The 72,089-nt window shown below is 42.6% G+C and overlaps 1 protein-coding gene across 1 annotated transcript; it reads left to right on the top strand.

The window, feature by feature from the left end:
• The first annotated feature begins 37,176 nt into the window (after nucleotides 1–37,176).
• On the top strand, nucleotides 37,177–68,069 carry HPD (4-hydroxyphenylpyruvate dioxygenase). Its single transcript, XM_069755493.1, has 14 exons — nucleotides 37,177–37,288; nucleotides 37,453–37,479; nucleotides 38,151–38,213; nucleotides 48,630–48,734; nucleotides 48,819–48,861; nucleotides 51,723–51,805; nucleotides 53,457–53,546; nucleotides 61,000–61,103; nucleotides 61,869–61,946; nucleotides 63,936–64,098; nucleotides 65,027–65,098; nucleotides 65,178–65,300; nucleotides 65,375–65,491; nucleotides 66,814–68,069. The coding sequence occupies exons 1-14, from the start codon at nucleotides 37,286–37,288 to the stop codon at nucleotides 66,922–66,924; spliced, it is 1,182 nt and encodes a 393-aa protein (XP_069611594.1). The 5' UTR covers nucleotides 37,177–37,285; the 3' UTR covers nucleotides 66,925–68,069.
• Nucleotides 68,070–72,089: the final 4,020 nt, after the last annotated feature.

Here is a 72,089-nt window from a genome sequence, read left to right as displayed (position 1 = left end):
TTGATCTACATAGTTCATTTTATTGAGTAATTATTGCTCAGTTGTTCACTTAATTGGTTGCACATTCATATTTTCACTTTTTTCACATCATTCATTCTTATACATCTTTTATATATATACAGCATTTGTCCACTTTTTTTGTAATTCATACTTCTTTATATATATTTTCTGCAGACATATAATCTTTATATATTTTTGCGGTAGCCCATATAAACCTTTGCAGTGTATTTCCATCTCCAGCCATTTTTTGGCATTTTTCCCTCCTTATACGTCCATATTTTATTGCTAATTTTTGCTAATATATATTTGTATAATTGTTCCTCCAGTTACAGGCACATATTGTTGTTACCATTTATTGCCCATTACATTATTTTAATAAAGGCATTTTACTATATTATACTTTGGTCTTTATATTTTTTATTATCTTATATTTATTTATATATATATATATATATATATATATATATATATATATACATTTTTATATTTGTATTTTGTCCATCTATACATTTCTATATATTAGTACTGTTTTCCATGCATAGGGTTTTATGTTATACTAGATGGCAGCCCGATTCTAAAGAATCGGGAGTCTAGAATCCATATATACTTTATTTATTCAAATGTAAGAATAATACAATTAATAAATAATAGTAAGAAAGAACAAAAATAATAGGCAGTATATGGAGAAAACACCAAACAAAAGTTCAAAATTGGTGTGAAAATGTCACTGAACCACTTCACAACTAAATATATATAGTTTTGGTAAATGGTATTATCATTTTTTTGACGAAATTCGGCAGGAGCTTGAAGAGCAACGTCACTGGGCCCGCCTCCACGCAGTAGAAACTTGCTGTGAGGTAAAAATTCAAAAATCACACCAAAATGGCGGGCGGAGTGTGTCACAGTACGGCACGTTTCTGATTGGTCGCTCGCAGCAGGCGGCAACCAATCAGACACTGGACACTGTTGACGTCACTTATCTCCGGACATTAGCTCCGGACATTAGCTCCGGACAGGAAGTTGGCACAAATTGCAGGAAGTAGTATTCTAGGCAATTATATATTAGATTAATCTACCGAATGGTCTGCCATTCACCCGTTAAGTAGTGGTCCCCTCCATTTTCTCCACGGATTTTACCTGGACACATATATAAGTTATTGGGCTTATTCAACGTATTTTGCTTATTGATTGTCCGCTACTTCTTTCTACTAATTTTCTGTGTTTTGCACAGGCTTTCTTCTGCTCCTTAAGTATGGATTTCAAGGCTAGAGAAATGTCTTGGAAAGGCCAAATTAATGAAGTGTTTGGTAACATCAATATTAATTCATTTACGTCTAATGGTTCACAATTTGATAATCTTTTTAAATCTATAAAAAATCTGACCTATAGAAGGACCCGTACGTGGTGGAATCAGGCCTTTTTAGAAAATTACATCCAGAAACAATTAATTCCTAGGGGTCTGAGGATCCAGGTTACACCTGCATTTTTGGTGAATGACGACAGTTTTATCAAAGATTGGGAACATATCTGTAATGACACTTCCAAAAGACTGATGGAACTCCTGATTAAATTCCATTCCAATACTATATTGGGGATCGACAACTCTTTGGATGCTGCTTATGTGGATGCCAAGACTAAATTGTCTATGGAACAACTTAATTCAATTGACACACAATTGGACAAATTGATTACCCAGTGGGTAAAAGACATACAAACTAATCAGGCCAATAAGCTTGCTAGAGATCAGAAGGATTTTAATCTGGGAAGAGTATACAAGTGGCGCAAACAACTACACAGAGACGACACACGAGATGTTAGTGAAAATCGGACCCCTTCGGTATCATCAAATCCTTCGCTGAGTGATATGTCCGATACTCTGTCCTCTACTTCGCATCTGAATTTTACTCCTAAAAGGAAACGTAACCTTCGTTTCCCACCATCTAAGAGATCCTTCAGATACTCTCCCAAGAAGTATGGGAACAATCTTAAGGTAATCAACTTGAGCACACACACTATTTCGTCTGTTGAAAATGATCTACTATGTAAGGGTTTTATGTTTTGTCCTACCGCGCACTTTGATCATTTTCTGGCAATTAAAGATTTACATCTTTTTGCCAGGAAACTCATTTTTAAGCGCCACTTTCATGATGAAACTCCTGAAATTGTTTCCTACAGAAACAGAACAAGAGACGTTAGCTATCCTTGAGGAATTGAAACGTGAACATGACACCCCCCCAGGAGATAAGATTCCCCCATCCATCAAACCGAAGTCAAAAAAATTTCCTCCTTTGTCTTCCTGCCCTACCGTTGAAGTATTTGTCAGGACGGTTAGCAAGGATCTTGAGACCATTCCACGTTATCCGGAAGTCACCAATTTGACTAGAGAGGAGAATCTGGCCCTAAAAAGATTACAGGGACTCCAGGATGTGGTTTACAAACCAGCAGATAAGGGTGGGAATGTAGTTATCTGGCCTAAATCTTTATATGAGGCTGAGGCCTTTCGCCAACTGTATGATGCCTCTTGTTACAAAAGATTGACATATAACCCTTTAACCAAATTTCAAACTGAATTAACTACCACCTTGAAGAGGGCCAAGGAGGGTGGATTGATTACAAATGAAGTATTTAATATCTTACAAATTCGTGAGCCCTCCATTCCCACTCTTTACTTGCTGCCCAAGGTCCATAAAAATCGGACAACCCCTCCTGGTAGGCCGATTATTTCCGGTTGTGGTAATTACATGGAAAATGTGAATAAGTTCATCGAATCTGAGCTACAGCCGCTGGTGGAAACATTACCCTCTTTCATAAAGGATACAAATGACTTCCTTAGGAAAATCGATGGTTTGCATGTGGGTTCAGATACACTCTTAGTCACATGTGACATAGAGTCCTTATATACTAACATCCGTCACAGCGATGGCCTACGGGCAGCTCATTTTTTCTTGCAGTCATCAATGACATCTACCCATACCAATGCCCTGGTGGAACAACTATTGGATTTTACTTTAACACATAATTTTTTTCTTTTCAAGGGGTCCCTCTACCTACAGCTCCAGGGGACAGCAATGGGTGCTTCTTTTGCACCTGCATACGCTAATCTCTTCCTGGGGCTGTGGGAGAGGGACCTTTTCCTGTCGGATCAGTCGTCGGCAATGGACCGTGTCCTGTTTTGGGCACGGTACATTGACGACATTTTCCTGATCTGGCAGGGATCTGTTGATTCTTTAAATGAATTTATGATTTTTTTGAACCAAAACCCGTATCATATACGTCTGACCCACCAATATAACAAAGATCAGATTGATTTTTTAGATGTCAGGGTCTATAGGGATAATGACGATTGCCTTCAAACAGATCTATATCGCAAGGCGACGTCCGTGAATTCTTTTCTTCATGCTTCCTCTTCACATCCACCAGCGATGATACGCTCTATCCCCATAGGTCAATTCTTGAGACTCCGTAGGATTTGTTCTACTAATGCAGATTTCGACAAACAGGCTGCGGATCTTAAAATGAGGTTTTTGGAAAGAGGCTATAGCCACCGCTGAATCAAGAGAGCTTACAACCGTGCCAAAAATACCACCCGCCATCAGGCGCTTTATTCCCCAAGATCCATTACATCGAATCAAACAGTCAGATTTATTACGCAGTATAATGGACAGACGGAGCTAATGAGGAAATATTTGGAAAAATCATGGCCTATTTTGCAAACAGACCCTATTTTATCCCAGTATATTGGGCCCGTACCCAGCATTACTTTTAGAAGGGCCACTAACCTCGGTGATAAATTGGTCAAAAGCCATTATGTTGGCGGGGCGCATGCGCGGACCTCGGAGCGGTCAGACATGACTATCTGAGCTCCGCATCCCAGTCAGCTATTTTAACCCTACAATGAGCAACAAAGGCGGCGAAAAGTACCGGCAGGGCGAGAACTCACCATCGGGAGCAGCGGCGGTGAGCATGCCGAAGAAGGGAGGCACGGGACAGGCAGCAGGTCGCACGATCGAGGAGCTACTGAAAAGCAGCAACGTGGGTAAGATGGCCGCTGCAGCAACGGCTTCCTCTCCAGCTGCGCCCACGCTAGCAGCTAATGAAGCAGAGATCGAGGAGCTTGGCGCTGCAAGTGACACAATCACTCCCAATGCAGCGCTAATAAAAACACTACAGGAAACCTTTCGCACTGAATTAAAATCAGCCATGCAAAATGTCACCACACAACTGCAAGATATATTGCAGCGCACTTCCACTCTAGAAGACAAAATGGAGGGGGTGAGCGGGGCCCTAGAGGAGGATCAAGAGACCATCAAAGCACATGCTGAACGTATAACTGACCTTGAATTAAAATGCGAGGATTATGAGAACAGATCCCGCAGGGGTAACATTCGTATCAGAGGCCTCCCTGAGTCTATAGTGACCTTAAAAGACACAGCAATGACACTCTTTAAGACTCTGCTCCCTGAAGCTGATCCAGCGCAACTTCATATTACTAGGATCCATAGAGCCCTGGGCAAGCCACGCATAGCAGACCTCCCTAGGGACGTAGTGCTTAAAATGCACTATGAAGAAGCAAGAGACCAAATTTTAGCAGCAACAAGGGATCTATCAGCCCTACCAGGACTACCAAACGCTGTGAAGCTGTATGCAGACCTGTCCCCTGCCACACTCTCCAGAAGGAGATCTCTAAAACCGATTACTACCGCTCTCCAGGCAAAAAATACTAAATATCGATGGGGGTTCCCATTTGCCTTGCTATTCACTTATGGCAATGAATCATTTATATGCCGATCCCTGGAAGAAGGAAGAAGAGCCCTAGAGAGAGATGGAATCCCTGCTACGGAGGTCATTCCCTCACAAGCACAGAGAAGACCACGACCACAGAAAGAATGGTCACAGATTCCTAGAACCAGGAGCCAGAGTTTGCAGACCACCTGAACATAACTTGAAATTGCATGGAGCGGTTGTTCCCCTCTGTTTTTTTTTTTTTCCCTTCTCTATTGTTAGATTTTGAAGGATTGGCCTAAGAGCCTTAAATTTGAACCTTCATCTTACGTTAACAAACCGGTGGCTGGGACTTGCCGAGGCCGGCTGTAGAGTTTTGATGCTGGTTGGTTGCCTTATAAGAGTAACAATTAGCAAGGGTTTGGTTGCTGGGACTCAAAACGTGTTGCCAGACTAGGAAGATAACTGGGACTCCTGTAATTATGGGATCCCAGAATATCACCAACAAAGGGTATTGTACCCTATTGTTTAAATGTTTCTTGTTCTATGTGTTAATTTCCCCTTGTGTTGTCTGTGCCCTTGTGTGTCTCTACAGGTATGATTGTACCCCACAATTCAACTCATGCCTGAACCAAACACCAAACAGAGAAATGAGATCTACCATCAGTTTAACAACGTCGATGAGCGGTAATGAATCTCACAACCATGTGTAGAATCATATCTCATAACGTACACGGTTTTAACTCACCTAATAAGCGTAAGAAAGCATTCATAGATTACCATAAACATAGACCCGACATTATTTGCTTGCAGGAAACTCACTTTTCAAGGACCTCTAGCCCTAAATATTTTGACCCAAGCTACTCTCGCTACTACCTGGCCACATGGGAGCATAAAACCAGAGGGGTAGCCATACTCCTTAAAAATAACCTAGCATTCCAGATTGATAATACCATTATAGACCCGGAAGGCAGATATATAATTTTGTACGGTACTCTTCAGGGGCAAAATATTTGTATAATAAATAGTTACATGCCAGCAACAACTCAGACACTTGTATTCAAAATAATACTAACCAAGATCGCGACTATGCCCTATCAGCACCTTATCTGGAGTGGTGACTTCAACTTCACCCTGAACCCCACCCTTGACTGCACAGCAAAAAAACGAACGGACATTACGAAGGGGGATAGAAGAAGGATACTTAGATTAATGAAAGAGTATAGGATAGTTGATGTCTGGAGGGAGATGAATGAGACCGAGAAAGGGTACACCTTCTTCTCTAATGTACATAAAACGTATTCGAGAATAGATATGCAACTGACCTCCGCTAACACATTATCAGGAGTTCTGTTTTCACGCCACATTCCATCCTCCTGGTCCGACCATGATGCGGTCTTTACGGTGTTTAAACTAAATACAAATTCATCAAAACTATTTAGATGGCGCTTAAACGACTCACTGCTGTCAGACCCGGAGATCTCAAATAAAATTAGAAACGACCTTATGCTTTATTTTCAAACTAATGTGAATGAAGAAACAACCCCGGGAAACATATGGCAAGCACATAAAAAATTCATCACGGGCACCCTAATTAAGTTGGCTACTAATAAAAAAAAGAACAGAACTGAGCTTCAAACTAAATTAGAGACCAAATTACAAAACCTAGAACAGGCAAACCAACAACTTCCTTCACGATACTTAATTAAGCAGATACGGGATGTCAAACTCCAATTAGATGCCGTCCTTACTCATAGAACGGAAAGGGCTCTTGCTTGGACAAAAGCTTCCTTCTATAGACAGGCAAATAAACCAAGCAAACTACTGGCAAGACAACTACGTCAAAAAGAACTCTTGAACACTGTCTATTCAATTAGGAGTAGTAGTGGTCAAGTCTCAGCACATCCAGAAGCAATCTATAGAGAATTTCACACCTTCTATCAAAAATTGTATGCAGCTCCTGCCTCCCCACCACCTCCTCTAATGGAGTCGTTCCTACAGCACCTCCCGCTCCCCAAAATTAGTGAACATTCCTCACAAATTCTTCAATCCGATATAACTGAAGAAGAAATAGACCAGATAATTCAGAAACTAAAAACTGATAAAGCCCCCGGGCCTGACGGCCTTACAGCACCCTATTATAAAAAGTACAAGGAAATTCTTTCACCACACATAGCAAAATACTGCAACGCATTATTAAGTGGATCACAAATGCCCCCTGAGTTTTATATAGCGCATATAGCAGTAATACCCAAACCCAAAAAGGATCATCAGCAAACCAAAAATTATAGACCCATCTCGTTACTCAACGTGGACCTCAAAATATTCACATCTATCCTTACAGACAGAATCAACAGAGTACTCCCTTCTATTGTGCATAGAGACCAAGTAGGCTTCATTCCTAGGAGACAGGGGCCAGATAATATAAGGCGCAACTTAAATATAATACACACAGCAGCTAATTCCCTACAGCCCACCATGTTGCTGGCTTTGGATATAGAGAAGGCATTCGACTCAGTATCGTGGTCATATCTCTTTAAGATATTATCAATATTCGGCCTACCTCAAAAATTAATAAATTGTTTGACCTTACTATATGACAGGCCAACAGCATATCTCAAATTACCATCATTACACCCTACACCAGTAAATATAGAGAGAGGAACTAGACAGGGATGCCCCCTCTCACCAGCGTTATTCGCGCTAGCAATGGAGCCCTTGGCGGAGGCTATAAGGCGTAGTCCGGATATACTAGGGCCAACTAATTTGGGAGAACAGTATAAAGTCAGCTTATTCGCTGACGATCTGCTTTTATCTCTCACTAGCCTCCACACCACTCTCCCAAGTTTGTTTTCACTACTTCATGACTTTGAAGTATTATCAGGGCTTAAAATAAATATTGAAAAATCAGAGGCTCTATTCCTGAACACACCAGAAAAAACTCAGTCACACTTAGTGTCTCAGTTTGGCTTCAAAAAAAGGGAACACTACTTAACCTACCTGGGGATTAATCTCACGACTAATAAATCTACCCTGTATAAATGGAATTATACCCCTCTGATAGAAAACTTTCAAAAAGACTTGTCTAGGTGGTCTTCATTGACTCTGTCCTGGCTAGGCAGAATAAATGCCATTAAGATGGTCTCCCTCCCGAGGTTTCTATATTTGTTCCGATCTCTGCCTATGCCACTTCCCCCAAGGGTACTGCAAGACATACATTCCAAAATCTCTAGATTTATTTGGCAAGGGAAAAAAACGAGGATTAAACAACAAATTATGTTCCTGCACAAGAAGAGGGGCGGGCTCTCTCTACCCAACTTTGTGAACTATTTTAAATCTGCCCAGATTGCCCAACTGACCAGAATTTGTTCGTCAACAGACAAGCCTAGATGGGTCCACCTGGAGTCATTTTTAATAAAACCTTATTCCCTATTGGGTTTACTATGGACCGAAGCGAAATTACCAAAACAAATCTCTACCATTGCACCCTTTGCAGCACAATCTTTGCTCCTCTGGAGGAAAGAGAGATTTAAGAATAGCTTGCAGTCCAGGGACTCGCCGTTAAATTCACTATTTAACAATCCAACGTTTCCACCGGGGCTTGACCCTCGGCCTTTCTCCTGGTGGATCCTGAAAGGCCTAACCACAATTAAACACCTTTGCTCCCCGTTCAATATCGCCCTGACCAGGCAGGAATTTATTCAAAAATATGAGCCCCCAGTCAGAGAAATGTTCCGCATGAACCAAATCCTTGACTTTGTGAAAAGAAGTGTCCCGGGCAGAAACCCCTTTAGATTAACAGGATTTGAACAAAAATGCTCGAGTGACCCCCTGGGAAGGGGGGCCATATCCTTATTGTACTCATCCTTTGCTACAACACAGGGGGAGGGAAAACTAAGATTCATGGGCCAGTGGGAGGAGGATCTGGGATTTAAGATGTCGTTGGAAGAATGGTGGCGCTCCTGTGACAATTTATCTAGGGGCTCTCATCAGGTAACTTTGGTTGAATCGTCTCTCAGAGTTCTTCACAGAACCTACCAGGTGCCCACGAGACTTCATGCCATCTATCCTCATGTCTCGGACAGGTGTTTTAGGGGTTGCGATGCACCTGGAGATATGAGACATATTTTGTGGACGTGTCCAGTGGTGGTGAGTCTCTGGGAGGGGGTGAAGCTTATGATCGATAAGATGGTAGGAAGAGAGATACCATTGGATCCACGGACTTATTTATTTGGATTAAAGCCACAAGGACTGTCCAAAATACTCTTTAGAATGGTGATCCTATTGAGCATGACGGCTAAAATATACATAGCGTCAAAATGGAAGACACCGTCACTTTCAATACTCCAAGTCACGGCTAGAATGAGTACAATTATGTTGTATGAGCGCATCCAAGCAACGAGAACTGACAATTGGAACCACTTTCTCCGGGTGTGGAACCCGTGGCTGGAACTGAACTCAGGAGATCAATTGACGCATGCCCTTGCACTTTCTTCGTGAGATGAGACCTAGAGACCGTAAATTATTATTTTGTGATAAATATGGATGTGTGGGTTCTGCTGATTTTCTCTCTTTATGAGTTGTAAACTAAAACCTGAACTCTGTTGGTGTTAACCTAGAGTATACTGCGGTGCGGTAAAGAATATTGTAAAATGGATTACATATGATTCATACCCTATCCCACTTCCCCTTTTGTTTCTGTCTTGTCTTTGTCCTGTCCTGTCTTATATGTAGGTACACAAAGGTCTATTATAATAGTTATTACATGACACTAGTGATGTAAGAGTGACTTTTTGTTGTACTATCAAAACTCCTATGTTGGGAGATCTATGTATTAATCTTTAAATTCAAATAAAAATTATTGAAACAAAAAAAAAAGCCATTATGTTAATGAATCTCACTCCTTTTTTTCTGAAATCAAACCATTAACAGGCTGTCGTCCCTGCGGAAAATGCGTGGCATGTCCTAATGTGGGGAGGGCTCATAATTTCACCAGCTCCAATGGTCGTAATACCTTCAAAATTGGGTCCTCTATAACGTGCACTACTAAGGCGGTGATTTACTATGCCACCTGTCTGTGCTCTCTGATTTATATCGGTTTAACTACCCGCCAACTTAAAATCAGAGTCCGGGAACACGTTCTTGGCATCACCGCCGCTAAGGACATTGAAGATTTATCCACGCTCAAGACCCTTCCTAAACATTTCAGGATACATCATGCATCAGATGCTTCCTTGCTACGTGTCATTGGTATTGATGCCATCAAACCTACCTCTAGGGGTGGGAGGATAAGTATACCACTGGCAAGACTAGAATCAAAATGGATCTGGACCCTTCAAACAGTTTCTCCATTAGGCCTCAACGAAAATTTTAATTTTGCAGCTTTTTTGTGAACCAGTTTCTTATTCTTTTTTTATATATTTTTTTATCTATTTTAACTGAACCGGCTTTTGCCCTTATGTACATTTGTATATAGCTTTTTAATTATTATTATTACCATTAGTTTTATTGGTTGCTATTCATCACTATTTTTGAGCCACGGCTGTCAATATACGAGTATATTTATGATTTGTCAAACCTCTTTTTATGTATATGTAAGCATATATATATGTAATATACTCATATGTATTTAATATTATTATTTATTTTTTATTTATTATTTATTATTTTTTATTTTTTATTATTTTTTATTTATTTTTTATTTGTTATTTTTTCTTCCCCGATTTATTTCATGTTTTTTATTTTATTATTATTTTTATTTTTTATTTTTTACATACACATCTTAATACTCCTTGATGTGGTTATTTATTGTGATTTGTTCTCATCTTATGCTATATACATTTTGTCATGATTTTAACATTGTCCTTTTTTATCTTCCTATCTAGTTATTACATTGTTTTCACCTTGACTTTATCGCTCATCCTGGACTTCTTGGTGCATTTATGTCATCATGCCCAATGCTCTCTTCCAGTGATATTTCATCAACTTCAAAGCAACAGTTGTCTTTATTTATTCTGTATTGTTTTATATATTTTTCTCATTATAAAATTTCTCATATTGTTGTTGTTTTTTGTGTGCCAGTGGTGGTGTAATAACTGACAATATTGTGCAGAACTGCCAGCATAATTATGGACATATATAATTGTATATATATATATATATATATTGTTTATTATTCTTTCCAGCATGCAATCATCCATGTAATATTAGCTCTGACACGTATTGATGCTCGTTTGTTGCTTTTTCTGACATGATATGCATCTTATATGGTTATCTTGTATGTTTCTTCTGTCCATGTTGTGAAGCTGTTGCTGTGCGCGCGCGCTGCCGGGGTTTTTCCTGTTTGTGTGTCCCGCGCGGCGTTGCCATGGCATCTGCCGTGCTGCGTTGCGTGGGATCCATGCATTCTGGGTTTCCTGGGCGATGCGCGCGCCGCTATGCCTCCGCTTCCTCCATCGACTGATAGGATACTTACCCTGTCTAATGATCGTGGCGGTTGCTGTGCGCATGCGCCGCCTGGGTCCTGGTTGTTGCGTATCCCGTGTCTCTGTTGCCATGGCATCCTTTGCCGGGCGACATGATGCGGGTATTGCGCACTTCCGGGTCCTTCCGGCGGCGCATGCGCCGTCACTGCTTCTGCTCCCCTCATTGATAGGGTCCTTTACTGTATATATACCCTGCCGGTTCCTCCAGTACATCACCCCCTGACGAAGGACACGGTCCGAAACGCGCGTCGGGGTGCTCTGTACCTGGAGGACTGGACTGTTCTAGGGGGAGGTAATTATCTATTACTTTGTATGGAACTCTGCTTGTGGCTCTTTTGTCTGGGGCTCACGTTGCACTATCTACGTCCGCCATTGATCTGATATATATGCACATGCACTTTACATTTGTTTACCGGCCCCATACCTTTGTTTGCATACAATTGGCTGTGCCCCTTATTACTTTTTACACAAATATATATATATACTGTATGGACTGTGTATTTCACAGCGGTTTCTAGGTGTTAGTTTATTTTTATATATATTTATTCTCGTGGCTGGCATTTTCATATATATATATGTACATTTTATCTTGCACTGCTCACCCTTTTTTTGGTTTTATTATTTTTCTATAAATATATTTTTTTATTTAATTATTTGATCTACATAGTTCATTTTATTGAGTAATTATTGCTCAGTTGTTCACTTAATTGGTTGCACATTCATATTTTCACTTTTTTCACATCATTCATTCTTATACATCTTTTTTATATATACAGCATTTGTCCACTTTTTTGTAATTCATACTTCTTTATATATATTTTCTGCAGACATATAATCTTTATATATTTTTGCGGTAGCCCATATAAACCTTTGCAGTGTATTTCCATCTCCAGCCATTTTTTGGCATTTTTCCCTCCTTATACGTCCATATTTTATTGCTAATTTTTGCTAATATATATTTGTATAATTGTTCCTCCAGTTACAGGCACATATTGTTGTTACCATTTATTGCCCATTACATTATTTTAATAAAGGCATTTTACTATATTATACTTTGGTCTTTATATTTTTTATCTTATATTTATATATATATATATATATATACATTTTTATATTTGTATTTTGTCCATCTATACATTTCTATATATTAGTACTGTTTTCCATGCATAGGGTTTTATCTTTGAGAACCGATCAACAACCACCAAGATGACCGTGTTCCCAGCTGAGGAGGGTAGGTCTGTAATAAAATCCATGGAGATCTCCGTCCATGGCCTACTGGGTACCCCTAGAGGATGTAATGAGCCAGCAGGACGAGAGCGAGGCGTCTTAGCCCTAGCACACGTGGTACATGCTGATACGTACAGATACAGACCACGTCCTGTCGGATTTTGGGCCACCAAAACCGACGCGACACCAACTTCAAGGTACCCCTAACCCCTGGATGGCCAGCCAGAACAGCATCATGATGCTCACCCAACACCTTTAGGAGAAGATGGAGCGGTACAAATGATTTGTTAACGGGAAGCTCTTGTGGTACTTCCTCCTGAGCCTCGGCAATCTCAGCCTCAACCTCTGTCATGAGAGCCGAGACCACTACACCCTTTTGGAGGATGGGTACCAGATCTTCCCGAGGTTCTCCCCCCAGAAAACACCTGGATAAAGCATCTGCCTTAGTGTTCTTAGACCCCAGACGGTACGTGACAAAAAAGTTGAATCGCGTGAAAAACAATGTCCAGCGAGCCTGCTTGGGGAACAGACGCTTGGCTGACTCTAAAGAAAGCAGATTCTTATGGTCGGTGATAACTGTAACCTGGTGGACCGACCCCTCCAAGAAGTGTCACCATTCCTCAAAAGCCAACTTCATAGCCAACAACTCCCTGTTGCCGATATCGTAGTTACGTTCGGCGGGCGACAGCTTCTTGGAAAAGTAGGCGCATGGACACAACTTGCCCAAGGATGAGCCTTGTGACAGCACCGCCTCCACTCCAACCTCAGACACATCGACTTCCACGGTAAATGGTTTTGATACGTCCGGTTGCACCAAAATGGGGGCTGAAGCAAAACTGTTCTTCAGAAATTCGAATGCGCGCACAGCAGCCTCAGGCCAGGCGGAGAAATTGGTACTCTTTTTCGTCATGTCAGTAAGCGGTTTAGCAATGGTAGAAAAATCTTTGATACATTTTCTATAATAATTAAGGAAAATCCAAGGAACCGCTGGAGTGCTTTTAGGTTATCAGGCCGTTCCCAATGCAGCACCGCTTGCACCTTAGCGGCGTCCATTTTAAACCCTGAAGCAGACACAATATAACCCAAGAAAGGCAACTCCTGAACCGAAAATACACACTTCTCAAGTTTTGCATAGAGCTTATTTTCTCTGAGTAGCTGTAACGCCTGCCTCACATTCTCTAAATGAGTATCACGGTCTCATGAATAAATGAGAATGTCATCTAGGTACACAATAACTAATTTCCCCAGTACATGCGAGAACACATCATTTATGAAATGTTGAAATACAGCAGGCGTTTTTGTCAACCCAAATGGCATCACCAAATTTTCAAAATGACCCTCAGGAGTATTAAAAGCCATCTTCCACTCATCACCTTGACGGACTCTTATGAGGTTGTACGCCCCCCTGAGGTCAAGCTTGGAAAACCACTTAGCACCAGCCACCTGGTTGAACAAATCAGGTATCAGTGGCATAGGACGAAGGCCTGATGTGCCCTTTGCTCAGACTCTCAGCTATGTAGTCTTTTAAAGCTTGCCTCTCAGGACCAGAAATGTTAAACATCCTTGCTTTCGGCAATTTGGCCCCTGGTTTAAACCTAATAGAACAGTCATAGGGTCGATGTGGTGGCAAATCTGAGCAACCCTTCTCAGAGAACACATCTGTGAAATCCAGCAGTGACTCAGGAATGCTAGGAGTAACAGCGGACACACATGTGGCCAGGCAATTCTCCTGGTAAAATCCGCTCCACTGAATTATATCCTGAGTTTTCCAGTCAATCACCAGGTTGTGCATAGACAACCATGGAAAACCCGGAACCATTTGTGCAGGAAGATTACTGAGCACCCTACATGTAACTTGCTCAGAATGTAGGACCCCAATGTGGAGTTTAACCTCAGCCACAAACTCAGTAATCTCCCCCTGTGGGAGTGGAGTAGCATTGATGGTGACCACCCGGATAGGATGAGGCAGTTTATCGACCGTGAACCCGGCCGTGCGCGCAAACTCCTTATCAATGAGATTAGTGGCCGACCCACTATCCACAAAAACAGTGATTGGCAGCTCTCTGCCAGCGACCATAACTCTGGCAGGGAGCATACATTGAGAGACCCGCATGGAGGATATGCATAAGCTCAGATTGGCCTCCTCCAAACCCTCTGAGCTTAGAAGTTTTCCGCCGTTGCGCTTTTCTTAGAAAACAGAGGACAAGCCTTTACATAATGCCCTTTTTTACCACAGCAAAAACAGGCTCCCTGCTTCCTGAGTGAGGAGGCAAGATGATGTGACACCCCTGCGATTTGTATAGGCTCCATGGGCTCACCTGCAGCAACCTCACGTGCACCTACGCCCTCCCCCATAAGCGGCGTCTCTTGCACCCCCTGACGCAAACGGCGATCAATGCGGACAACAAGACTCATGGCAGACTCTAGAGAAGCAGGAGTCTCATACATCAGGAGGGCTTGTTTAACCCTTCTTGAAACCCCATGTACAAACTGACTCCGCAGCGCAGGATCATTCCATTGTGTGTCCACCGCCCAGCGGCGAAATTCAGAACAGTAATCCTCCGCCATTCGCTCCCCCTGGCGGAGAGCGCGTATTTTAGACTCTGCTAGAGCCATTCTGTCAGGTGTTGTGAATTCCGCTCTTGGGCTCCCTCCGGTGGTTGTAAGTGGCACTTTTGTGAGTTCTGCTCTTGGGCTCCCTCTTGTGGTTTCAAGTGGTATGGCTGCTCCTTGGATTTAGCTGTCAGCAGCTGCTTCCACTGATTGTCTTTTCTACTCGGCTATTTATGCCTGGCTCTTTCCTTCAGCCAGTGCCACTTGTAAATGGTTCCTGGTTGGATTCACATCTCTTTGGATTTCCCTGTTATCCTGACCAGTTCAGCAAAGCTAAGTCCTTGCTTGCTCTTTTCTGTCCACAGATTGTGGACTTATCCGTTCTGTGCATGCAATGTTTGTCCAGCTTATCAGTATGGATTAATTCTGTGTTGCTGGAAGCTCTGGGAAACAGATTTACCCTCCACACCTTTAGTTAGGTGTGGAGATTTTTGTAAACTCTGTGTGGACTTTTTGTAGTGTTTTATACTGACCGCACAGTATTCCATCCTGTCCTTTCTATCAAGCTAGACTGGCCTCCTGTGCTCATCCTGGTTTCATTCTGTGTATGTCTTTTTCCCTCTCCTCTCACAGTCATTATTTGTGGGGGGCTATCTATCCTTTGGGGATTTTCTCTGAGGCAAGATAGTTTTCCTGTTTCTATCTTTATGGGTAGTTAGATCTTAGGCTGTGACGAGGTGCCTAGGGAGTGTTAGGAGCATCCCACGGCTACTTCTAGTGTTGTGTTGAGCTTAGGGACTGCGGTCAGTACAGATACCACTTCATTCTGAGCTCGTTCCATGTTGCTCCTAAACCACCAGATCATAACAGTACAAGTGGCCAAAAATGAATTAAATGCATCCCAAAAGAAGGAAAAAATTCTGAGCCATTTTTTTTTCTGTGCTTTCTTTTGTCTTTTTTTTCCTCTTGACCTTTGGATGGTGCAGGATTTGTGCTCTGGCATGGATGTTCAGGGTTTGTTTTCTTGTGTCGATCAACTTGCTGCAAGAGTACAGAGTATCCAAGATTATGTTGTCCAGACTCCGGCTTTGGAGCCTAAAATTCCTACCCCTGATTTGTTTTTTGGAGACAGATCCAAGTTTTTGAACTTTAAAAATAACTGCAAATTGTTTTTTGCTTTGAAACCCCGTTCTTCTGGTGATCCCATTCAGCAAGTAAAAATCATCATATCCTTGCTACGGGGTGACCCTCAGGACTGGGCATTCTCCCTTGAATCAGGGGATCCGGCATTGCTGAATGTAGACGCATTTTTTCAAGCGCTCGGATTATTGTATGATGAACCTAATTCTGTGGATCATGCAGAAAAAACCCTGTTGGCCTTGTGTCAGGGTCAGGAAGCGGTAGAATTATACTGCCAGAAATTTAGGAAATGGTCTGTGCTCACTAAATGGAATGAGGATGCTCTGGCTGCTATTTTCAGAAAAGGTCTTTTTGAAGCCCTTAAAGATGTTATGGTGGGCTTCCCTACGCCTACTGGTTTGAGCGAATCTATGTCTCTAGCCATTCAGATTGATCGGCGTTTGCGCGAGCGTAAAGCTGTGCACCATATGGCAGTGTCCTCTGAGCAGAGTACTGAACCTATGCAATGTGATAGGATTTTGACTAAAACAGGACGGCAGGAATTCAGACGTCAGAATAGGCTGTGTTTTTACTGTGGTGATTCTGCTCATGTTATTTCTGATTGCCCTAAACGTACTAGGAGGGTCGCTAGGTCTGTTACCATTAGTACTGTACAGCCTAAATTTCTTTTATCTGTGACCCTGATTTGCTCATTGTCGTCCTTTTCTGTCATGGCATTTGTGGATTCAGGCGCTGCCCTGAACTTAATGGACTTAGAATTCGCCAGGCGCTGTGGTTTTTCCTTGCAGCCTTTGCAGAGCCCTATTCCTTTGAGGGGCATTGATGCTACACCATTGGCCAAGGATAAACCTCAGTACTGGACGCGGATAACCATGTACATGGCTCCTGCACATCAGGAAAATTGCCATTTTCTGGTGTTGCATAACTTGCATGATGTTGTTGTACTGGGTTTTCCATGGTTACAGGAACATAATCCGGTGCTTGATTGGAAAACTATGTCTGTGACTAGTTGGGGTTGTCAAGGGGTACATAGTGACGTTCCTTTGATGTCAATTTCCTCTTCCCCCTCTTCTGAGGTCCCTGAGTTTTTGTCGGATTTTCAGGATGTATTTGATGAGCCCAAGTCCAGTTCCCTTCCTCCACATAGGGACTGTGATTGTGCTATTAACTTGATTCCAGGTTGTAAGTTCCCTAAGGGCCGACTTTTCAATCTGTCTGTGCCAGAGCATGCCGCCATGCGGAGCTATGTTAAGGAATCTTTGGAGAAAGGGCATATTCGTCCGTCTTCGTCACCATTGGGAGCGGGTTTCTTTTTTGTTGCTAAGAAGGATGGCTCCTTGAGACCCTGTATAGATTATCGTCTTCTTAATAAGATCACGGTCAAATTCCAATACCCCTTGCCTTTGCTTTCTGATTTGTTTGCTAGGATTAAGGGGGCTAGTTGGTTTACTAAGATTGACCTCCGAGGGGCATATAATCTTGTTCGTATTAAACAGGGTGACGAATGGAAAACTGCATTTAATACGCCCGAAGGCCATTTTGAATACCTTGTGATGCCATTTGGGCTCTCTAATGCTCCATCTGTGTTCCAATCCTTCATGCATGATATTTTCCGCAATTATCTTGATAAATTCATGGTTGTATATTTGGATGATATTTTGATTTTTTCCGATGATTGGGAGTCTCATGTGAAGCAGGTCAGGATGGTGTTCCAGATCCTTCGTGATAATGCTTTGTTTGTGAAGGGGTCTAAGTGCCTATTCGGAGTTCAGAAGGTCTCTTTTTTGGGTTTTATTTTTTCTCCCTCGTCTATGGAAATGGATCCTGTTAAGGTCCAAGCTATTCATGACTGGATTCAACCCACATCTGTGTAGGGCCTTCAAAAATTTTTAGGCTTTGCTAATTTCTATCGCCGTTTCATTGCCAACTTTTCCAGTGTGGTTAAGCCCCTTACTGATTTGACGAAGAAAGGCGCTGATGTGACGAATTGGTCCTCTGCGGCTGTTGAGGCCTTTCAGGAGCTTAAACGCCGATTTACTTCTGCCCCTGTGTTGCGTCAGCCGGATGTTTCTCTTCCTTTTCAGGTTGAGGTCGACGCTTCTGAGATTGGGGCAGGGGCCGTTTTGTCTCAGAGGGAATCTGATGGTTCTTTGATGAAATCGTGTGCTTTTTTTTCCAGAAAGTTTTCGCCTGCGGAACGCAATTATGATGTCGGCAATCGGGAGTTGTTGGCTATGAAGTGGGCATTTGAGGAGTGGCGACATTGGCTTGAGGGAGCTAAACACCGCGTTGTGGTCCTGACTGATCATAAGAATCTGATTTACCTCGAGTCGGCCAAGCGGCTGAATCCTAGACAGGCTCGATGGTCCCTGTTTTTTTCCCGTTTTGATTTTGTGGTCTCGTATCTTCCGGGATCTAAGAATGTTAAGGCTGATGCCCTCTCTAGGAGTTTTTTGCCTGATTCTCCTGGAGTCCTTGAGCCAGTTGGCATTCATAATGAAGGGGTGATTCTTTCTGCCATCTTCCCTGAATTGCGGCGGGTGCTTCAGGAATTTCAGGCTGATAAGCCTGACCGCTGTCCAGTGGGGAAGCTGTTTGTTCCTGATGGATGGACAAGTAAGGTGATTTCTGAGGTTCATTGTTCAGTGTTGGCTGGTCATCCTGGGATTTTTGGTACCAGAGATTTGGTTGCTAGGTCCTTTTGGTGGCCTTCCTTGTCGCGCGATGTCCGTGCTTTTGTGCAGTCCTGTGGGACTTGCGCCCGAGCCAAGCCTTGCTGTTCCCGCGCTAGTGGGTTGCTTTTGCCTTTGCCGGTCCCTGAGAGGCCCTGGATGCATATTTCCATGGATTTTATTTCATTTCGGATCTTCCTGTTTCCCAGAAGATGTCTGTTATCTGGGTTGTTTGTGACCGGTTCTCTAAAATGGTCCATCTGGTACCTTTCCCTAAGTTGCCTTCCTCCTCAGATCTGGTTCCATTGTTTTTTCAGCATGTGGTTCGTTTGCATGGCATTCCGGAGAATATTGTGTCTGACAGAGGTTCTCAGTTTGTCTCTAGGTTTTGGCGGGCCTTTTGTGCTAGGATGGGCATTGATTTGTCTTTTTCTTCGGCGCTTCATCCTCAGACTAATGGCCAAACTGAGCGAACTAATCAGACCTTGGAGACCTATTTGAGATGCTTTGTGTCTGCTGATCAGGATGATTGGGTGTCTTTCTTGCCGTTGGCCGAGTTTGCCCTTAATAATCGGGCTAGTTCGGCTACTTTGGTTTGACCTTTCTTTTGTAATTTTGGTTTTCATCCTCGTTTTTCTTCTGGGCAGGTTAAGCCTTCTGATTGTCCTGGTGTTGATTCTGTGGTGGACAGGCTGCAGCAGATTTGGACTCATGTGGTGGACAATTTGACGTTGTCTCAGGAAAGGGCTCAACGTTTTGCTAACCGCCGTCGGTGTGTTGGTCCCCGGCTTCGTGTGGGGGATTTGGTTTGGTTGTCTTCTTGTCATGTTCCTATGAAGGTTTCTTCCCCTAAGTTTAAGCCTCGGTTTATTGGTCCTTATAAAATTTCTGAAATTATTAATCCGGTGTCTTTTCATTTGGCTCTTCCAGCCTCTTTTGCCATTCATAATGTTTTCCATAGATCTTTGTTGCGGAGATTTGTGGTGCCCGTTGTCCCCTCGGTTGACCCTCCTGCCCCGGTGTTGGTTGAGGGAGAGTTGGAATATGAGGTTGAGAAGATTTTGGATTCTCGTTTTTCGAGGCGGAGGCTTCAGTATCTTGTCAAGTGTTGTGCTACTTCTAGTGTTGTGTTGAGCTTAGGGACTGCGGTCAGTACAGATACCACTTCCTTCTGAGCTCGTTCCATGTTGCTCCAAACCACCAGATCATAACAGTCAGGATCATCATATATGAGTCCAAGAGCAGAAAAAAAATCTCCACTGAGTTAAATGCAGCTGAATCAGATGGTAATGAAAATGCCCATGCTTGGGGGTATCCGTTCAGTAATGACAATACCAGCCCCACACGCTGAGCATCATTACCTGAGGAAACCGGGCGCATACGAAAATATAATTTGCAAGCTTCACGAAAAACAACAAATTTACTGTGTTCCCCAGTAAACCTCTCAGGTAAAGGAATCTTTGGCTCTGCAACTTTACCCAGTGGCGTAGGAAGGAGGGTGCGGGGGGGCGGTCCGCCCCGGGCGGCACAATGCGGGGGGCGGCCGGCGCTACAGGAGAAGAAAAAAAAAAAAAGACGCCCCTTTAAATCTTCGGGCGGCGCCGTCCGCCGCCACGACCAGGGCCAGCTCCCCCCACCCCCGCCCCCCGCCCTAATACTCACCTCTCCTGGTTCCTGCGGCTTCAGCGTCCTCTGACTCTGCGACGTCTCAGAGCAGAGGGCGCGATGACGTCATCACTGTGCGCGCCGCTCAGCCTCTCTGTCCTGAGCGTCGCAGAGCCGGAGAGACGCTGACTGGCTGCACCGCACCGGACCTGCGCTAGGAACGGGAGAGGTGAGGATTTTACTTTTTTTTTTTCTTTATGTCTGACTGTCTGGGGGCAATGCTGGACACATTGGGGCAATACTGGAGACCATGGGGCAGATTGCTTGACACACTGGGGCAATACTGGAGACCATGGGGCAGAATGCTGGACACACTGGGGCAATACTGGAGACCATGGGGCAGATTGCTGGACACACTGGGGCAATACTGGAGACCATGGGGCAGAATGCTGGACACACTGGGGCAATACAGGAGACCATGGGGCAGAATGCTGGACACACTGGGGCAATACAGGAGACCATGGGGCAGAATGCTGGACACACTGGGGCAATACAGGAGACCATGGGGCAGATTGCTGGACACACTGGGGCAATACTGGAGACCATGGGGCAGAATGCTGGACACACTGGGGCAATACAGGAGACCATGGGGCAGAATGCTGGACACACTGGGGCAATACAGGAGACCATGGGGCAGAATGCTGGACACACTGGGGCAATACAGGAGACCATGGGGCAGAGTGCTGGACACACTGGGGCAATACTGGAGACCCTGGGGCAGATTTCTGGACACATTGAGGCAATGCTGGAGACCCTGGGGCAGACTTCTGGACACACTGGGGCAATGCTGGACACTGGGGCAGATTGCTGGACACACTGGGGGTAATATGCTGGACATACTGGGGCAATGCTGGACACTGGGGGTAATATGCTGGACACACTGGGGCAGACTGCTGGACACACTGGGGAAAGGCTGGACACTGGGGCAGATTGCTGGACACACTGGGGGCAGTGCTGGACATACTGGGGCAGATTGCTGGACACACTGGGGGTAATATGCTGGACACACTGGGGCAGATTGCTGGACAACATGGGGGTAATATGCTGGACACACTGGGGCAGATTGCTGGACAACATGGGGGTAATATGCTGGACACACTGGGGGCAGGACTTGAGGCATGGGCAGAATGTAGATACGGGGCATGATTGGAGACACGGGGCAGGATTGGATCATGGGGCAGGATTGGATCATGGGGCAGGACGGATACGATGGAGGCTGGTGGGGCAGGATGGGGAGACCATATGGGGTAGAATGGATACTCATGAGGGCAGGATGCGAGAACATATGGCTGGAGCCAGGAATGAGACACACGGGGCCAGGATGTGGAATATTATTACCATAGGGGATAATTAAGGGATATTATTACTGCAGTGATGTATTTATTTTATTTTTTGAGTATACTGTTTTAAATGGGGGGGCGGTCCTGTTACTGTGCAGAGTGACACTATATCACCTTTTTTTCTTCATGTGATGTAATGTAGAAGTTGTGAAAAATTAAGTAATGTGTTCTGCAAGTGGAGATCGAGATAACTGTGTTATTTCCTGCAGAAACGAGTCCTGGCTGGAAGGAATGATGGCGGTCTGTGCTGGATGAAAGATGAAGGACTTCACCTAGAGACGTCACTGGTGAGTCAGTGTTACCTATACACAGTGGCGTAGGAAGGGGGGTGCGGGTGGGGGCGGTCCGCCCCGGGCGGCACAATGCGAGGGGCGGCCGGCGCTGCAGGAGAAAAAAAAAAGACGCCCCTTTAAATCTTCGGGCGGCGCCGTCCGCCGCCACGACCAGGGCCAGCTCCCCCCACCCCCGCCCCCCGCCCTAATACTCACCTCTCCTGGTTCCTGCGGCTTCAGCGTCCTCTGACTCTGCGACGTCTCAGAGCAGAGGGCGCGATGACGTCATCACTGTGCGCGCCGCTCAGCCTCTCTGTCCTGAGCGTCGCAGAGCCGGAGAGACGCTGACTGGCTGCACCGCACCGGACCTGCGCTAGGAACGGGAGAGGTGAGGATTTTACTTTTTTTTTTTCTTTATGTCTGACTGTCTGGGGGCAATGCTGGACACACTGGGGCAATACTGGAGACCATGGGGCAGATTGCTGGACACACTGGGGCAATACTGGAGACCATGGGGCAGAATGCTGGACACACTGGGGCAATACTGGAGACCATGGGGCAGATTGCTGGACACACTGGGGCAATACTGGAGACCATGGGGCAGAATGCTGGACACACTGGGGCAATACAGGAGACCATGGGGCAGAATGCTGGACACACTGGGGCAATACAGGAGACCATGGGGCAGAATGCTGGACACACTGGGGCAATACAGGAGACCATGGGGCAGAATGCTGGACACACTGGGGCAATACAGGAGACCATGGGGCAGATTGCTGGACACACTGGGGCAATACTGGAGACCATGGGGCAGAATGCTGGACACACTGGGGCAATACTGGAGACCATGGGGCAGAATGCTGGACACACTGGGGCAATACAGGAGACCATGGGGCAGAATGCTGGACACACTGGGGCAATACAGGAGACCATGGGGCAGATTGCTGGACACACTGGGGCAATACTGGAGACCCTGGGGCAGATTTCTGGACACATTGAGGCAATGCTGGAGACCCTGGGGCAGACTTCTGGACACACTGGGGCAATGCTGGACACTGGGGCAGATTGCTGGACACACTGGGGGTAATATGCTGGACATACTGGGGCAATGCTGGACACTGGGGGTAATATGCTGGACACACTGGGGCAGACTGCTGGACACACTGGGGAAAGGCTGGACACTGGGGCAGATTGCTGGACACACTGGGGCAGATTGCTGGACAACATGGGGGTAATATGCTGGACACACTGGGGGCAGGACTTGAGGCATGGGCAGAATGTAGATACGGGGCATGATTGGAGACACGGGGCAGGATTGGATCATGGGGCAGGATTGGATCATGGGGCAGGACGGATATGATGGAGGCTGGTGGGGCAGGATGGGGAGATCATATGGGGTAGAATGGATACTCATGAGGGCAGGATGCGAGAACATATGGCTGGAGCCAGGAATGAGACACACGGGGCCAGGATGTGGAATATTATTACCATAGGGGATAATTAAGGGATATTATTACTGCAGTGATGTATTTATTTTATTTTTTGAGTATACTGTTTTAAATGGGGGGGCGGTCCTGTTACTGTGCAGAGTGACACTATATCACCTTTTTTTCTTCATGTGATGTAATGTAGAAGTTGTGAAAAATTAAGTAATGTGTTTTGCAAGCGGAGCTCGAGATAACTGTGTTATTTCCTGCAGAAACGAGTCCTGGCTGGAAGGAATAATGGCGGTCTGTGCTGGATGAAAGATGAAGGACTTCACCTAGAGACGTCACTGGTGAGTCAGTGTTACCTATACACTGACACTATACACTGTATACTATATATATAGTATAGTGTATAATGTCACCAGTGATCTCTGTATTACCTCTACACAGACACTGCATACTAAGTACAGATCTCCTGTGAATACTGGCACTTATGGTGATAGTATTGTGGGGTTTTTTTTATTACTGATCAGTATTGTAGTATTCAGTCACTATGTGGTGGTAATATGTGGTCTGGAAATGGTGTTGTGGTATTTGTCCCTTGTATGTAGTATTATTCGGTCACTATGTGGCCTGGTCATGGTGTGGTGGTATTAAGTCACAGGTGTGGCATGTGGGGGTGACACCATTAGGCCCAGTTTAAGTTTTACAAAACAGGAAAACCATTTTTGGTAACCTTTGTGTGTATTGAGCCGGGGGGGGGGGGGCGCCAAACTCGGGAACAGCCCCGGGCGGCAAAAGCTCTAGCTACACCTCTGACTTTACCTGCAGTTTCAGCTTGCACATTAGATACTACAAGACCTTGTTGCTGAACTGCCCCCTTCAGCTCAGTGAACTGTAAGGACAGCGCCTCCAACTGGCGGGTTATGGAAGTCATGGGATCCATGGCATCCAAAATGTATTTAGGCCGATTATAATGTCACGGGGGTACTGGGTAGACTACAGCTGATTACCCAGGCCCCTGCGATATCCCTCAGACTAGGGAAAACCCTGTCTGTCCCTCTCCCAGAATTTACACTGATGGTGTGCTTGTCTGGGCCACCAGGCCTGAGCCTGACTTCTGCTTCAGCCCTATGCTGAAACCTCCACCCGCCACCCAGTGATAAGACCACACACCAACCTCCACAGAATGCACAGACAGGGAAAACTAAAAAATGCACCACGCCGCAGACACACAGGAAAACACTATAAAGTGCACAGGGCAAAACAAACACAAATATAGGAAGGAGAAATATGACAAAGGATAATACACCAGCAGATACGATATTTCTACTCCTAGACCACCACTCCAGACCGAGATCACCAGGCACAAGACACAAGCTATAATCGGCGACGCCCAAAGTCTAGAATGACTATTAAAAGGCCACGGGCATGACCCAGCCTCCAACCAGATTACCAGCTAGATTAACCCTGGATAACCTGAATAAAATCTAGCTGGCGCCACTGAGCGTATAGTGGACAAATGTGGAATTATCCCTGTCTGTCAGACGCCCTAGTGTGAATAGCGTCCGACATGACAGTAACAATTTGCGAACAGACATATACTGTATACTGACAAGGGACAACTGAACTCTGGACTGGACGTGGTTGCTGACTGTTGTGTCTGTGCAACTGCAGGTTGTGGGCAAGAGGCATCAGCGCTTTTTTCCTGGACAGCAAATTGGGAAGGGTGTAAAACAGGGGAATTTAATTACTCCATGCATTTAAATCAGGTACATAAAGCACCCATCCGGAGATACTTCATTGATGCAAGAAATGCAATTTGTAAAACATTAACAGACCTACATAGTGTCCTGAAAAATGCTATGGTGATGTGGCGCCCCTGAGGTCCAGTCGCCACAGAAATACGGCACCTCATCCAGAGGTGTGGTGCCCCAAATCTCTGGTAAGGAGGTGACACCATTCAGAACCCTAACACTAGCACCCAACACCAGACCTACCCATGCCAGGGAGGGATTAAGTAGAAGTTGTGGGTGGAGAGTGAGGAGTTGTCATGGGAGACAGGAGAAAGAAGTCAGTGAGTTGGTGGGGAGCAGTGGAGCAGAGCAGATGTGTGGGTCTGAAGCTCCTGACAGTCTGAGTGAGAAATTGGAAGTTGGAGCAGGGGACTGGAGCTGTGAGAAGCTCATCCTAGGACGGGAGAGAGAAAGAACAGAAGAAAGAAAGGAGAGAATCTCCCAGAGTGAACGAAGGGGTCCTAAGGGCACGGGAAGTGTGGAAACTACCCGTGGGGCCTGCATCCATGCTGAACATCGCCAGGTGGAGGGACCAGGTCTCACTGGGGGAACCGGCCCCTGATCTAGTGGAAGAACTACTGGTCCCAGCTAGGAACACGGAGGCTGTTGTGACTGCAAGTGCAACAGCCACATGCACATCTATTTCGCCAAAAAGATAGACACAGAGGACCCTGGGGACAGTGAGGATGTCACCCGACAGGACCTGCGACTACCAGCTTGGGACACTTGGTGTGAAGCGCAGGGCAGGAGAGGCGAGAACCAGCACAGAGAGTCGGCCAGGAAAAGGCATACTAAGGGGGTTCTGGACAAGTGCCCCAAGTTACTGGAGAGTTGGCTGGACCACTGACCTGGAGAACACAGTACCCCGGCTGGGGAATAACACCTGAACTGTGAGTAAAATGTGAAGACTGCATTTTGCTGTGTCCTCTCCCTTTATTGTGCCATTCACCCAGCACTACATCCATTATCACCATCTTTCACATCATAACTGTCCTGGGACTTAGCTCTACCTGTGGAGAGCATAACCAACTCAGCTGCATCACTATCAGCCCCAACGGTCACTTTAAGCAGCGTTGGCTATCCCTGTCCGAATACCACAGGTGGCGTCACACACAATTCCCCAATCTCCCCATAAACTTTATTTCCCATTTCCCTCATCCCTTTTATTGCATGCCTAGGGCCACGGACCAGGTCACCACTGCCGTGACCACCGCTTTAAGATCCATCCGACCCGGTTCTGAGTACCCCACGGCTCTAGCGGGTGTCGCATTGACAGCATGAAATCTCACTTATTCAGGAAACTTTATTGAAAGTTTTTTTTCCTCTTAATACAGTATATTGCAATCATCATATTGTACATCACTGTGTACTTACAATTGCTCATTTTGCTTTTCTACCCAGCTAATTCTTCTCTTTTCCATTAGCTCTGTCACGACAATGCTCAAAAATGTCATATTGTGAGGTTAGTTTGAAAGACATGGCTTTCTACACACACACTCACAATGCAGCTGCGACCCTTCTTGTTTTTCTTCCCCCCTCTGCTTCACTCCTACTCGAAACAAAGCCTATGGCAGAGACTGGGCGACCTGATACTAATTGTGGGCAGGTTGTGGCTTTAAACTGCAGGTGACCAATCCGGTAAAGCCACCCGTTGTCCCTCCCTTCTCACTCAGAAATTTCTTTGCTCCAGATTCTAGAAACATAAATATCTCTCAGATCAGTGCATATCATTAACCAGCCCTTTAGTGATGTCACAAGCCGAGAAGTATAAGACACTATACTCTTAGCCCAGCCTTGAGTCTTGGTCCAAGAAGCCAGTTAGGAACAGCTTTTCAAGCTGTTTCCATGCATCTGGATGTATTTATCCTCTTAAGCCACAGACCAGCCAAGATGATACCAAGACATAACCTGTAAATGTGTTTTCTTCCGTTAATCCTATTTTATTTTGTAATCTGTAATGTATATACAAATTGTCTCCTTTCTAATATCTTTTTATACTTTATAAACACTGCCTAATTTTTAATGGAGTAAAATATTTAATTGCCAGCTTGTCTCTTCTGCTCTATACGACTGTGCACCCTCTGAAGTGAATTATGCTAATGATTTAGGTTGGCTCCGGACCCGTTAACCTTTGGTGCAATCTGAGCTGGTGGCGGCATACCTTGTCCTGTGCAATCGGGCATCTCTGCAGCGACCGGCCGTGTTGTTAATTATTGTTCCCGTCTGATTTGGAGTAGTTAATCGCCCTCGCTGCAGTGGGTCCAATAGCCAGTACATAGCAGGCAGCCTTTCTAGCGACTAATTTCCCTAGGTGCAGTACCTAGTCTGACCTGAGGGTAAGGGGGCGCCAGGTGGCAGAATAAATAATGGCTTTAGACATGCATGTAATAGAGTGCGTAATATTAAAAGTCTGTGAATTATCAGAGCTGGAAAAGGTGTGTGCTCTAGAAATGTTAGGGCAAGCTACACACTGTCCACAGGGTTTACAACCCCAAGGAGGTTTAGATTGGGAAAATAATATATTGACCGGTTCACCCATATAATGGCTCTTTACTAGACTACCACCTAAATTAGGTGATCTTCTAAAAGTAATATTGAGACTAATTCCGATATATTCAGAAAGAACCGGGTCAGCTCTTAATATAGGCCAATATTTGTTAAGATAATGGCGCAATGTATCTGCCTGTCCACTATATTGGGTGATAAACCGGATGAGTTTATTTGATTTTGGTATTGGAGTAGTGAATAGGGCATTACGCTGCGTCATATGTTTAGCTCTGTTGTATGCTCTTTTTATTGTGTGGCAGGCAGGGAGCGATCCCTGCTCTGCTGCCTACAGGAGAAAATGGCAGCAGAGCGGAGCTGCAGGGATCCATCTTCTGCTTACTGCCCCGCTATTTATGTCTAACACAGCCACATGGCTGGATGACATCAGCATTCTGCGCTCACCTGTGTCAGAGAGAGAGCTGCCGACAATGATGATGCTGTGGGGAACGTGTGGAGAGGTGAGTGACAGTATTTTTTTTCTTTAACAATACATTGAGGTGGAGAGGGCAAAGATGGAGGTGGTGGGGGAGAGGGCAATGATGGTGGTGATGGGGAGAGGGCAATAATGAAGGTGGTGGGGAGAGGGCTATGATGGAGGTGGTGGAAAGTGCAATGATGGAAGTGGTGGAGAGGGCAATGATGAGGTGGTGGGGGAGATAGCAATGATGGAGGTGGTGAATAGCGCATTGATGGAGGTGGTAGAGAGGGCAATGATGGAGGTGGTGAGGGAGAACAATGATTGGGGTGGTGGAGAGGACAATGATGGAGGTGGTAGGGGAGAAAAATGATTGAGGTGGTAGAGAGGTTAATGATGGAGGTGGTGGAGAGTGCAGTGATTGGGGTGGTGGGGGAGAACAATGATGTAAGTGGTGGTGGAGAGGGAAATGATGGAGGTTGTGTGGGAGATGGCAATGATGGAGGTGGTGGGGAGAGGTCAATGATGGAGGTGGTTGGGGAGAGGGTAATGATGGAGGTGGTGAGGAAAGGGTAATTATGGAGGTGGTGGAGAGGGAAATGATGGGGTTGATGAGGGAGAACAATGATTGGGGTGGTGAAGAGGACTATGAAGGAGGTGGTGGGGACAACAATGATTGAGGTGCTGGAGAGGGTAACGATGGAGGTGGTAGAGAGGGCAATGATTGGTGTGGTGGGAAAGAACAATAATGAAGGTGGAAGGTGGAAGTGGAAAGAACAATAATGAATGAAGAACAATGATGGAGGAGGTGGAGAGGGTAATGATGGAGGAGGTTGGGGAAAACAATGATGGGGTTGGTGGGAGAGAACAATGATTGGGGTGGTGGAGAGGGTGGTGATGGAGAGGAAAATGATGGAGGTGGTGTAGAAGACAATGATGGGATGTGGGGGTGGGGGAAGAAAATGAGGGATGTAGGTGATTGGGATGAGAGTAAGGGGGACTTATAATGGAATTATGAACAGGGGGAGGGGGAGGCGGACATTAGATATGGATGTAAAATGGTGGTGGAGGAGGGTACTAAGCCCCTGATAGTGTCCTCCTCCATCTCAAAATTCATTGTGATGCTATTGGGGACTTATTATTTATTGGGGAGTGGGAGAGGAGAGGGTAAGGTGCATAGGAATGTAGAATGTAAGACCGCAAGGGCAGGGTCCTCTTCCCTCTGAACCAGTCTGTTATTGTTCGTTTTGTTTACTGTAAGTGATATTTGTATTTTGATGTAACCCTTTCTCATGTACAGCACCATGGAATGAATGGTGCTATATAAATAATAATAATAATATGAACCTTTATAATAAACTGAAAGGTGGGAGAAGACTCTGTCATTGGCTTGAACTGAATTAGGAGGTAGTGTCTTCTCGCACCTCCAAATTCATTATGATGCTGTCAAGGACTTATAATGACTCGGGATAACACAGAACAGGGACTAAGGCTATGTGCATATTTTCAGAATTTGCAGGAGAAAATTCTGCTGCATATCCTAATGAGTTGGCAGGAAGAACGCTGAGTAAAACACATTTCTTAGTTTTTTTCAACGTTTTTGACATTCTTTTGTTGCTTATTTTCCCAAACTCATTAGTATGGGTGAAATATGCTGCAAGAGTTTACATCATATAGATTTTAATCTACTGCAAATCTGCAGGGATCTCATTCACTTTGACTGTCCTGTAAAATCTTGCATATTTTCGGTGTGCACATAGCCTTACAGTTAATTGGGAAGAGTCCGAAACTGAATAATTTATGTTATTGGGCAACAGAAAATATAGTTTATGGGGGCACAGTACTGCAGGGGGAGACACAAGTATGCATACAATATATGTGACCTTGTTATTTTCAGGGATGCGACGATCATCGTGAAAAGACAAGTCGTGGCTGGGAGATGTCGACATGAAGGTCTGATCAAATGGAGAAGAAACAGCAGAAAATGGCTCTAATTAGACGAGATGTCAGCGGTAAGTGCCTGGATGTAAATATTATTCTGTATCTGCACTGTGTGACTTGGAGTGATAATGTTATCTGTAAAATCTTTTTCTACATTCTCACATTTGTGTGAAATTTCCATGTGCGTCCAGATTTTGTTATTGGACAGCACACGGACTCGTAGAGTTTTATAGGTCCACGGATCTGAGAATGAGATCCATGAGGGTCAGAGAATGTTTTGTTCTGATCCGATTTTGAGGATCAATATAGCACACGCTCAATGCATCTGTAAAAGCGAGCAGCAGACCAAGACTGCACACAGATACAGGAATGTAGCCTTATTATGTATAGCACAGTCCCTTAGTATATTGTCCCGTGTATGTCAAAAGCTGCAGACAGTTGCACTGAATCTTGCTGCAGAATATCTCTGTGTTTGGCCTGGCAGACACTTACTTAACCCTTCTGACTCTTTGGCCCAGTGGCAACCTTTCTCCAGCTCTAATTGACACACCTGGACCTGAGTATCCCAACCTGCTGCTGGGAATCGACCGGTGATATTTCCATTTCCCCCTGTTGAGGTTTGGAGCTATAGCAGTCGGCTGTCTTCCTCTTTAGTGTTGCTGGAGGACATCGGTGTTACATCTCTGTGTCTACTCAGGATAAGTGTTCCCCTTGTTTATCTATCCCAGCTGTCTTTAGTGGTAATGGGGATTGACTGTTCTACCCCGCCCTTCCCTAAGCAGAGCTTATTGCCACAGTCACCCAGGGATTAGGTGCCTGCTCGGCGATAGGTGTAGAACCTATATAGGGACGTTTAAGGCAGACAGGGTGACTTTAGATGTGCTTAGGGGTTTCCACTCCCCCCTTCCCTAATGTTGGGCTCCCTTCCCCTCATCCCTTCGTATTGCGCTTAGTCTTCCCTACACTGTGCGTGACATATATAGTGCACAGTCCCTTTGTATATAATGTACTCACTTATATAGCGCTGTCCTTATTTACATAGTTTCCTATTTTATTATGTATAACACTGTCCCTTATTACGCACCATCCTCTCTAGTTACAGTGGGTACGGAAAGTATTCATACCCCTTCAATTTTTCACTCTTTTTTTCATTGCAGCCATTTGGTAAATTCAAAAAAGTTAATTTTTTCTTATTAATGTACACTCTGCACCCCATCTTGACTGAAAAAAACAGAAATGTAGTAATGTTTGAAAATTTATTAAAACAAATAATCACTGAAATATCACATGGTCATAAGTATTCAGACCCTTTGCTCAGTATTGAGTAGAAGCACCCTTTTGAGCTAGTACAGCCATGAGTCTTGGTAATGATGCAACAAGTTTTTCACACCTGGATTTGGGGATCCTCTGCCATTCTTCCTTGCAGATCCTCTCCAGTTCCGTCAGATTGGATGGTGAACGTTGGTGGACAGCCATTTTCAGGGCTCTCCAGAGATGCTCTATTGGGTTTAGGTCAGGGCTCTCACTGGGCCAGTCAAGAATGGTCACAGAGTTGTTCTGAAGCCACTCCTTTGTTATTTTAGCTGTGTGCTTAGGGTCATTGTCTTGTTGGAAGGTGAACCTTCAGCTAAATTCCAAGTCCAGAGCACTCTGGAAGAGGTTTTCATCTAAGAAATCTCTGTAGTTGGCTGCATTCATGTTTCCTTCAATGACAACCAGTCGTCCTGTCCCTGCAGCTGAAAAACACCCCCCATAGCATGATGCTGCCACCATCATGTTTCACTGTTGGGATTATATTTTGCAGGTGTGAGCAGTGCCTGGTTTTCTCCACACATACCACTTAGAATTATCACCAAAAAGGGCTATCTTCATCTCATCAGACCAGAGAATCTTATTTCTCATATTCTGGGAATCCTTCATGTGTTTTTTAGCAAACTCTATGCGGGCTTTCATATGTCTTGCACTGAGGAGAGGCTTCCGTCTGGCCACTATGCCTTAAAGGCCCGACTGGTGAAGGGCTACAGTGATAGATTGCTTTGTGGAACTTTCTCCCATCTCCCTACTGCATCTCTGGAGCTCAGCCACCGTGATCTTGGGGTTCTTCTTTACCTCTCTCACCAAGGCTCTTTTCCCACGATTGCTCAGTTTGGCTGGACGGCCTAGGAAGACTTCTGGTGGTCCTAAACTTCTTCCATTTAAGGAATTATGGAGGCCACTGTGCTCTTAGGTACTTTGAGTACTGCAGAAATTCTGTTGTGACCTTGGCCAGAGCTGTTCCTTGGCACAAAACTATCTCTGAGCTCTTTGGCTCCTTCTCATTTGGTTTGACATGCACTGTGAGCTGTGAGGCTTATATAGACAGGTGTGTGTCTTTCCAAATCAAGTCCTATCAGTTTAATTAAACACGACTGGATTCCAATGAAGGAGTAGAACCATCTTAAGATGGTCACAAGGAAATGGACAGCATGTGACTTAAATATGAGTGTCTGTGCAAAGGATCTGAATACTTATGACTGTGATATTTCAGTTTTTCTTTTTTATTAAATTAGCAAAAAATTTGTACATTTCAGGTTTTTTTCCAGTCAAGATGAGGTGCAGAGTGTACATTAATGAGAAAAAAAATGAACTGTTTTGAATTTACCAAATGACTGCAATGAAACAGAGTAAAAAATTTAAAGGGGTCTGAATACTTTCCATACTCACTGTATATATATAGCTTTGCCACCGTAAAACGAGAAGGGCCCAGACACATTTCTTGCACGGTGCCCCAAGCTGTTAGGCTATGTGCACACGTTGCGGATTAGGCTTAGGAATTTATGGTGCGGATTCTGCCTCTCCTGGCAGAAAACGCACCTGCGGATTTGTCGCATTTTTGTGCGATTCCGCAGCGTTTTCTGAGCGTTTTTGCTGCGGTTTTCTTGCGGATTTGCTGCGTTTTTTACCCCTGCGGTTTTCTATAATGGAATGGGTACAAAAACGCTGCAGATTCACAAAAAAAAGTGACATGCTACTTCTTTAAAACTGCAGCGTTTCCGCAGCTGATTTTCCCGCAAAGTGTGCACAGCATTTTTTTTTTCTCATTGATTTACAATGAACTGTAAATCAATTGCAGATCTGCAGCATTTCTGCACTGCAAAAAACGCTGCGGATCCACAGAGAATCCTCAACGTGTGCACATACCCTTAGTGTCCACCCATGGCTGCGGCTGCACATCTCACGGTTCTTCAACAGCTGCAACACATGCCTATATGTTCATAGGTTCTCAGTGGTATTGAGATGTGGGGAATTTTTGCCCCATGAACCCAATATGTTATTTTTTCGTCCACCAAACCAGTTAAAATAGCACTTCTGTCTTGTGACATGATGCTTTTTCATGCTGGAAAAGGATTGTTCATCACCATATTGCTCCTGGATCATTGAGAGAAGTTTGTTTATGCGGATATTTAGATACCGTTCTTTATTCATGGCCGTGTTCTTAGGTAAAATTGTGGGTGAGCCCACTGATTTTGATGAAAAGCAACCCCACACATGAGTGGACTAAGGATGTTTTATTGTTTGTGTGACACAGGACTCCTTAATATTACCTTTTTCTACAGGTTAGAAAAAAACATGTGTGCCATGTTTTTTACACCATACAGATTTCCATATAAATATGATAACAATTATAGAGTTTGTTACAATTAGAAGGATGCCATGTATGACAATGTTATTCACTGGATTGTGACATAGACATCTTTCACACTTCCGTCTTTTCAGATCCGTCACAATCCATCGTTTTTTGAGAATGCAGGATCCTGCAAAAAAATCATTGTAACGTTTTTGGTGCACGTCGTAAAATCGGGCAGCGACACATCCTGCGCTGCCCGTCGTTGGCCACAATGGAAGCCTATGGACGCAGGATCAGTCGCTGACCGTCACACACAGGAATCCAGCGACGGATACAGTTTTTCGGACGGATTTTCAAATCTCTCTCTCTCCCCAGACATTTGAATTCCGGAAATTTTTCCCTTGACAAATCCGAACGACGCATCCGTCATTTCACAGGATCCGTCGCACACGTTTTCCACTATTTTCATGACGTCTGTTGATACGTCATTTCACTGCACGTTGACGGAAAACAAAAAACGCAAGTGTGAAAGTAGCCTTTGCCTCCAGGCTTCCTGCTTCTAGGGGGCCGGCGCACTTCTGAAGATTGACAGTTCGTGCTGTCAGCATGGCTGAGATGCTGACCCAAACTGTGCACTCCCCGATGCTAGCAGAGGTTAGTAGAGGCATTGATAAGGGTTCAGATCGGGGGGAGGGCAAAACTTCTGAGTGAGCCCCTAACCAGGTAACTGTGTGTACAACTATGGTAGCACAGCCTAATTATAGGTATAGGGGAACCTCAGCAGATGACTAAGCTGTTAGTGAAAATATCTCTACAAAGATTAACACTGATATTACTGCCATGTAGTGACCATATACTAGTAGATACCAATCCTGCAGAACACATAAGAGACATGATCTTCTTGCACTACTGTTTTCCATAGCACAGCGCATCAATACAGTGTAGAGTGGCGATTGTTTCGTGTGGGCCCCTCTAAGAGCAGGTCCCAGAGCGATGGAACCCTCTGCCCCTCTGGTAGCTATAATAATAATAATTTTATTTATATAGCGCCAACATATTCCGCAGCGCTTTACAAATTATAGAGGGGACTTGTACAGACAATAGACATTACAGCATAACAGAAATACAGTTCAAAACAGATACCAGGAGGAGTGAGGGCCCTGCTCGCAAGCTTACAAACTATAGCTATGCTACTGAAAGATATCTTTGCCTCTGTAGCATTGGAAAAGAGCAGATCCTTCAGAGCACCCCTTGCAAAATGTATATCTAAGGACTATAAACATATTGCTTGCGTTGAGAAACACGTGATGGTGTCTCCGCGGCTTTTCTACATGCATTTGCATATTTCCCATAAGGGATGGGAGCAGTGTTCTGGATCACTGCGTTGAGAAACACGTGATGGTGTCTCCGCGGTGTTGGATGTTTTCATCTTCCCGAGGTCATTCATCCTTATGTTTATAGTCCTTTTACTAGGCACTGCTCCTAATAGCCAGTTTCCTACTCCACACTGATGAGGGGCAAATACCCCAAAACAGTTGTCTGTGGATGGATACCATGTTTTGGCATAGGTGGTTTTCCTTCTTGGATGCTGCCCTTCCCGTGGTTGTTCCTTCCCGGTGAAAGACCTGGCTATTTATTGCTTGCATTGAGAAACACATGATGGTGTCTCTGCGGCTTTTCTACATGCATTTGCATATTTCCCTTAAGGGATGGGAGCTGTGTTCTGGATCACTGCGTTGAGAAACACGTGATGGTGTCTCCGCGGTGTTGGATGTTTTGATCTCCCCGAGGTCATTCATCCTTATGTTTATAGTCCTTTTACTAGGCACTGCTCCTAATAGCCAGTTTCCTACTCCACACTGATGAGGGGCAAATACCCCGAAACAGCTGTTTATGGATGGATACCATGTTTTGGCATAGGTGGTTTTCCTTCTTGGATGCTGTCCTTCCCGTGGTTGTTCCTTCCCGATGAAAGACCGGGCTATTTATTGCTTGCGTTGAGAAACACGTGATGGTGTTTCCACAGTTTTTCTACATGCATTCATCTTGCAGGAACTGCTGACACACTCCAGCCACATGAGGTCTGGAATTGTCCTGCATTAGGTGGAACCCAGGGCCAACCGCACCAGCATATAGTCTCACAAGGGGTCTGAGAATCTCATCTCGGTACCTATGGGCAGTCAGGCTACCTCTGGCGAGTGCATGAAGGGCTGTGTGGCCCTCCAAAGAAATGCCACCCCACACCATTACTGACCCACTGCCAAACCGGTTATGCTAAAGGATGTTGCAGGCAGCAGATCGCTCTCCACGGCATTTCCAGACTCTGTCACGTCTGTCACTTGTACTCAGTGTGAACCAGTTTTCATCTGTGAAGAGCACAGGGCACCAGTGGCGAATTTGCCAATCCTGGCGTTCTGTGGCAAATGCCAATCGTCCTGCACGGTGTTCGGCTGTGAGCACAACCCCCATCTGTGAACGTCGGGCACTCAGACCATCCTCATGGAGTCGGTTTCTAACTGTTTGTGCAGACACATACACATTTGTGGCCTGCTGGACATCATTTTGCAGGGCTCTGGCAGTGCTCCTCCTGTTCCTCCTTGCACAAATGCTGAGGTAGAGGTACTGCTGCTGGGTTGTTGCCCTCCTACGGCCCCCTCCACATCTCTGGGTGTACTGGCCTGTCTCCTGGTAGCGCCTCCAGTCTCTGGACACTACGCTGATGGACACAGCAAACCTTCTTGCCACAGCTCGCATTGATGTGCCATCCTGGATGAGCTGCACTACCTGAGCCACTTGTGTGGGTTGTAGAGTCCATCTCATGCTACCACGAGTATGAAAGCACAACCAACATTCAAAAGTGACCAAAACATCAGCCAGAAAGCATTGGTACTGAGATGTGGTCTATGGTCCCCACCTGCAGAACCACTCCTTTATTGAGTGTGTCTTGATAATTGCCAATAATTTTCATCTCTTGTCTATTCCATTTGCACAACAGCATATGAAATTGATTGTCAAACAGTGTTGCTTCCTAAGTGGACAGTTTGATTTCACATAAGTTTAATTTACTTGGAGTTATAATCTGAGTTTAAGTGTTCCCTTTATTTTTTGAGCAGTGTATGTATGCTCACACATAGCTACATTTCTTACTTGCATCATTACAACTGTATGATCAACCAGTTATTGATGTAAATGCATGTCTATTTGCGTTCATTCATCCATATTTTAATCATTATATAAATATAATGCTTTAATTATTACCATTATGCATGTTATGCTCTTATTTGTCTGTTATTTCACAGTTAGCAGATATTACACAATAGACACATCATGTGCAAAGATTATGTTTCCTCCTATTACAAAGGCTAAGGAGGAGCACACATGGGATGTCCTAGCTCCCAAGTCTTATATGAGGTGTCTCAAGCATCTGACTCCTGGCATATTAGTATTTTTCACTGGTAGAAATAAATCTGCAAACCATGGTAAGTTTTCATTTTCTCATATAATGGTTTATATTGGGGCATTAGAATTAATATATTTAATAAGAATGCATCCATGTATTTATATATTATATATTATAGTTAGAATATGATCAACTATCAATCATACTTAACAACAATCTTTGTATCGGTCTTTTTTTTTCTAGACATCATATACTGACAAAGGAGAACAGGTATTTGTATTACATTATTACCAACATGTATTAATAAAGATTAGTAATTAAATCCATTTAGAAAACTATTGTGTATTAAATGATAGTCTTGTCACTATTTGTATACCTAAGATTATTGACACTGCATATATAAAGCATAAAATAGCAGATAAAGCATGATGTATGTGCATACAATGCTACTTCATAACTAGAAGATAATGCATAGGAGACTGTAGTTCATGTAGTTCTGATCTCTATGTGACACAATATTCAATATTGTGATCCTACATGTGTGTAGGAAAATTAAACATGCATGTTTCTGCTGCATGTGCATGGATTTATGGAAACCTTAAAAATATATATGACAATGCCGCCTAAAGCTGCAATAGATCTGTCTCATGGGGTCATATTCTTAGGGGTAATCATTTTGTATTAATTTTTTTAGACCTTCAGTTCAGACCTAATAAGTCATGATAATGTATCGACTCTTTCTAGGTGTCATTGTATGGAAGTGTAACAAGCTAAATAGGCTACCTATGCTAGTTACATTTGTCAAATTATTCTGCTACTTAATTTCTCACCTACATATACTTATTAAGAGCTTCAATTGCTAAAAAAAATGTCTTCTTTTATCATAATATTTTTGAAAATCCAAACATGAAATATATTTATTTATTCATTCATTCATTCAGCATGAACAAGGACGATTTCTCAGTTTTCACTCAATTACTCTGTGGGTGAGCAATGCAAAACAGGTAGGTGGCACCATATGAGTTAATCTTAAGAGGAAAGAATTTTCCCCAGGGTGCAGCCCAATTGTAACTGCATTGTGTGATTGGTTCATGGAGGGGAGGGTCTGTCCCTCCAGAATCTGTTTCCACTTATGATGTGTACCACATCTGGTGCTTCTACTAGGAACATATTCAGATCCTTCTCTGGAAGTCTGTGAGATGTGTCACATAGGTTTCATAAGGACAAGCGACATAGAAAGATGTGACAAACACTGAGTCTTCACAATGCAGTTTTTACGGAAGACAAGTGGATGAGTGGTTGTGACTTATTTGCATTATATGGCCCAGGTCATGTTATGTGTTTGTAACAATATGTAAAGATATGTTGCTCTCTAAGGCCGACACATTAGATATTTGCAACAGAACCGGATTGCAGAGCCCTGATTCAAACTAACAATAAAATTAAGACTTTTAACTACCATAAGTCACAATTATCTCATCCAATGTCCTTGGCATTTTTATTTAATTTTATTAACTATAAAAATGGTAAAATATAAATAGAATTTTGTTATCTAGTCTACAGATCTATGAATATTTTGGCAATGTATATATCTGTGTAAATGTATGTGTTTGTATATATATATATATATATATATATACAGTCATGACCAAAAATGTTGGTACCCCTGAAAATTAAGTATTTCTCCCTGAAAATTACTGCAATTACACATGTTTTGTTATACACATGTTTATTTCCTTTGTGTGTATTGGAACAACACAAAAAAACTGAGAAAAAAGGTAATCCAACATCATTTCACACAAAATGTCAATATGAGCAGGAGAAAATTGTTGCCACCTTTCCAAAATTGTGGGTAAACAACTTTGTTTCAAGCATGTGATGCTCGATCAAACTCACCTGTAGCAAGTAAGCGGTGTGGGTAATATGAAATTCACACCTGAAACCAGATAAAAAGGAAAGAAGTTGACTCAATCTTTCCAATGTGTATCTGTGTGTGCCACACTAAGCATGGAAAACAAAAAAAAAGAGGAGAGGAGAACTGTCTGAGAACTTGAGAACCAAAATTGTTGAAAAATACCAACAATCTCAAGGTTATAAGTTCATCTCTAGAGTTCTTGATGTTCCTTTGTCCACTGTGCACAACATAATAAAGCAGTTTATAACCCATGGTACTGCAGCTAATCACCATGGATGAGGATGACAGAGAAAAATTGAAAAAAGGTTGCAACACAGGATAGTCCGGATGGTAGATGAGCAGCCTCAATCAAGTAAAAAAGATATTCAAGCTGTCCTGCAGGCTCAGGGTGCATCAATGTCAGCACGAAGTATCCGACAACATTTAAATGAAATTAAATGCTATGGCAGGAGACTCCGGGGAACCCCACTACTGACTCAACCACAGGGCCGGACTAGGACAAAATAGCAGCCCTGCCACACAAATCAGACTAGCCCACATACTATAACACTCCTCACCCTCAATCAGTGGATTATTATACATTGTCGTGCTCCTCTACACTCCTCTTAAAGGAGTTATTTGAAGAGCCACATGTGAATGGCGCCGCAGTGCACTTCATTGACCACAGCTCCTTTTACATGGAGCCCTTTAGAGAGCCAGTTTTCAGGATCATGGGAGCCCCAGCAGTTGGACCCCCAGCGACTGGATAGTTTTCGGGATAGGAGATACTTGGGTTAATGTATTTAAATGGGTTTTCCTATATTTAGTTTTGTTTTCCCATAGGAATATTGAAAATAATAAACCAATATTGACCCTGCCAAAGTCCAATGTCACCTCTGTAACAATAGGACAGGAGAAGTGGTACTGTACAGTGTATATATATATATATATATATATATATATATATATATATATATATATATAGGACAGGAGACGTGGTACTGTGCAGCATATACAGTGCCTTGCAAAAGTATTCGGCCCCCTGGAGCTTTTCAACCTTATCCCACACATCATGCTTCAAACATAAAGATACCAAATGTAAATTTTTGGTGAAGAATCAACAACAAGTGGAACACAATTGTGAAGTTGAACAAAATTTATTGGTTATTTTAATTTTTTTGGGAAATTCAAAAACTGAAAAGTGGGGCGTGCAATATTATTCGACCCCTTTATTTTCAGTGCAGCAAACTCACTCCAGAAGTTCATTGTGGATCTCTGAATGATCCAATGTTGTCCTAAATGCCTAATGATGATAAATATAATCCACCTGTGTGTAATCAAGTTTCCGTATAAATGCACGTGCTCTGTGATAGTCTCAGGGTTCTGTTTGAAGCACAGAGAGCATCATGAAGACCAAGGAACACAACAGGCAGGTCCGTGATACTGTTGTGGAGAGGTTTAAAGCCGGATTTGGATACAAAATGATTTCCAAAACTTTACACATTCCAATGAGCACTGTGCAAGCGATCATATTGAAATGGATCTACCAAGACCCGGCCGTCCCTCTAAACTTTCATCTCAAACAAGGAGAAGACTGATCAGGGATACAGCCAAGAGGCCCATGATCACTCTGGATGAACTGCAGAGATCTACAGCTGAGGTGGGATAGTCTGTCCATAGGACAACAATCAGTCGTACACTGCACAAATCTGGCCTTTATGGAAGAGTGGCAAGAAGAAAGCCATTTTTTCAAAGATATCCATAAAAAGTGTAATTTATTGTTTGTGACAAGCCACCTGGGAGACACACCAAACGTGGAAGAAGGTGCTCTGGTCAGATGAAACCAAAATCGAACTTTTTGGCAACAATGCCAAACGATATGTTTGGAGTAAAGGCAACACAGCTCATCACCCTGAACACACCATCCCCACTGTCAAACATGGTGGTGGCAGCATCATGGTTTGGGCATGCTTTTCTTCAGCAGGGACAGGGAAGATGGTTAAAATTGATGGGAAGATGGATGGAGCCAAATATAGGACCATTCTTGAAGAAAATCTGTTTGAGTCTGCAAAAGACCTGAGACTGGGACGGAGATTTATCTTCCAACAAGACAATGATCGAAAATAACCAAACGAATATAGAAAAGCAGAGCATGAATAATTTTTGTCAACCAAAAAAGGACCAAAAAGCATGCCCCTAAAATATAACTTTTAATTTTAATGGGTAAAAATTGACCTAGGTTAGGGTCAGGAGACAATGGTTACTCTTAACAATATAATCTTAACACTAAAAAGGATAGAAGTAAAAAAGTGAGGAGGTGCTCTTTCCCTTCCTCACCCTACCTTACTGCGGAGGTTGGCACCCTAAGTTCGACATGGCGCCCCCACTCAACGATGATGGTGTTTCTTTGTTAGTCCCTCTTAGGGTCTTAAGGGAGAGCCGTCATTGAGTGGGGGCGCCATGTCGAACTTAGGGTGCCAACCTCTGCGGTAAGGTAGGGTGAGGAAGGGAAAGAGCACCTCCTCATTTTTTTTTGCATCTATCCTTTTTAGTGTTAAGATTATATTGTTAAGATTAACCATTGTCTCCTGGCCCTAACCTAGGTCAATTTTTACCTATTAAAATTAAAAGTTATATTTTAGGGGCATGCTTTTTGTTCCTTTTTTGGTTGACAAAAACAAGACAATGATCCCAAACACAAAGCAAAATCTACAATGGAATGGCTCACAAGTAAACATATCCAGGTGTTAGAATGGCCAAGTCAAAGTCCAGACCTCAATCCAATCGAGAACCTGTGGAAAGAGCTGAAAACTGCTGTTCACAAACGATCTCCATCAAACCTCACTGAGCACGAGCTGTTTGCCAAGGAAGAATGGGCAAGAATTTCAGTCTTTCGATGTACAAAACTGATAGAGACATACCCCAAGCGACTTGCAGCTGTATTCGCAGCAAAAGGTGGCGCAACAAAGTATTAAGTTAAAGGGGCCGAATAATATTGCATGCCCTACTTTTCAGTTTTTGATTTTCCACAAAAAAACAATAAATTTTGTTCAACTTCACATTGTGTTCCACTTGTTGTTGATTCTTCACCAAAAATTTACATTTGGTATCTTTATGTTTGAAACATGATACAGTTAGGTCCATATATATTTGGACAGAGACAAAATTTTTCTAATTTTGGCTATAGACATTACCACAATGAATTTTAAACAAAACAATTCAGATGCAGTTGAAGTTCAGACTTTCAGCTTTCATTTGAGGGTATCCACATTTAAATTGGATGAAGGGTTTAGGAGTTTCAGCTCCTTAACATGTGCCACCCTGTTTTTAAAGGGACCAAAAGTAATTGGACAATTGACTCCAAGGCTATTTCATGGGCAGGTGTGGGCAATCCCTTCGTTATGTTATTCTCAATTAAGCAGATAAAAGGCCTGGAGTTGATTTGAGGTGTGGTGCTTGCATTTGGAAGGTTTTGCTGTGAAGTAAACATGCGGTCAAAGGAGCACTCCATGCAGGTGAAACAAGCCATCCTTAAGCTGCGAAAACAGAAAAAAACCATCCGAGAAATTGCTGCAATATTAGGAGTGGCAAAATCTACAGTTTGGTACATCCTGAGAAAGAAAGAATGCACTGGTGAACTCATCAATGCAAAAAGACCTGGGCGCCCACGGAAGGCAACAGTGGTGGATGATCGCAGAATAATCTCCATGGTGAAGAGAAACCCTTTCACAACAGCCAACCAAGTGAACAACACTCTCCAGGAGGTAGGCGTATCAATATCCAAATCTACCATAAAGAGAAGACTGCATGAAAGTAAATACAGAGGGTTCACTGCATGGTGCAAGCCACTCATAAGCATCAAGAATAAAAAGGCTAGACTGGACTTTGCTAAAAAAAAATCTAAAAAAGCCAGCACAGTTCTGGAATAACATTTTTTGGACAGGTGAAACCAAGATCAACCTGTACCAGAATGATGGAAAGGAAAAAGTATAACGAAGGCGTGGTACAGCTCATGATCCAAAGAATACCACATCATCTGTAAAATACGGCGGAGGCAGTGTGATGGCTTGGGCATGCATGGCTGCCAGTGGCACTGGGTCACTAGTGTTTATTGATGATGTGACACAGGACAGAAGCAGCCGAATGAATTCTGAGGTATTCAGAGACATACTGTGTGCTCAGATCCAGCCAAATGCAGCAAAACTGATTGGTCGTCGTTTCATACTACAGATGGACAATGACCCAAAACATAAAGCCAAAGCAACCCAGGAGTTTATTAAAGCAAAGAAGTGGAATATTCTTGAATGGCCAAGTCAGTCATCTGATCTCAACCCATTTGAGCATGCATTTCACTTGTTAAAGACTAAACTTCAGACAGAAAGGCCCACAAACAAACAGCAACTGAAAACCACCACAGTGAAGGCCTGGCAGAGCATCAAAAAGGAGGAAACACAGCGTCTGGTGATGTCCATGAGCTCAAGACTTCAGGCAGTCATTGCCAACAAAGGGTTTTCAAACAAGTACTAAAAATAAACATTTTATTTAAAATTATTCAAATCTGTCCAATTACTTTTGGTCCCTTTAAAAACAGGGTTGCTCATGTTAAGGAGCTGAAACTCCTAAACCCTTCATCCAAATTAAATGTGGATACCCTCAAATGAAAGCTGAAAGTCTGAACTTCAACTGCATCTGAATTGTTTTCTTTAAAATTCATTGTGGTAATGTCTATAAGCAAAATTAGAAAAATGTTGTCTCTGTCCAAATATATATGGACCTAACTGTATGTGGGAAGAGGTTGAAAAGTTCCAGGGAGCCGAATACTTTCGCAAGGCACTGTATATACAGAATAAGAACACATTCACATATTCAATATTTAGTCAGTATTTTACATCAGTCTAAGCCAAAACCAGAAGTGGGTGATAAATGCAGAAGTGGTGACGTGGTTCTATTACAATTTTCCTCAGATTGTTCCCCAGCAGTTGCAGTATCACCTATATATTGTATGTGATACTGCGACTGCTGAGTATACATTATACATGTGATACTGCAACTGCTGTATAAACAATATATAGGTGATACTGTGACTGCTGTATATACAATATATAGATGATCAAATACAACAAGTATGACAAGGACACAAGGTATGAATTATTTACCTATAATTTACCCTCTCTATGTGTCCATAGGAATTACAAGACCTATCAATAACTGTCTCACAGAACCAAAACCAAAAAAAGATGATCAAAAGGCCAAATTATTCTATTTATTACAAATTTTATTACGAAATACAAACTTTAAAATACATAGCAATAGGGGAAAAGGGGAATAGAAAAGCATGCTTACATAGTGTGATACATATTAATCGACGCATTCATCCAGGCAAGAAACTTACTTATAATAATGTATATATGAATATTATTTATCTGCCTCTGTCCACAAATATTTATACAGTTAATCTAGCAACAGGTATAAACTGTCATTATAATATATATTTGCATAGCTCCAATTGATTGCCGCAAGATAAAATATCATACACAATTTCAAATAACCGCAGCCTATGCATGGACAGAAAACTCACCCCCATTCTACCGGCTTCCCAATACATAGATGATACATAATGTATGTACAGCAGTCGCAGTATCATCTATATATTGTATACACAGCAGTTGCAGTATCACATACATAATGTATATATATATATATATATATATATAGCAGTCGCAGTATCATCTATATATTGTATATACAGCAGTTGCAATATCACATACATAATGTATATATATATATATATATATAGCAGTCGCAGTATGTGATACTGTAACTGCTCTATATTCAATATATAGATGATACTGCGACTGCTGTGTATATAGGTCCACTGAAGGTGAAGCGGGTCCACTGTCAAGCGTCGGAGGTGCTGAGGAGCTGATCCCTAGTATTGCTGAGTGGAGCCTGTTCTCTGATGCTAGTACAGGCCAGCGTCCGACAGAGAGAGGCATCCTGTGCGCACTGCAGAGGGCTTTTCAAATTTCTGACTAAAGGCCCTGTGTGCGCCCTCTCCTGCTTGAACACACTGACGAGGGCTGCAGCCGTGCGCCCACACTAACTAGGACCAGAGCCGCGTGTCTGCACTACCGAGGACCACAGCCGTGTATATTCACTGCCACTGGCCTCCGCGGCCCTTGTCAGCGCACGCCCACAAGGCCCTTAGTCAGAAGTTTTAAAGGGCTGGCAGCCCACTTTGTAGTTCAGAGACAATCACCGTACTATCCACTGTATTTTATAATGCATAAACTATAACCCTTATTAATATTAATAATAAAACGTGAGCCACAAATGAAAAAAAGAACCACCATCACCCTTTAAAATTAGAAACCAGGGGTGTGCCTGGTCCTAAACAATCGCTTTTCCTGCCTTGCCGCGGAGATTGGCACCCTTATACCTGCACATTGGCTCCCCCGCTCGTCGATGGCTGACCCTTCTGACCCTATATTGCCCTATTGGGATAAAGGGGGAAAGAAAAGACAAGAGTAAATGTGAAAATGGTAAAATCTCTGGCCTATAGGCCAAAGAATATCTATGATACAATAAATTTATATGGTTGTTAGTCCAATCGTTGATATTGCACTGAAATATAGATTATGTGTATATGTGCTTAGCGTGTATTGGCAGGAAAAAAAGGGAGGGGCAAATTAACCCTAGATGTGCCCTGCCTGTCAATGGGGGTTGGCGACCTATGAACCTGCGCAAAGTGGCACTTCGCTGTCGATGAGAGGGGGCGCCAATGCACAGGTATAAGGGTGCCCACCTCCGTGGCAAGGCAGGAAAAGAGTAGCAATTGTTTAGAATCAAGCACACCTCTGGTTTCTAATTTTAAAGGGTGATGGTGGTTCTTTTTTCATTTGTGGTTCAGGTCACATTTTATTATTAATATTAATAAAGGTTATATTTTATGCATTATAAAGTACAGAGGATAATACGGTGATTGTTTCTTCTTGAATACCTGAGCAGAGATAATCTGTCTTAAACTGTGAAATATTTTGTAGTTCAGAGCCGCTGGGCCACGGAGATCTGCCGACCTTGGTAGATTGCCAGTCTGGGCCTGCTCAGAGACATAAAAAAAGCTAGACTGCAGTTTGCCAAAATGTATGTGAGAAAGGCTGGGAAAGCATCTTGTGGACAAATGAGATCAGGATAGAGCTTTTTGTTAAAGCACATCATTCCGCGCTGATTTTTAGGTGTGGATTTTCTCATAGACTTGCTTTAGATGCAGAATATCCGCAAGAAAAAGATGCATCTGCGTTTTTAGTGCATTTGTGCTGTTGAAATGTACTAAATATGTATGTAATTTGCACGACTGTATTAATAACTTTTGTCAAAGCCAAATACTATGAAGTATCAAAAGCAAAGCAGCTTTATATAAACATGATGACCAGGGCCAGAGTTAGGGGCAGGCAGAATAGGCATCTGCCTAGGGCCCTCACTATCCCAGGGGCCCCCAGGCCCCAGTGGTGTGCTGCTAATAGCAGTAGACCATGCGGGCACTATGGGGCCCATGAGTCATGGGGGCCCAGTGCCAGCATTCCCCGACATCACGCATTCAACTGTATCGGCATCATAGATGCTGATACAGTGGAAAGCTTGAAAGCAATAATGGAGGAGAGAGCGTCACATGACGTTCCCTCCTCCATTTATCCTCCTCTGCCTCTGATGCAGTGGCAACAGACAGTTGAGTGTTAGAGCGATGACGTCATCGTGCACCACACTGTGTCGGGCAGTGGAGCTGCTGAGTTGAGGAAATGCGCTGCAGCGGGGAAAGAGAAGAGGTGAGTATTGTATTTATTTATGGGGGTTGCATTAAATTCTATGGAGGCTTCATTACCTTCTATGGGGGCTGTATTACATTCTATGGAGGCTGCATTACATTCTATGGGGCTGCATTACATTATATGGGGCTACATTACATTTTATGGGACTGCATTAGATTTTATGGGGGTTGCATTACATTTTATGGGGCAGCATTACAATCTACGGAGGCTGCATTACATTCTCTGTTCGAGTGATTGGATTGTTTATGCCAGCATAGAAATCATTATTCTCAGCAGCATATCACCCGGTGAAAACTGCAGATATGCTGCTGAGAGGATGGACTGATTGTTCAGGAGAGGTGAGTATTGTATTTATTTTTGTTATAGGGGTGCATTATACTATATAGAGTCTGCTTATGGGGAGTGCATTACACTATATAGAGTCTGCCTAATGGGAGTGCATTATACTGTATGGAGGCCTATGGGGGTGCATTATATTATATAGAGTCTGCCTATGAGGGTGCTTTATACTATATAGAGTCATCCTTTGGGGTACATTATACTATACAGAGTCTGTCTATAGGGTGTGCATTACAGTATATAGAGTCTACCTATAGAGAGTTCATTATACTAAATAGAATATGTCTATAGGGAGTGCATTATGCTATATAGAGTCTGCCTATGGGTGTGCATTACACTATATAGAGTCTGCTTATGGTGAGTGCATTATACTATATAGAGTCTGCCTATGAGGAGTACATTATACTTTATGGAGGCCTATGGGGGTGCATTATACTATATAGAGGTCTGTGGGGTGTATTATACTATATAGAGGCCTATGGGGAATACATTATACCATATGGAGGCCTATGGGGAATGCATTATACCATATGGAGGCCTATGGGGACCATCACACAGTGTGGGGATTACAGTGAGGGAGGCCATCATACAGTGTGGGAGATAATGTGGGCTCTTTGTATAGTATGTGGGCCATCATAGAGTGTTGGAGCCATCAAACAGTGTGGGGGCTACTAAGAGGCACACAGAGGACATTATTACTTTCTTGGAGGCAAAATGTGAACACTGTTTTCAAGGGCACTTGCACAAGGCATTATATTCTAGAGGGTTGTATTACCATTTTGAGGACACACAGTACCACACAGCAGGTGCAGTATTAGGGACACATACGGCAGCAGCATTGGGGTATCATCAGGATGAGGAGTTTGTGCAGGTTGTATTCGATGGGGACAGTGCAGGAAATGTGAAGAAATGTGTCTTTGTTGTAAATTCTGCTACAGAGTCGTGGCTGGAGAAGTTGTCGTGTCCGTTTGAGCCAGATGGAAAAGACTGGAAAACTGAATGGCTCCACCAGAAAAATTGTCAGCTGTAGGTCACTATCTAACAACTGTGATCTCTTACATGTTCTGCAGGACCGGTATCTACTACTATATGGTCACCATATGGCGGTAATATCAGTGTTGGTCTTTGTATAGAGATTGCTTTAGTAACATCACAGTCATCTGCTGAGTTTCCCCTATACCTACAATTATGCTGTGCCACCATAGTTGTAATCCGGGTTATATGCCCCAAACCCAAAACCCTAGCTATGCCTCGGCTTTACTCCATTGGTGAATTGCTTTGTGCTTTAAATGCTTGATTGAATTTTATCATACATTTCTTTTTAGCACAAGATGCATTTACATTGTTTGTCATCACTTTAGGCCGCCTCTTTTTACTGCAATAAAATGGGCTTTGAGCAATTGGCATACAGGGGTCTGGAGACTGGCAGCAGGGAGCTAGTTACCCATGCTGTGAAACAAGGCAAGGTAGGTAGCTCACAGACATGTAATAACTAGATATTTTGCCTGTTTATTAGAGCATGATTATGTATATGAAATCTTTCTTTGCAGATAATATTCCTCTTTGTGTCACCACTTACTCCTGGAAATGAAGGTACAGTACTTTGATCCACTTTCACATATAATATAAAACCCCTGGCAAAAATTATGGAATCACCGGCCTTGGAGGATGTTCATTCAGTTGTTTAATTTTGTAGAAAAAAAGCAGATCACAGACATGGCACAAAACTAAAGTAATTTCAAATGGCAACTTTCTGGCTTTAAGAAACAGTAAAAGAAGTCAAGAACAAAAAATGTGGTAGTCAGTATTTGTTACTTTTTTAACTAAGCATAGGGGGGAAAATTATGGAATCACTAAATTCTGAGGACAAAGATATGGAATCATGAAAAACAAAAACAAAAAACCACTCCAACACATCATTAGTATTTTGTTGCACCACCTCTGGCTTTATAACAGCTTGCAGTCTCTGAGGCATGGACTTAATGAGTGACAAGCAGTACTCTTCATCAATCTGGCCCCAACTTTCTCTGATTGCTGTTGCCAGATCAGCTTTGTAGGTTGGAGCCTTGTCATGGACCATTTTCTTCAACTTCCACCAAATTTCAAGATCTGGATTATTTGCAGGCCATGACATTGACCTTATGTTTCTTTTTTCAAGGAATGATTTCACAGTTTTTGCTCTATGGCAGGATGCATTATCATCTTGAAAAATGATTTCATCATCCCCAAACCAAAGATCCTTTCAATTGATGGGATAAGAAAAGTGTCCAAAATATCAGCATAAACTTGTGCATTTATTGAAGATGTAATGACAGCCATCTCCCCAGTGCCTTTACCTGACACACAGCCCCATATCATCAATGACTGTGGAAATTTGCATGTTCTCTTCAGGCAGTCATCTTTATAAATCTCATTGGAACGGCTCCAAACCAAAGTTCCAGCATCATCACCTTGCCCAATGCAGATTCGTGATTCATCACTGAATATGACTTTCATCCAGTCATCCACAGTCCACGATTGCTTTTCCTTAGCCCATTGTAACCTTGTTTTTTTCTGTTTAGGTGTTAATGATGGCTTTCGTTTAGCTTTTCTGTATGTAAATCCCATTTCCTTTAGGCGGTTTCTTACAGTTTGATCACAGACGTTGACTCCAGTTTCCACCCATTTGTTCCTCATTTGTTTTGTTGTGCATTTCCTGATTTGGAGACATATTGCTTTAAGTTTTCGCTTTTGACACTTTGATGTCTTCCTAGGTCTACCAGTATGTTTGCCTTTAACAACCTTCCCATATTGTTTGTATTTGGTCCAGATTTTAGACACAGCTGACTGTGAACAACCAACATCTTTTGCAACATTGCGTGAGGATTTACCCTCTTTTAAGACTTTGACAATCCTCTCCTTTGTTTCAGTTGACATCTCTAGTGTTGGAGCCACGATTCCTGTCAGTCCACTTGGTGCAACAGCTCTCCAAGGTGTGATCATTCCTTTTTAGATGTAGACTAATGAGCAGATCTTTGATGCAGGTGTTAGTTTTGGTTATGAAAACTTACAGGGCGATTCCATATTTTTTTCCTCAGAATTGAGTGATTCCATAATTTTTCCGCTATGCTTGGTTAAATTAAGTAACCATTACTGACTACCACATTTTTTGTTCTTGATTTCTTTTAGTGTTTCTTAAAGCCAGAAAGTTGTCATTTGAAATGACTTTCGTTTTGTGCCATGTCTGTGATCTGCCTTTTTTCTACAAAATTAAACAACTGAATGAACATCCTCCAAGGCCGGTGATTCCATAATTTTTGCCTGGGGTTGTACATGTAGTTTGTAACTTGATTCAAGAAGAATCGCTTATATCACTGGTGGACACAGACAGAAGAGGGCCCCCGGGCTAGAACAGTATATGGGCCCTCTGCAGTCTGATAGCTCCTCATAATGCACAATCTCACCTGCTTTTGAGGAGATGTCCCCTTTCACCCCTTGGGCCCCTATACAGCTGCACAGATTGCACCAATGGTATTTCAGTTCCTAACATACATATCTTATAATGCCATTATACCACTCAGTAACATGAAGGATTCTGGACAGCTAGCTACATTGACATGTGTGCTGAAGCACAGTATGGCATCCGATGCGAGAATATCAGATGTAATATGCTAATGACACTCGGTTCCAGCTCTGCTGCGACCGTGAGCCGAATGTCAGTGCTCTGTGCTCCGATCCTTTCGCATCAGAGAATCGCAGAACAGATGCGGAGAAGACAAAGAAAGTAATTTCTCCATCTCCTCTATTGCATTGCCAGCATCCCCAGTAATCACACTGCACTCGGATGCCATCCGAGTGCAGTCAGATGTTTCCCCACACACTTACAAGTCTGTGGGTGTTTGAGATCCAATCTGAATCGGTATGTGAAAATAATCGCAGATCTGCACTTCCTCATTAATATTGGTCCAAATGTAATCTGATTTTTTATCGGATTGCACTCGTCTGATTTATTCGCTTGTGTGATCGAGCCCTAAGCAATCAACACTAGGTTTAAGCAGAGAAATGGATGTTTGTGCTGGGCAACACTAAAACTTACATTTGGTTTGTTTGGTGTGACTGGTATAGCATTTTGGACAAGGCACACAGAGGCACACGCCACTGAGAACATGTCCCGAATTCATTAAGTGCCATGCGCCTCTTAAATTCAGCACATCGTACTCCAGCAAGGCCTTTACTGAGCCTGGCATGCGCAAACCAGTCTAAATGAATTGGCCCATAAATGTTTTTCCTTATAAGCATTTTCTCTAGAGCAAATGGAATTTTCAGGAAAAATCATGATATAGTTCTGCTTTAGTGTCGACCCAAATTGGGCCTAATTTATCAAGACCGTCAATCAGAAAATTGGCTTACCTGTCCATAGCATCCAATCCAATCACTTAGTTCTCATTATATATAATCACTCTTTTCTTATACAGAATTTGGAGCCCATTTACAGAAGCATGGTGATGGTGTGAAAGACGTAGCATTTGAAGTTGAAGACTGTGATTTTCTTGTTAAGGTACGTTGTTAAGGGACGTATCTGCTGACATTCTCCCAGAAGCTGCAGGCACATCCACAGCAACAAATCTGCAGAAAATTGAGTGGATTATGGCGCCTATTTGTCCGTGGATTAGCTATGGCGCATAGTTAAAAAGAATGAAAAACCCTATACTTGTCTTCTGTGGCACTTCTCAGGCTCCCTTGGCTGGTCCTCTACCAGTTGGCCAAGCCGGCCTCCTGGGAAGATCTGTCATCAGACATGACTGTCTGCAGTATGTGATTGACTGTAGTCAGGTAGGGCAAGATAGTCACATAGGATGGGTTACACAAAGACTGGCAGAGGATCGGGCAGGGAAGACATGGAAGGGCTAATAAGGGATAGATATGTTATTGTTTTTTTCTTAAGGTACCGTCACACTCAGCGACGCTGCAGCGATATAGACAACGAGCCGACCTAAACTAGATGGCTGGAACGTCGCTGTTTAGGTCGCTGTAGAGACGTCAAACACAGCAACTCCAGAACGATGCAGGAGCGATCCAGTGACGTAACGGCGACTCGCTTATCGTTCTCGCTGGTTGTTAGCTCCATGTAAAACGTTGCTGGCGTCGTTGCTTTTGATGTCAAACATGACGATACACGCCGACCTGACGACCAAATAAAGTTCTGGACTTCTAGCTCCGACCAGCAATGGCACAGCGGGATCCAGATCGCTGCTGCGTGTCAAACACAACGAGTTCGCTATCCAGGACGCTGCAACGTCACGGATCGGTGTCGTTCTCGTTTCAAAGTTGCTGAGTGTGAAGGTACCTTTACTCTCCTTCTCGGGAGTTGCATATTTATCTATTGATCTACAATCCGCAGCAAAATCTGCAATCAGGGGTTTGTTGCCATAAGCAGCAAACTTAGGTGCGGAAGCGCCTCGTGGAGCCTGGTCATCACAGCGACACTGTGATAAAGAGTCTGGACGGGTCGAAACGTCCTATGTAACCTTGTCGCCTATCTCACACCTTTTTTTTTACATATGTCTGCTTTCACAGATAATAATCCTACTTTGCATCACCCGATCTAAGGGTATGTGTCCACTTTCAGGATGGCAGGCGGTATCGTCGGAGCGGCTTTGCCGCTCTGCGGTAAGCCCCGCCCCCTTCTGGGACGCGATGATGCCGGATGTGTTCATAGCACACATCCGGCATCATCGCACCCATCGCATAGGGCCCTGTGCTATATCTTGCGGCGACGCAGTGTCGCCGCAAGATATACGGACATGCTGCGATCTGAAAAGACGCGCAGCATGTCCGGAGTCGCAGGGCCGCCGCGTGCGTGTTACCACGCATAGTGGAGACGGGATTTCATTAAATCCCCTCCACTATGCTGTAACATCTGGACGCTGCGTGTCTGACGCTGCGGCTCTATGCAGCGTCAGACACGCAGCGTTTCCTGCACGTGGAAACATACCCTTAGAGTATGCGCTGAATTTCTCCTAATGTGTAAATTGTTCAAACAATGAATGAATAATTGCAAACAAACATTCATACAAACAAACAGTTATTCAGCCGTTCATCACCCCTTATCAATGAGCATTCACATAAAGTGTAGGATCAACCAGTGTACACATTTAGTTTTAAGTAATTTAATTAATAATTTACAGAATTTGTTTTTATTTTATCAGAAAGCCAGAGAAAGGGGTGCAGTAATAGTAAAGGAGCCCTGGATCGAGGAAGATAAATATGGAAGAGTCAAATTTGCAGTCATTCAGACAGTAATTATATCTTCAATCTGTTTTTATTTAATTTTGTTTGTATTTATGTACCAGGGCAGCAGTATGGATTATCTGGGCTCCAAACCTTGAAAAGGCCAGGGCCCCTTTTGCTTTTTTGTATGTGTCTCCTCTTTTATCCTATACCCTAATTTGCACATTTAGTGGATATGGGGAGAAGGGGCAAGTGAGTATATTGTAATATTTGGGCCCTTAAAAAGAATGGAAAGGATATTATACAATATTTATGTTCCATTTCATTCACATAAAATTATATTTAGTGTAACCCAATAAAACAGGGCCCATTCTTGTGGTATACTGTGACTTTTGGGCAGAATTTGACTCAATGGTATGGTTACCTTGTTTAGAGGACATGATGAAAGCCAGTGACATCAGTTTTACTTCCATTAAAAAGTCAGGCTGAGACTAGATCAGTCTTTGAAATAAGGATGTTAAAATACATTATGAATTGTAAGTACACATTATTAATGCGGCAAGATATGAGCACCCAGATATTAGAGGGTGTTCCTACCAAATGAGAATTGTATAAATTATGTGAGATTTGTAATTTTGAAAAAAAAAAATAATAGTTTTTGGAATTGGTAGATCTGATTTATAGTGCAATTTTTTTTTATTCAATTCAATAAAAAAAAACTAGAAAATGAATAAATGGTTATTAAGTATAAAATTAATTTTGATCCATGACTTTTAGAAGCATTTTGAACTTTCACTTACATACGTGTATCTGCATGCTTTCGTCAGTGCTAATTTGTTTAGATTAACATTGGATGTAAGATAAGATTCTTATTTCCTTAGTTCTTTTATTCTCACTTTTTCTATTATTTTCTTATTAACTGTAGCAATATTATTAAAGTTACAGCAAGTGAAATAAGTATTGAACACCAATTTTCTAAGTAAATATATTTCTAAAGGTGCTATTGACATGAAATTCCTGCCAGATGTCAGGTAACAAGTTACAACCCATCCAAACCACACAGGCAAATATATCAAACCTTAGATGTCCATAAATTAAGTTACCGTATATACTCGAGTATAAGCTGAGATTTTCAGCCCATCTTTTGGGGCTGAAAGTCCCCCTCTCGGCTTATACTCGAATCATACCCGGGGGTCGGCAGGTGAGGGGGAGCGGGGGCTACCTAGTTATACTCACCTACTGCTGGCGCGGTCCCTGCAGTCCCTGCTTCTTCCACCACTGCAGATTCTTCCTGTATTGAACGATCACATGGTACAGCTCATTACAGTCATGAATATGCGGCTCCACCTCCCATAGAGGTGGAGCCGCATATTCATGACTGTAATGATCGGTAACTGTGACCACTCAATACAGGAAGAAGATGCAGCGGTGGAAGAAGCAGGAGTGCAGGGACCGCGCCAGGAGCAGGTAAGTATACGGGGAGCGCAGCGCTGCGCGATATTTACCTGCTCCTCGTTCCAGTGCGGCTCCGTCTCCAGTGACCTCTGGCTGTGACGCTCAGGTCAGAGGGTGCGGTGACGTAGTCAGTGTGCACCCTCTGCTGAGCGTCAGTGCTGGAGTCCTGAGCGAAGAGAGGTGAGTATGTGATTTTTTTTTATTGCAGCAGCATTATATATGGCACAGCTCTATATGGAGCATCTATGGGGCCATAATGAATGGTGCAGAGCATTATATATGGGGCACAGCTTTATGTAGAGCATCTATGGGGCCATAATGAACGGTGCAGAGCATTATATATGGGGCACAGCTTTATATGGAGCATCTATGGGGCCATAATGAATGGTGCAGAGCATTATATGTGGCACAGCTTTATATGGAGCATCTATGGGGCCATAATGAACAGTATGGAGCATTATATGTGGCACAGCTTTATATGGAGCATCTATGGGGCCATAATGAACAGTATGGAGCATTATATGTGGCACAGCTTTATATGGGGCCATAATGAACGGTGCAGAGCATTATATGTGGCACAGCTTTATATGGAGCATCTATGGGGCAATAATGAACAGTATGCAGCATTATATGTGGCACAGCCTTATATGGAGCATCTTATGGGGCAATAACGAACGGTATGGAGCATCTATTTTTATTTTTGAAATTCACCGGTAGCTGCTGCATTTCCTACCCTAGGCTTATACTCGAGTCAATAAGTTTTCCCAGTTTTTTGGGGCAAAATTAGTGGGTCGGCTTATACTCGGGTCGGCTTATACCCGAGTATATACGGTATGTGAAATAATGAGAAATTACACAGGAAAAAAGTATTTAAACACATGAAATGAGAGAGGTCCAAAAAGCTATGGGAAGTCATGACACCAGTTGATATCTGTCAGTAATTTGAAAACAATCCTATCACTTAGTGAAAAATAATATCAGCTGGTTCAACAACTGATGAGCTATAAAAAGGTATCTCATTACTAAGGTGCCACACAAGAAACATCTCATGATAGCTAAAACCAGTCAGCTATCTCAACACCTTTGCAAACTTATTGTTGCAAAACATACTGATGGCATTGGCTACAGAAGAATTTCTAACCTACTGAAGGTTCCGGTAAGCATTGTTGTGGCCATAATCCAGAAGTGGAGAAAATATAATTTCACCATAAACTGGCCACGGCCAGGTGCTCCCCGCTAGATTTAAGACAAGAGAAGTGAAAAGAATTATCAGAAAAGTTGTTCAAGAGCCAATGTGCACCTGTGCAGAGCTACAGAAAGACCTGGAATCAGCAGGTACAATTGTTTCAAAGAAAATAATAAGCAATGCGCTTAATCTCCATGGCCTGTATACACACTCACCAAGCAAGACTCCATTGCTGAACAGAAAGCATGTTCAAGTGCTTTTAAATTTGTTCAACAACACTTAGACAAGCCTGAGAAATACTGGGATAATATTCTGGTCAGAGGAGACCAAAATTGAACTCTTTACATACCATAATTCACACCTTGTTTGGAGGCCAAAAAGCACTGCACATCACCCCAAAAACGCCATACCAACAGAGAAGTTTGGATGTCTGAACATCATGGTGTGGTGCTGTTTTTCAGCATATGGCACTGGCAAACTTCATATGATTGAAGTAAGGATGAATGGACAAATGTACCGAGACATTCTTGATAAAAATCTGCTGCCATCTACTGGGATGATTAAGATGAAACAAGCGTAGATATTTCAGCAAGACAATGATCCAAAACAAACAGCCAAGGATACTCTCAATTGGTTCAGAGAAAGAAAATAAAGCTGCTAGAATTGCCCAGCCAATCACCTGAACTGAATCCAATAGAAAATGTATGGAAGGAACCAAAGCTCAGAGTTAATAAAAGGAGCGCATGGAACCTTCAGGATTTGAAGAGTCTTTGTGTGGAAGAATGGGCCAAAATCACACCTGAGCAATGCATTAGACTAGTTTCTCCAAACAGGAGACTTCTTGAAGATCATCACCAACAAAGGCTTTTGTACAAAGTATTAAATACATTTCAGTAAGCATATTCAATACTTTTTCCTGTGTCATTTCTCATTAATGCACATAACTTAATTTATGCACATATATGGCTTGATTTCTTTGCCTGTGTGGATTGGATGGGTTGTTACTAAGGATGAGAAAATGTGCTCGGTGATACTTGGACCAGAGGGAGAAGGCAGGCAAGTGTTACACAGAGCACTGAAATTTGTTAATTTCTTCGTCAAAGAGTTAGGTGTTCCCCAGTCTGGGACATTTTTAAACAAAAAAAAATGGTCATTTGAAACTTGTTCCATGCAACGATCAGCAGTGGCCTGACCACTAAGAACCTAACCACCACCAGCATGATCAGGCATGTCATCTAAGCACTCAACTTGGTGGGCCGAATGCCTGGATCCACAATTGGTACCAGCGAGTGACACCACTACCTCATCCCCTGTGCTAGTTGCTTCCCAATCCCCTGTCTGACACTGGCGCAGATGCCTCCCACCATGCATCTGAACATTTGGAGGCACAATCATCAGGCACTGACAAAAAATTGGCCCAGCACATCGTTCAGCTGTCCCTACCCCAGGTCTTGGAATGAAAAAGAAAGTTCCCATCCACCCACAGGCTCAAATGATAGGGTGCTTACCGTGGAAATGTTGCTGTTTAGGCTTGTAGACATGGAACATTTCCACCGACTCATGGCGGCAACCAACCCTCGGTACTCGGTCCCGATCTGCCACTTTTCTCCAGATGTGGCGTCCCGCCTTGTACCAGCAGGTGTCCAGGAACATCACCCGTGCCCTTACCAATGCAGTTATTGGGATTGTACACTTAACAACTGACACATGGACAAGCGCTTGTGGCCAGGGACGTTACATTTCCCTGATGGCATACTGGGTGAATATTGTGAAGGCCTGGGCCTAGTCCAACCCTAGAACAGCACATGTGCTACCAACGCCGAAGATTGCTGGCCCTCGATCAGGGTTTCCTCCACTTCCTACAGTAGTTCCTGCGCAGCCCATCATCATCATCCATCTCCTATTCGGTATCCCAGAACACATTGTTCTGGAAGCTCTGCAACACTACGTCAGCAAAGTGGCAAACAGGCTCTGCTGAAGCTAATTTGTCAAAGACAAACCGCACACAGCGGCAGAGTTATGGAAAGGAATAAAAGACCAGACAGATCTGTGACTCTCGTCACTGAACCTCCAACCATGCTCGGTCGTGTGTGATAATGGCCGTAACCTGGTGGCAGCTGTGAAGCTTGGCAAGCTCACATACGTACAATGCTTGGCCCACGTGCTCAATTTGGTGGTTCAGTGGTTTCTCAGATTTGCCAAAGCTTCAGGACAAGGTACAGCATGCCAGCACCCATTTCTGCAAGTCGGCTACAGCTGCCGCCGCTCTGGCAGTCCTGCAGCGCATGCAACTGCCAGCTCAGGTCATCACGTGCTGGATCTCCGCACTGCACACGCTGGCAAGGCTCTGGAGCAGCAGAAGCCAGTTGTCGAATACCAGCTCCAACATGCCTGTCAGTACTCTGGGCAGCCTCCACACAATAACTGAAAAGTGGGCATGGATGTCTGACATGGATGAGTTGATAAGGGGAATGATGAGGAGATGGAGGAGGAAAAGTAGATGGATAGTTGTCATCATGGGGTAGACAGGGAAGTGTGGGGAAGTAGGGTGTTTGGCACATATGATCGACTTTATGTACCGCTGCCTTTCCCATGACCCTCGCGTTACATTCATTTTGGTAAAAAAAAAAAAAGAGTGCTGGTTGTTTACCTTGCTAGACCCACACTACAAGGAGAACCTTGCATCTCTTCTTTCTGAGGTGGGGAGCTCTACTAAAATGGTCCTATACCAGAAGGCCATCGTGGAAAATATGTTGCAAAAAATCCCATCAGACAATCCTAATGGCAGGGGTCAAGCTTCCTTGCCCAACCAAGGAGGATCGACAAGGAAGACACACACCAGGTACAGCAGAGGCAGGGGTACAAGTAATACCTGGTCGATAAATCCAGTGTACTCCCTAATTCCTCTGCAACCTTCAACTATAGGGTCTCAAAGCTGGACACTAGGCGTGAGTTGTACTTCTATGCCTTGGAGGTGTGCTGCCCTCCCGTTAGTGTCTTGTCCAAGCAGGTTTTAGTGCCGTTGGGGAGGTCAAAACAGACAGGCACTTTTGGCTGTTTACAGAATATGCTGATAGGCTTACTCTGATAAAAATAGACTAAGCCTGGATCAGCGTCAACTTTTCCACACCACCAGGTGACAGCAGCACATAAAGTGTTTTTAAACTTCAATATTTGAATGAGACCCGCCAGTTGTTACCTTGAAGGGTCTATAAATGACCTTCCTTATTTTTTTCCTTTATGAGTGTAGGAGTACATCAACTATACTTTGTTAATTTTTTTATGAGGCACTCCAATTGGTGACTTCAAGGGTGTATGGATGACCCTCCTTATAATTTTTTCCTGGCTTTTCACAGTGTGCAAAGTCATTATGAGTGTAGAAGGACAACAACTACAATTTGTTCACAATATTTTAATGAGGCACCTTCAAGGGTGTATGGATCACCCTGCTTGTATTTTTTGGCAGGCTTTGAACTTGAACAAAATGTGTATGAGGTCCTCCTTTATGTCTAATAAAAGGTGTATCTTCCATCTAATTTTTCAAATTTTTAGCAGTTCTTGCTTCCTTCATAAATTAAACTGAAATTTCCAATTTTCCGAACAATAATAAAAATGTATTAAAAATTAATACAAAAAATTTCGTTTACTTAAATTATTATTTTTATTATAATTTCTCATTTATTTTGAATGTTCTATTGTCAGTCCTTAAAGTAGAGTAAAAGTGTAGCACTACTGTTCTCAGCAGTGATCTGGGAGTCAAGATACCTCCAGAAGTCTTCCCCATTCTGTTCTATCATTCAACATATTTGCCATCCATTTCAACATTTTCACTGCTCCCTTGACCTCCTTGTGGGGTCTGATGGAAAAATGCTCAGATTTCCCATTGACTTCCATTATATTCATTGCGCAAAACGAACATCCGAGCATTAAAAATTGCTTAGTTCAAGTAACGAGCATCAGAGCATTTTAGTGATCGCTCATCCCTAATTGTTACCAACATCTGGTGAGAATTTCATGTCAATTGCTCCTTTTGAAATATATTTACTTAGAAAATTGGTGACGTGTTCAATACTTATTTCGCTCGCTGTATATGCTGTAACCTTTATGTGTGCTATATAAATTTAATAAATATTATATAAAAAATGGTGCGAAAATCTGCAACTTTCACTGTATGTTCTGAATTTCTCATGCCATGTAGTCCTACTTGTTATGTTTGTCACAGAAACAGTAATTTCACATAGAATCGTTAGGGTATGCGCACACTATGTCTTTTCTTTCTGGTGGATTCTGCTTCAAAAGTTGTCGCAAAAAATAAACATAACGTGCAGCAATGTAAAAATGACATTGCTGTGCACGTTCTCAGCCTTCTGTCACTTCTCTTAACTTCGTCAGGGCTTGGAAACCATGAAGCGGTTTAAAGAAGTAGTATGTTCATTCTAGCCACCCTCAAGTTATAGTAAACATTACAGAAAAAAGAGAAGTCAATGTTGGAGCAGCTGCAAAAACGATGGTAGTATAACCACCAACAAAGCTGCTTCAAGAAAAAAAAAAAGGCTGGCCTTTCATGAGGTGTCTTGCCTGGGTAAACCTCGATCATCGTCGTAATTAAAATGTCGTATGTACCTACCCTTTGATCAGTGTAATATTTTATATATTTTGGTTTGACTAAGTCGTTTGGGACAGAATATCTAAAAAGGAATTACAGCTCTAAGTTTTCTTCTTAGGTATAAGATCTTAGATTAAAAATTTATATTCCATCAATGTGTTAGAAAAACCATTATTAAATTTGATACATGCAAAAAAGTGTTACCAGAATGGTAAAAAGAAATGTCAGAAGCTGTGACATATCCTACAATTACATTTTACCTGTCTGCACCCAGTATGGAGATACAACTCACACACTTGTGGAAAAGATGGATTACAGTGGCATCTTCTTACCAGGGTTTCAAGCCCCATTATCTAAGGATCCTCTGCTCCTGAAGCTGTAAGTATATGGAATAATGGTATGTGTGGATTTTATATAAAGCAGCCAATGTATATCCATATAACAAATTTAGACGTTTTATGGGATCTTGATGCCAAACACGACAAGGAACAGTAAGCTACGCAAAAGGAAATTACTTGTAGAATATCAGTACCTTCTAAAGCCTTGTATGTTTCAGTTACCTGAAAATATATTGTTTTGCTTATCACAGAATTAAAAGGAACCTGACATGTAAAATAATGCTATTAACCAGCAGATATAGGGTTAACCTGCAGATTAATAGCGTTCTGACACCATTCGGAGCCGTCACTGAGAGGAAATGAACTTTACTCTTCCCGGCAGACTGGCTCTTTCAGTCATGGGGCTGGCGCCAAAATGGTTTCAGTCACAGCACTGTACATAGAGAGCGTTGGCTGTAATCTCGCTCCCGTCACTGACTGACAGCCAGCCTTAGTGCTGAGCCTGCTGTCAGTCAGTGCCAGGAGCGTGTTTACAGACATCGCTCTCTATACACAGAGCGGTGACTAAAATTATTCTGGTGCCAATAATAAAGTTCATTTCTGCCGCTCTCCGTGCATGTGCCAGGCAGTTTCAAAATGCTATTAACCCCATCTCTGCAGGTTAATAGCATTATTTTAAATGACAGTTCCCTTTAACTGGTTATTTCTAAATGCAGATAAAACAATAGTAATCTATGTGTTTAGATTTTGATCAGATTTCTTCTAAGTCTCCAGCTGATATTGCTGTCATTTGTTAATATCGTAGGCCCAGCTGCAAACTAAATTTCATTGACCACGTGGTGGGAAATCAACCCGATAATGAAATGGTGTCAATTGTTGACTGGTAAATATATCTAACAAAATGGCCATCATACAATCACAGTGCTTTTATTGCTTGTACAACCTTTCTGCTTTCTTAGGGTACTTTCACACTGGCGTTTTTTGTAATACGTCGCAATGCGTCGTTTAGAGGAAAAAACGCATCCTGCAAAGTTGTTTGCAGGATGCGTTTTTGCCCCATAGCGTAACATTACCGACGCATTGCGACGTATTGACACACGTCGCAACCGTTGTGAGACGGTTGCGCCGTGTTGTGGCGGACCGCCGGGAGCAAAAAACGTTAAATGTAACGATTTTTTGCTCCAAACGGACCGCTTTTTCCGACCGCGCATGCGCGGCCGGAACTCCGCCCCCACCTCACAATGGGGCAGCGGATGCGCCGGAGAATGCATCCGCTGCACCCGTTGTGCGGTGCTAACAACGCTAGCGTCGGAATCTCGGCCCGACGCAATGCGATGGGACGAATTCCGACGCTAGTGTGAAAGTAGCCTTAAAGTTGGACTTGCTCCTCCCTAAACCTATGGACTTAAGGGATTTTCTTGATTTGTAAAATGTGCTTATACTCCTATTTCTCAATTCAGTTTGTCATAGCTCTGTGTATATCACACATGAAAGATGCTCCTAAATGGGTACTTTCAAGATTGCAAGTTATTCACTATTCATAGATAATAACTTTCATATTTACAGTATCCCTTTAGGCGCATGTGTGCCATCTAAAGCATCCAACCAGGAGATAACTAGATCATCACTCAGAATGCAGTGGTGTTGGGGAGTGTCCAATACAGAGTGCACAGGGGACTACATTGGGGCACATTTGTTCATGGTGCGAGTAGGATCAAAACTCATTTTTCTTGGTCTTTCTGATAACAACATCATGTAGGAGAAATAATAGAGAAAACAGTTCTATGCGTAAATCCACTAGTGGGATAAGTTGGACTGATGCAAACTGTGCTCACCTTCGATGGTTGTGCGGACTACACACAACACTGGACAAGGCATAAGAACACCCCGGACTGCCCCAACCTGCAGACACACAATGCCCAAGGCATGGAGCTGGACCATACGAATAAAGGAAAAGCGGGAATGCATGGGTGCTAAAAGAAGGAGGCAAGGCAGTGCCAGGTTGGATGAAAATCTTTAATGGTCTATTAAAGTTTTTCATTTGACCTGGCACCGGCTTGTGCCCTCCTTGCAGCGCCTGTGGGGTCCCGTTATTGTGTTTTTGTGTATGGTAATAAGAACATACATGTGGGAACCAGACACCTGGCTAGAAGGTATGTCTATGTTGTGGAAGTCCCTTTGGTTCCTTGAGTGTAAGACTCTGACTACTATATACAGTTTGTGATCTTTAATACTGTGCCCATTTTACTGCGAAAACCCCATCAGCTTCATGCAACACAAATAATATCTAACCCTTATTTCAATTTTGCAAAGATATTACACTAGGCAGCACTCTCTGGCCCCAGTTCATCTTTTTATACACCAGTCTTGATGAAGTCGTGCTCTTCCTAATGATTATGGGGCATTTCTCGACTTGTGTGTGCAAGTAGAAGAAATGGATTCCACTTTTGTGGTGTACATTTGGGTGAATCAGACTGGCTTTGCAGGACCACACACCTTTTCGCCAACTGCCCAGTTTTTAAAAAGTTTGTAGAACTGTCCTAAAATCCACAAAAGTCTCAAAATGTTTGCGCTACTCATACCTGAACAAAATAAATTGGAATATTTCAAGCTATTTCACAGCATAAAAAGTTGGGTAAACTGCTTGATGAATTGAACCTTCTGTTTTTGTTTTGTTTTTTGCTTTTTTTTTTTATTTGCATTGAGAGCGGCAAGCTTACACTACATGAAATAGTCAAAAATAAAAATTGTTTTGACAATCTAGAGCAAGACAAACTATTATTAGTCATAATAATCTATGGTACAAGCTTGTCTTAATTTTACTGATAAAGAGAAACTCCACTCAACTAAAACATTTTTCACAACTTTGTAGGTACCAGAAAAATCTGTTGTTCCATCGCTTTTGGTCTGTAGATGACAAACAACTTCACACAGACTTCAGTGCACTCCGTTCTATTGTGGTCGCCAACTATGAGGAGACCATCAAGATGCCCATAAATGAGCCAGCTGTAGGAAAGAGGAAATCTCAGATTCAGGTACAAAGTCAATGTGACTGAATAATGTTAAAAAACAAAATAATGATGTACGCAGGTGGCTTACCACTCACGGGGAGAAGAGGGGAGGCAATATAAAGGCTGATCCATTGCTGCATGCGTCATATGTCCAGAGGAGACATGAAGAACACAGGATATTTAGCATGTAGAAATTAGAAAAGTTAATTTGTATTAACATGGCCAATACTAAAATTGGCAATACTTTAGCCAGTAGTGAAAGATTATGGAAGTCTCAACTTTCAGGTGGGTACTGGCTGTCCTTGCAGAAATCCTGGTGGGGAGAATGCTTCGGCCAATGCTGCTTGGAAAAAATATGCTAATTACCTCTCTGTCTATAGATTGATGTCTATGGTTGATATTTCTAATGGGTAGACATTAATTGGTGAGACACTGACGTACAGGGTAGCTACCTGTAGGTCAGGGGTGTCAAACTGCATTCCTCGAGGGCCGCAAACCATGCGTGTTTTCAAGATTTCCTTAGCATTGCACAAGGTGCTGCAATCATTATGTGTGTAGGTGATTAAATTATCACCTGTGCAGTACAAGGAAATCCTGAAAACATGACCTGTTTGCAGCCCTCGAGGAATGCAGTTTGACACCCCTGCTGTAGGTGGCAGTATAGAGATGAGTGTTTTCTTCCATTTGGAGGAGAGAATTTGAATACTTGCGCTTTAAACCTACATGGTAGCTACCTGCAGGTGGCACTAGAGAGAATACAGTTTTCTTCCTTCTGATGGAGAGGTCATTTGCATTTTAAACCTGCATGGTAGCTACCTGTAGGTGGCACTAGAGTGACTAGAGTTTTCTTCCTTCTGGAGGAGAGGGAATTTGCATATTTGCACTTAGAAAAAACCTAGAAGCAATATTGTTCAACGCCATCATCATGATTATTATTGTTTTCTCACTATAGGAGTATGTTGAATATTACGGTGGCCCTGGAGTCCAGCACATTGCCTTAAACAGTTCAGATATCATAAGTGCGGTAGGTGTCGTACAGCTTTTTATCAAAAATGTACAGTTTAGATAGAAAAATAAGTCAGTTTAATAAAATTCTCTTGCAGATCACGAACTTAAAAGAAAGGGGTATGGAGTTTATGTCTGTCCCATCCACCTATTATCAGACACTGAGAGAAAATTTGCAAACAGCAAAAATACAAGTAAAAGAAAACCTTGACAAGCTGGAGGTTGGCAGACATTTGACGTTGATAAAATACACTGCGCGTGCGATTCGTTATTAACAATAAGGACTTGTTTTTAGGAACTGAAGATCTTGGTGGATTATGATGAGAAAGGCTATTTGCTGCAGATTTTTACTAAACCAGTCCAAGACAGGCCAACCCTGTTTCTTGAAGTCATTCAACGTCATAATCATCAGGTATGTAACTTATGGCAGTTTGGGGAGTAGTAGAAATAGCTAAACGAACAAATACACCCCAGTAGTCCCAATTCTTCTGCTCTGTGTCAATGGCAATATCATAATGAAGAAAATTCCAGAAATATTACTAAAACCCACAATTTAACAAAAGTCACAATATCCCCCCTTTATTCTACGTATAAATGCACATTCTATATTGTCTAGCATTCCAAGGTCCCACACACACATGAACCTTCAGTGTGGCTCAGTATTCATGTCAATGGGGAAAATTATAGGATCAGGGGTGTCACTCTACAGCTCCCTGCACAGTCTCTTGGGTGGAAATCAGTACACACTCATACACAAGATGGTTGGCTGGGACCACTATATTTGGGGGTCGGGCTGACCATAATCTTTTAGAGTCAATCATTTACCTGGTAGTCATAGCTGCTAATTGTCAGAGTTTCAGAAGCTAGACTTGCAGTGATCAGATGATTGCTAGTGCAGCTTTATCTGAAAGGGATAAGACAACCCATTTATTAGTATTTTTAAGAGTGGTAACTCCTGCTGTAGCATTTAAAGGGAACCTGACAGTAGGTTCCACCCTCCTAACCCATCTTTACACGCACGCAGGTCATTGAAAGCGGAATAAAAGGACACCATGAGATTTGTGATCCAGAGAAATCCACATTTTTCTTATATGTAAATGAGCTGTGGGCCGGATACTGATCTGCATGAGAATATGTCCCCAGAGGTTATTATAAATGAAAGGTGGAATAACCAGTGCAAGACTTTTAATGACCAACAGTTCTGATCTCACTGCAGAGGCATGTGTGATGATGAGTGCCGACACAGTACAGCAGAGGTGAACCTTGTCGCATTACAAATATTTGCAGCAGCACTTCTCTCCTAGTGTTGCCTACTCTGCTCCAGAGCTATGCCTTATTACAGCCAACACAGTACAGCAGAGTTGAACCTTGTCTCATTACAAATACAACAAGCACATTTGGAGTTGTCCTCTCACAAAACTGTCAGCTCTGCTGTACTGCCCTTTCCCTACGACTACCTGTGACATGGAAGCTGAAGCATATTAAATATTATCGGATATTAAACTGATACCAATCATTCTGTTTAAATCTTAGGCTCTGGTCACACTACTGTATCCATTTTCCCCCTATTACCATCAGGTTTCTGGTGTTAGTGACGGCAGTAATAGCTTTACATTCCACACTATCCCAACCATCAAAAACACTTAAAACTGCGATGGAAAGAGAAAAAGTTTAAACCCAGTCTCAGCATAAATATATCCATGTACAATATATAACAACTACTTTATATTTTAGGGATTTGGAGCTGGAAATTTCAAGTCACTATTTGAAGCTATTGAACAGGATCAGGCAGCACGAGGAAACCTCACAGTACTAACTGCAAATGGGGAAATCCAAAGCTTGTAGGGTGGCGCAGACTATGTATGTGAACGACTACAGAAAATATATGTTATATTAGTATATTATGAAAAATAAAAGCATTTTAACTAGGTGGAAATTTACTTTAGAGGTCCACACAGCCTATGCACACGTGATTTATTGAATAACTGGCTCTACTAGTAATTTTTGGGAGAATTGCATGACATATACAGTATATCATATTGTAAAGGTTGACCCTTTATGTAAACTAGATATTTAAAGGAAACCGATAAGCAATATTTTAGGGAGGGGGCAACCAGAGGTAGTGATGTAAAAGTCACTCTTCAAAAATGAAACAGATACCCATGTCATACCGATCTGTACTTTTACTCATATGTAATTTAGACTGCAAGTGCACTGGACATGGCAAGAGCACTTGCGGTCCTCGGCTCCTATTCAGTTCTTGCAGTCTAGCGCTGTCAATGGCTGCTTGATTAGCAGCAGAGATAGAAGCTCTCGAGGCGTGGACAACTGAAGAGGAGCTGTAGTGTGCAAGTGCGCCGGCCATTCCCAGTGCACTTGCAGTATAATATATAGTTGGCTAAAAGAATGGATTTATTTGCAATGTAGTAATGGATCAGGACAATTTCAATTGCTGAATATACATATATATTTTATATAATATATCACTACATATATTCGCCCCATTAAAAAACGTTGTTGATAAGTTCCTTTTAACATGACAAATTAGTTATGAAGCTGTACAACCTCCCAATGCTTTTAGAAAGGTATTAAAACTTCTTTATAACAGAAATTTCAAGTATATGACCAGAAAAAGTGTGAGATGTGATATTACCCACCAAGAGTATATAACAAAGATGTTACTTATTTCTTTATATCAAGAATACAAGTCTATTAGCTTTTCATTCGAGCAGCAAGTATGTGCTCTAGAGCGGATTCCAGGAAATTGCAACCAGTCCGCCATTGATGATTAAACAAGCTATTATAAGTTATACTTTTGAGAAATATTGCTTCAATTGAACAACCATATTTGATTTTCTCTGCAGTGAACAAACTTTTCCATTAACAACCCGATTAATTTCGATTAAATGCAACTGAGGTTAGCAGTTTTAGCATTGAGAATAACAATATTTGCCACTTTTCTGGTAAAATAAATAATATTAATAAACTGATTCCTGACATGTTTTTTTTTCATCTGAAGCAGTATATTGTACTTTTAAAAGATTCACAGCTCTGATGAGTAATAAGAGCTTAGATGTGTGATAGCACAAGCTGTACAGGACGTCTGAAATACAAGTCCTGTACTTGTCACAGTGGCTCTTGTTCTACCCTTCACTTATACTCTCCATATCTATTTATAATTGACGCTGCATAGAAACACAAATCTGAGAATCTGTCAGCAAAGAATGACTGTTCAAACCAAGCACTGGCACTTGTTAGACTCTTGGAAAAGGTCGAGGAGTTTAATGCACCTTTCCACTTGTCTCCCTTTATCTCCACCCTCATCTTCTTTGTTGACAGCTATAGCTGTACAGGAGCTGGATGAGGGTGGAAATACAGTACAGACCAAAAGTTTGGACACACCTTCTCATTTAAAGATTTTTCTGTATTTTCATGACTATGAAAATTGTACATTCACACAGAAGGCATCAAAACTATGAATTAACACATGTGGAATTACATACTTAACAGGAAAGTGTGAAAAAAATGAAATTATGTCTTATATTCTAGGTTCTTCAAAGGAGCCACCTTTTGCTTTGATGACTGCTTTGCACACTCTTGGCATTCTCTTGATGAGCTTCAAGAGGTAGTCACCGGGAATGGTCTTCCAACAATCTTGAAGGAGTTCCCAGAGATGCTTAGCACTTGTTGGCCCTTTTGCCTTCACTCTGCGGTCCAGCTCACCCCAAACCATCTCGATTGGGTTCAGGTCTGGTGACTGTGGAGGTCAGGTCATCTGGCGTAGCACCCCATCACTCTCCTTCTTGGTCAAATAGCCCTTACACAGCCTGGAGGTCTGTTTGGGGTCATTGTCCTGTTGATAAATAAATGATGGTCCAACTAAATGCAAATCGGATGGAATAGCATGCACCTGCAAGATGCTGTGGTAGCCATGCTGGTTCAGTATGCCTTCAATTTTGAATAAATCCCCAACAGTGTCACCAACAAAGCACCCCCCACACCATCACACCTCCTCCATGCTTCACGGTGGGAACCAGGCATGTAGAGTCCATCCGTTCACCTTTTCTGCATCGCACAAAGACACGGTGGTTGGAACCAAAGATCTGAAATTTGGACTCATTAGACCAAAGCACAGATTTCCACTGGTCTAATGTCCATTCCTTGTGTTCTTTAGCCCAAACAAGTCTCTTCTGCTTGTTGCCTGTCCTTAGCAGTGGTTTTCTAGCAGCTATTTTACCATGAAGGCCTGCTGCACAAAGTCTTCTCAACAGTTGTTGTAGAGATGTGTCTGCTGCTAGAACTCTGTGTGGCATTGACCTGGTCTCTAATCTGAGCTGCTGTTAACCTGCAATTTCTGAGGCTGGTGACTCGGATAAACTTATCCTCAGAAGCAGAGGTGACTCTTGGTCTTCCTTTTCTGGGGCGGTCCTCATGTGAGCCAGGTTCTTTGTAGCGCTTGATGGTTTTTGCAACTGCACTTGGGGACACTTTCAAAGTTTTCCCAATTTTTTGGACTGACTGACCTTCATTACTTAAAGTAATGATGGCCACTCGTTTTTCTTTACTTAGCTGCTTTTTTCTTGCCATAATACAAATTCTAACAGTCTATTCAGTAGGACTATCAGCTGTGTATCCACCAGACTTCTGCACAACACAACTGATGGTCCCAACCCCATTTATAAGGCAAGAAATCCCACTTATTAAACCTGACAGGGCACACCTATGAAGTGAAAATTATTCCCGGTGACTACCTCTTGAAGCTCATCAAGAGAACGCCAAGAGTGTGCAAAGCAATCATCAAAGCAAAAGGTGGCTACTTTGAAGAACCTAGAATATAAAGACATATTTTCCGTATTATTCCATATTATGTTTCACACTTTTTTGTTAAGTATATAATTCCACATGTGTTAATTCATAATTTTGATGCCCTCAGTGTGAATGTACAATTTTCATAGTCCTGAAAATACAGAAAAATCTTTAAATGAGAAGGTGTGTCCAAACTTTTGGTCTGTACTGCAGATAGAAAACATTAAGTGGGAAAGAGTGCACTGAGTGCTCGTGCTTCGTTTGAACAGTCATTTTGTGTTAAGGGATTGACTTTAAGATTAGTTCCATTTAAGCAGTGTATAATTACAGATGACAGAAAATCTAGTCAATGATGGTTTGAGATCTGATTTGCACCACGGTTATTTAGCTTGTCCTTACCCTTAAAGAGACCAGCAACTATATTATTGAGGTACTGTTCAATCCTATAACGGTCTATTCTGAGCTGTCCATAATCCAGACCAATTGCCCTTACATAATTATTAATGCATTCCAGTGGGTGAGTCATATGTATAGAATAATAATACAGGTAAAACTGTACACAAGAAAACAAATACACAATGAGACTTTGGTTTTCTTTAAGAAAAGTGAGTATATTTATGGTTTGCTTTATAAAAATTACTATAATACAATGGTACAGAGTATTGAATTCACAAAAATATGAACAAATATATACAGGCAAGACACACCCACAAAAAACACTTTCTTCAAAAACAAAGTACATATCCAAGGCAGTTTTCATATGCACAAAAAAATCCCTAAATGTAGAACATTCTTAAAAAATAATTTTATTGAACCCGCAAAATCTCGGTAGAAGAGATCTGAAAACAAAAGCTAATGGAGCTAATGAAAAAATAAGTTCTTTTATTGCAAAACCTGTCACTTGGTTGATTTTTTTTTTCTTCCTTAGACTTTTGTGAATTAAAAATATCCTTATATACAAAATAATCCCATGAAACTTTCAGCAGTGTGCCATTAGATTTTTTTTCTTTTTAACAACCCCTTTAAAATATTCATTATAGTGTTTTATTTTAACAAATACTAGAATGGCAATATTTGACGAATTAAACAAAAATATAGTTATGAAACATTGAAAATTCACTTGTTTGTCGACGCAACTGCTGGATTTGCTTTGCAGATGATTTGCCCTTGCTCCTGGCAGTTTTAAGAGTGAAACCTCTCTGATCGGTAACAATGAGACTGCACGGGCCAACACTTTTGCAGTGAGAAGCTTATGCTCTGCAAGGCTTCTGGCCACAAACGTGTTAATATATATGGTTTATAGTTGCTATGTGATGAGTACACAATGTTTCTAGTGAGGGGGGGTGGGGGATGGAGGAAGGAAGGAATCTCCATTTCTTCCATTCAATTTGTTAATGCTTCTAAATCAAACCTAGCTTGACAAAAAAAAAAAAAATTAATTTATACAGAATGTACATGTTATATAAAGCTTGACACAAGCTAAAATCTTCTACTCGTTCACGCCAGTATACAATGCTGCTTTGCTACAGATTCCTTTTCAATATGGTAGAGAGATGCCAGCATTTTCGTGGCAGGATAACATCCATAATATTGAACAGAAATCCTTATGCATTGAGCTGTAACTCAGAAAAGAAAATTGAAATTACAATATTTAGCTTAAATTATTTACACACTTGTTTCAGATACAAAGAATTCGGCAAAAAAAAAAAAGAAGAAGTCAACTTGTTTCTACAAGAAACAAATGTTTCGAGATTTTGTGTGAAACCTTGTACAGGATACGCAGTTTCTAAGTACACTGAAAACCTTTTCTTCATTTATATATAGTTATATACACAAGCACATAAAGATTTTACATTTCCTTTTTTTTTTTTCTCTTAACACAAATGCACTGATATTATCCCTGCGAGATTTTCAAAAACCGTTACAACATTAATGCTGTTTTGTTGAATTCTTAATAATAATAAAAAATGATTTTTTTAAGCTTCTGGTGAACAGCTACCTTGTGTAAAAACAGGTACAATGGAAGAAATTCAAAGATGCTGTATAAAAATATTACACTGGCAATAGTGACCTTGATGTTGACATGAGTGCATTTATTAAAGGAGGAAAAAAAAGGAAGGAAAAAAAATGGGAGGAAGGGAAGCTGCTAAATTATGTACAGGAGACAAAACACGTACACATGGTTCTTAATTTACATTTCTCTA

Source organism: Ranitomeya imitator, chromosome 1 (assembly GCF_032444005.1).
Source record: "Ranitomeya imitator isolate aRanImi1 chromosome 1, aRanImi1.pri, whole genome shotgun sequence".
NCBI classification, from domain to species: Eukaryota; Metazoa; Chordata; class Amphibia; order Anura; family Dendrobatidae; genus Ranitomeya; species Ranitomeya imitator.
Note: the sequence above shows the minus strand (reverse complement) of the source record. Positions and strands in the feature narration are given on the sequence as shown.

What these genes read in the sequence shown, in the direction of transcription:
- HPD (XM_069755493.1), top strand. An exon ending in ATGCTGTGAAACAAGGCAAG is followed by an intron (nt 48,735 to 48,818) that starts GTAGGTAGCTCA and finishes CTTTCTTTGCAG; the next exon opens with ATAATATTCCTCTTTGTGTC. An exon ending in AAAACCTTGACAAGCTGGAG is followed by an intron (nt 65,301 to 65,374) that starts GTTGGCAGACAT and finishes ACTTGTTTTTAG; the next exon opens with GAACTGAAGATCTTGGTGGA.